We start from the raw sequence: 72089 nt of genomic DNA, 5'->3' as shown, positions 1-72089 counted from the left end.
TGCAAAATCATGTTGATGTCCCCAGTGACATGCTTCAACAGTTGGCCATGCTGTCTATATTTGGAATATATTGCAATCTATCTGTCCTGCTACCAGCTACCATAAGGACACTGACTAACAGAGCACTTTCTACATGTCAAGCACTGTTCAAGAGTGGTTTTACATGAATTATAGACTATAAAAATCATAAATTATGAAACATTTCATAGAGCATTTTACATGAATTATCTCACTTACCTCTCAAGTGACTCAATGGCATGAATACCATTGTTAGAACTATTTTGCAGATGAGGAAACTGAGACTAGGGAAGCTTAAGTAACTTGCTCAAAGCTACACGGCTATTATAGTAAGTATACAAACTTTGATATAGATGCAGACATACTAGTCCCAGGGCCAAGACCCTCAGCCAATACACTTGGCTCCTCTTAGTTCTAATGCTCTTTTCTGAACTATTCCTCCAGCCTCCTACCTTTCCTCTTCTCCCATCTGTCTCTGTCCCCATCCTCCATCCTCCATATTGTTCTGCAACCAGCATTCTAAAGTTTAGAAAAGAAATATAATCTGAGTATGCCTCTCCTACTTGACAATCCTTGACAAATAACCAAATATTGTGGAGGCATTAAAATAATACTTACAAATGTTTACTGACATGGGAAATGTTTTGGGATATATGTTTAAGGATATACTCTTTATAATGTGATCTGAACTACAGAATAACATGAATAGGAAGATAGTAATGCCCTAGAACATTACGAGTGGTTGTGAGGTGTTTTGGAGTTAGAGAGTTAGAACACCTAGAATACAAGCTATACCCAAAGTGGATGTCCAAAGATACAACATACACAAGGACTATGTATAATTTGAAAGTACTGAATGAGTCCACAATACACATTAGATGAAAAATGGATGGATGAATTGTTTAAAGCTAGACAGTGACAGGGTGTACTCAGCATTTTAGAAAGAACTGTCTATACTCGCCATTCATCTGGGAAACTCTCTCAACCCTACTCTTCAAAGGAATTTGCCCATGGAGGTGTTCAACAGGTGAGTTCACACAGATCTTGCTGAGCAGAAAATACCACCTATAAAAGGTAAAATAACAGTTTTGTTTTGGGTAAAAGGAAGGATATCAGGGGCCATTGATACAAGGCCCTGAAGAACATCTAGGATTCCCAGCCTTTCTCGATTGACAGCTGCCAGACAGCATGTCCCCATGACAACAAGGGATATGGGGGAGCTGAGCCAGAAGCCTGCTTCTTTGCAGCCTTGGGCTCTGTCCTGGGCTCAAGAGCCCATGATACAAGTGAGAAATGTGGTTGTTCATGGACAACACAACTTGCTAGTCAAACATGAGTCTGATGTAGTCATTGTCTGCAGAAACTTCTTTTCTAAATTCTTTTCCACAAAACATTTCTGTACCTGGCTCAAGACTAGGTATTTGAGAATAATGTCTAAGATATGGCCCTTCTTCTCCAGAACCTCTGCTGAAGATGGGCCACCATTTCTGAAAAGATCATTTAAATAGACTATGGTAAGTGCAATTCATTTTTCAGACATTACCTCCAAATCCACAGGAAAAGAGTAAAATCTATTTAGATAAAATTGGAATGCAAAACTGTTTGGCATATGGTAGGTGTGTGATAATATTGAGTCAACAAATGAGCTAACCATCTAGGGCAGAGACAGATTGTCTGCCCACCCAACTCACTTCTTATTCCTCTTGGGTAGACAATGAGATGGTATTTGCCAGCCTCTCTTGCAGTTTGGGGTAGCCACGTGACAGAATCTGGCCAATGGTATTTGGCAGAAGTGGAACGCGTCACATCCAGGTTTGGCCCATAAAAACTGCCCATGAGGTCCTCTTCTGGCAAAACAGAGAAACTGGGGCCTTAGAGGAGGGTAGAATCACAAGACGGAGGGAATACGGGTCTCTCAAGGACCACATAGAAGACATCCCACTAACTAGGACCACCCAATTGGCCTTTAGTGTGAGATGAATGAACTTCCACTGGGTGAAGCCACTCAAGTGTTGGGGTTATTTGTTACAGCAGCAGGCTTATCCTGCCTGACCCCATCCAAATCCCTCCCTACCCATGGCCCACTTTAGGCCCAGAGCTAGCACACGCAGAACCCTCATGTGACTCGAAAAAGACACCACTCCGTCCCCGCGAACCCTGTCCTCTGTCTCTTCATTTTCCACCTAGACTGATGTTGACCCCAAACATTAAGCATTCTTGTATTACCTTCACGATTTTTGTAACATCTGTGTACCACTTATACCATGATACTTGATGCTCCTCTTTATGCCAACTCACTTTGTTGTTAAATATATGCATTTCAAAAGGTAAACTCTATATTACTACAGTAATTGGAAATTTATTTAGAGGAAAATCCTTTAAATAGAAAGTCACCTTAAAAATAAAGATAGCCAGTCATGGTGGCTCATACCTTTAATCCCAGCCCTTTGGGAGGCTGAGGCGGGAGGATCGCTTGAGCCCAGGATTTCGAGACCAGCCTGGGCAAGGCAGTGAGACCCTGTCTCTGCATAAAAAGTAAAAGATAAAAACAAAACAAAACAAAACAAAACAAAAACAAAACAAACAAACAAACAAAGCCAGATGGTGGCACATGCCTGTGGCCCTGGCTACTCAGGAGACTGAGGTGGGAGGATTGCTTGAGCCTGGGAGGTTGAGGCTGCCATGAGCCATGACGAGCCTGCTGCACTCTAGTCTGGGTGACAGATCAAGACCCTGTCTAAAATAAATCTTAAAAATAAAGACAAAGAATACAAAACATTGTTGCTAAATTCTAGCTGGATGATTCCGACAAGGGCCCAAGGCTTGAAGGGTGCTCTCTTTCTAAGAGAGGTTAGCAGGTGCTGGGGAGGAAGTAAAGAAGTATTAGCATCCAACTGAAAAGTGCCACTGAAGAAATCTAAAGGTGTGAGTAGAAATAAAGAAAAAGGAATATATTTGTCATGGTGTGGTTTAATGTTAGATATGACATTGTGCCTCTCCCACATAAGGGTACTTTGTTCTGGGAGACCAGTGAGATGAATTATGGTCAGTTTCTGGGTCCTAAATACAGGCTTAGATTAAATACAGGCATCTGGAAGGTCTTTGGCGTTTTGTTTGTCACGCTGGGCTTACCCTGCCTCACCTCTACCGGCCCTGGCATGCAGGCTTTCAGAGCCTCTGGGGCTATCCTATTCTTGGCTGGAAAACTAGGAAACGATTCCCCTGAAGTGCTCCCAGGTAGGATCACCCCTGCTCATGTCTCTGGGCTGCCCCCATTCATCTGCTCCAAAGTCCTTTCTCCACACCCTCCCTGTCCTTTGTCCATGCCTTGTATCAGAAAACTAAACTTGGGGGTAGCCAAGATGCTTTGCTCTAGTGCATCGATCCCACGACCATCTATGGGGAAAACACACACACACAGGCACACACCAAATACCAAAGGGCCACCCAAAGAAGGAAGAGGAGTGTGCGTTGTGTGTGTCTTATATGCATGGTGTTGTATGTTCTGTATTGTGCATTGTGGGTGTGTTATATGTGTTATGTGTGAGTTGTGTTATATGTGTGAAGGGTGTTCGCAAATGCCGCTTCCAGTGTGCTTAACTAGTAGTTATTATTTTAATAATTTTACAGTTTGATCTGTACAGAATGAAGTGTGCATTTCTAAAAGGTCTCCAAAGTCCATTCCAATTTTTAAAAGAAGAAGAAGAATATCTTTAACTATTTACATACAATAATTATTGTTATTATTGTTCCACAACTCTGCCAGAAATTCCCCCGCTAACCAGCTATATATCCTTAGATGAGCTGCTTTGCTTGTCTGGGTTTGTTTCCTGACCTATAATATCTCAGCTGGGTGTTCCTTGCAGCCCCATCCAGCCCTAAATACTTCTGTCTTTATCATTCCACAAGGTATTTACGAAAGTCACTGCTGCTGGGGAAACAGCATAGAGCTCTGCCACCTACTAGCTGTGTGTCTTTGGGCAAGTTACTGAGCCACTCTGTCCCCCACTATTCTCTACTCTGTAAATAGGGATCATGCTAGCAACTACCTGGTTAGTCCATAAACAGGATTATTTGAGTTAATCCATGTAAAGCATTTGGTAGGGCACCTGGTATAATGCAGCCATGAAACACTAGTGCTGGAACCCACGCTGAGTGACTTCTCTGTGACTTAGTTTCCCTAGCTGTCATATGGGGATGTGAGGGTGCATCCCTCGTGGAGCTGTATGAGGACGGAGTTAATAGCAGTGGCTGGCATGTGGTCAACTGGCCATATGAAGTAGCCGTTACTAACTGGTGTTGCTGTTGCTATTATTTCCAGGCAGTGCCCTGAGACCGGATGAGGCAACCTCAGCAGGTGAGAGGGCTCCTCCTACAGGGGCTTCGATTCCCTCAAAACTGGAAAGTGCAGAACTCCTGAGATAGGTGGGGCTGATCCGCAAAACCACTGCAACAGGGCTCTGCCCCATTCCTGGTCACCGGGCAGCCCTGGAAGCTTAGAGGGCTGAGCGGGGAGAAGAAGGGGGAGGAAGGGAGGGTAAAACTGGGGAGCAGGAAGGGCTTCAAGTTCATCAATGCCACTCCGAAGATTACAGGAAGACTAATAGGGCCCCAAGGCCTCGGGGATGAACAAACACGATCTTTGTGGTGTGCCTTTGCTGAGTAACCAGGGCAAACTCTCTGTGTGTGTCTGTCTTCCTTCCTTTTATTCCACTAATGAAAGAGAAAGAGAAGAAAGATTTCCCTTCAGAAAATCAGACGACAAGGAGAAAACATCAAATGCTGAAACCCCAGAGGGCATCTTCAGCATCTACCCACACAAGGCAAGTTCCTTGTCTCTCTAAATCCTTCCAACAGTTCAGCGGGCCAGGTGTTGATGGCTAAGTGAATGATTGTCACACTGGAGATGAACAAGTTCAGGTTGGCTCTCAGGACCCATAGGTGTCGGAGCCAAAGACAGAGACAAGCCCTGTACTCAGTGATGTTCTCAGGCAGGGCTGCCCGATCTTTTGGCTTCCCTGGGCCTCTGGAAGAAGAAGAATTTTCTTGGGCCACACATAAAACACACTAACACTAATGATAGCTGATGAGCAAGGAAAAAAAAAAATCACCAAGAAATCTCATACTGTTTTAAGAACGTTTACGAATTTGGGTTGAGCAATATTCAAAGCTGTTCTGGGCTGCATGTGACCCGTGGGGCTTGGGTTGGACAAGCTTGTTCTAAAGGATTGGTATGAGACGCATCCAAGGACCAGGAGGTCTGACGGAACAAATGAAGCCAGGGAGCAATTTGGAGCAGAAACCCTGATCTGGGAGCCTGAGCTCTCGTCTCAGTTTGCCACCCACCTGCTACGTGACCTTGGGCAAGCCCCTTCACTTCCCTGGGCTTTGGTTTCCACATCTGAAAAATAAAAGGGAAGACACTAATGGTCTCTAGGCTATCTTCTTATCATTTTGTACTAAGGAAACAAATTTTCTCCGAGGCTTCATGAGGCTTCTTTCACTTAGCCTCGTGTTTGCAAAGTTCATCCACATTGTAGCATGTATCAGAACCTAACTCATTTTCATGGCTCACTAATATTTCATGGTAGGGATATACCACATTTTGTTTATATATTCATCTGTTGATGGACATTTGGATTGCTTGTGCATTTTAGCTAGGATGAATAATGTTGTTATACACCTTTATGTACAGGTGTTTATATGGACATACGTTTTCATTTCTTGTGGGTATATATCTAGGAGTATAATTGCTGGGTCATGTTTTATCTCTACGTTTAATTATTTGAGGAATTGTCAGACTCTTAGCCCAAGTGGCTTTACCAGTTTATATTCTCATCAGCATTTTATGCGGGTTCTAGTTTCTCCACATCCTTATAAGCGCTTGTTATTTTCTGACTTTTTGATTCCAGCCACGTTAGTAGGTGTGAAGTGGGATATTGTTGTTGTTTTTCTTTGCATTTCTCTGATAACTAGTGACGTTGAGCATTGGCCATTTGTGTATGATTTTATTTTATTTTTTGTTTTTGTTTTTGTTTTGAGATGTAGTCTCACTCTGTCACCCAGGTTGGAGTGCAATGGTGCAATATTGCTCACTGCACTCTGCCTCCTGGGTTCAAGCAATTCTCGTGCCTCAGCCTCCCGAGTAGCTGGGACCACAGGCACGTGCCACCATGCCCAGATAATTTTTGTATTTTTTAGTAGAGACGGGGTTTCACCATGTTGGCCAGACTGGTCTTGAACTCCTGGCCTCAAGTGATCCACCTGCCTCAGTCTCCCAAAGTGCTGGGATTACAGGTGTGAGCCACCATGCCCAGCCTGTGTATGATTTCCTTGAAGAAATGTCTATATAGATCTTTTGCCCATTTTTGATTATTTATGTTGAAGTTATAACAGTTCTTTATAACTAGCCCCTGACCAGATATATGATTTGCAAGTATTTTCTACTATTCCATGAGTTATAATTTTATATCCTTGATAGTGACCTTTGACATACAAAAGTTTTTAATTTTGATGAAGTCCAATTGTCTATATTGCTTGTGCTGTCAGTGTCATTTGAATAATTATTTAAATGAGAAAATAATACATATAAAATTTTTAGCACAAAGCCTAGCTCATAGTAAATGCCTGATCAATATTGAGCTGCGATTATTTTTTTTTTGAGACAGGGTCTCACCCTCTTGCTCAGGCTGGAGTGCAATGGCACGATCATGGCCAACTGTAGCCTCAACCTCCTGGGCTCAGGTGATCCTCCCACCTCAGTCTCCTGAGTAGCTGGGACTATAGGTGTTCTGCTATTATTAATAATATAAGGAAGTTCTAATCCAATTTCTGCTGTACTTACATGTTCATTCTCCCATTGGTTACTTCTAAACCACTTTTAAAAATTAGTTACTATTATCTGCCACGTAATGGACAGGTAACCTGACAAGAAGACCGGAGAGATGGAATGATGATAGTCAATCATGCTAGGATACACACCCAGAGTCCTGTTAGACCCCAAGGCCAGTGATCTGCCCTGTACCCAACAGCAGTCTTGACACTTTTCTTCACCCTCTGGCCAACAGAGTACAAAGTCCAGACATCAGCACCTGATTCAGGAGAAGACCATTACTCGGGAAACAGGGTACACTAATAGAAGGGCGGTATGGTACACCACATGCCTATTTGACCTACTTTGCCTCTTTGACCTACACCTATTAGTATGTGTGCCATACTACGCTACTATTAGTATGCCCGATTAGTAGGGTTGGAGAAGGGACAATGACATTCTGGAAACAGGGCATACTCATGGCAGCACAGGATCCTGTGATGAGGTCGCTGGCATAGGCTGGAGTGACTTGGAGATGGGAAACAAGACCATGAGACCTAGAGAAACCAGGGAAGGCTTCACGAAGATGGCAGCTCTTGAAAGGCGGTAGAATTTGGATGTTCGAAGCAGGAAGGTCCTGAATAAGTAAAGATGGGTAGGTAGAAATGACAAAGAGATAGTACTGACTCAAAAGAAAGGTTTATGCTGGACAAAAGGAAAAACAGCTTCTAGTAGGAAGTGATGACAATAATAGCAGCAGCTATAATAACAATAATTGTTCACATGCCACATGTAATTGTAAGCTTATATGAGCTCATTTAGTCATCATGATTGTTGGAAGCAGGTAACATGATCCTCTCCTTTTACAGATGAGAAAACTGAGGCACAAACAGATGACACAATTTGTCCCAGATTAGAAATTAGAACTGAGAGAAAATAAAATCAGTCAGCAAGGTTATTATGACTGGTAGAAGGCAATAGAACAACAAGATTGTTGGAGAATGTAAGAGAAAGGACTACATCCAAGACATTCATGAATTGACTCATGAAGGAACATAGACATGAATGAACATAGACATTTTTGTACCTAGACATTTTTAGGTTCAAATCATGACTCTACCCACTCCCTGGCTATAGAATCTTATCGAAGTTCCTTCACTTTCTCGAATTTCTGTGCCTAAACAACAGGGTTGGAAATACCTAGTTCACTCCACAGAGGGTTGATATGAGGATTTCCAGAAATAAGGGTTGTCTAAACAGGGAATCAATAGATATTTAAATTAGTGGGTGGTGAGGGGTGTTGACATTATTTTCTTTCAGAGCAAGGGCCTTTGCAACACTGGATAAAAGTCAAGTGAAGCCCAAGGGTGTGAGCACGTATATAGCAGAGGTTTCGATGCCACCTTTGGACGCAGCTCTCCTTATGCAAATTCTAGCCACTTCCTAGCTCGGTGCCTAGAAACAGGTCACTCTGCCTCTTTGACCTACACCTTCCCTACAAAGAAAGGTGGAGGAAATAGGCCCTGCCTCCAAGTGTCCTGAGGATTGAATGAGTCAGTATGCTGCCCAAAATGCTTGGAACAGGGCCTGCATGGGAGAAGCTCCCAGTGACAGCCCAGTCTTTACTGTGAGAGGTCAGGCCAAGGGCATCCCCTAAGACCTCAGAGCACACTTATGTGAGTGTTTTCCAAGGACGGCCAGACCTGGTGCATCAGACAGTCTCAGTGGGAAGGCCACGTGTGCCTGCTCTTATGTTGCCATCAAGAGCAGCAGGTGTCACGGCCTTGGAACTTCCTGCCTCATACATCAGAATCCCACATCTTACTTCTGTGTGCATCTGAGCATTCAAAAAACAAGGTGGGGGGCCTCATTCTGCAACTGAAAAGACCCTAGCAACCACCCCCGGCCTTGCCAACACACATACACACACATGCGCGCACACACACACTCACACACACTCCCTCCAGGAACCTGCCATTGTGCGATGCAGTCTGAACTTTCTACTGTTCATATTTGAGTCAGCACCAGCCAGTGATTGCCTCCCAAGTCCTATTTATGGCAGTTTTGTTTTGGAGGAGGGAGTTGGGGAGGGTGTGGATGGCAGGCGGATATTGTTGTTTTTCAGAAAATCTATTTAAAAAACAGAATGCCGTGACTGGTTAGCTTTGAAACAATGAGGATAAACATACGATGTCGGTGATGGTTTTCCCTTCATTCATTTGGGCTTTTGTTAAAATGGCAATGGACATTGATATCCTACTGTTGAGATAGGATTACCCCCACTCTTCATTTGTTAAAAAGATAAAGAGATCTGAAAAGTGATCCTAAATATTTGAGTCAATTCCTCGATGAATTCACCATAAGCTTCTACACTTGTCCACAGCAGCTCTACTAAAATCACAATTAGTTCATTCTATACATAATTATGTATTTAACTCCTGTCTTCCTCCAGCCAGGCAGAGGATGTCAGTTACCTCAACAGGGCCTGTTAGCTCAGGAGACAGGCAGAAGAAGAATCAAATTTGGATCTGCCTTTTATTTGCAGTGACAAATGATTCAACCCTTCAGAGCCTCAGTTTCTGTAAAACAGAAGTCATACATTCCTTTCATTCACTTGTTCATTCACTTATTAAAATAGTATTTGAGTGCTAATTTTGGCTGAGCAGTGGTTTAGGGACTGGAGATAGGGCAGTAAACAAGTGAACAAAGCAAACACAGATTCCACCCTCACTCTTGTGTAGGATGATAGACCATAAAGAAATAAAATAAATAAGAAAACTACATAGCAAATTAGACAAAGAAAAATTAGAGCAGGGAAGGAGGATAGGAAGAGAGACAGAGAGAGAGAGAGCGTGTGTGTGTGCATGTTTGTGTGTGTGCATGCTTGCGTGTGTGTGTGTGTGTGTGTGTGTGTGTGTGTGAGATAGTAGCAGGTTTAGATAAAGAGCCCAGAAAGGACTCACTGAGGAGGTAACATTTCAGGACAAGATGTAAAAGAGATGCAAACCATGCAGATACCCAAAGAAGGCTGTTTCAGGCAGAAGAAATAGCATGTGCAAAGGCCCTGAGGTAAGAGTTTGCCTAGTGTGTTGGAGAAACAGCAAGGAAGCCAGGAGTGGATGGGAGGTTGGGGAGTAGGAGATGAGGTCAGAGAGATAACTTTGCAGAGTGGTCTGAGAGTTAAATCATTATAGGAGCCATATATATGATAGGATTGCAATGACCAGGTTTTAGATGGTAAACCCATGAGAGTGAGTGAGTGAGTGAGTGAGTGAGTGAGTGAGTGAGTGAAGAATGAATAGATATCTCATTTATCCATCATGACACTAGGACTCAGAGAAGTCCATTGACTTGCCTAAGGCCACTAGCTGGCTTGTGAAAAATTTAAGGCTAGACTTCAGGACCATCTTTTCCAAGGTTTTCCAAGAGTTAATCTTTCTTTCCTACATTATTGACACAGATGAAATCTTCATCAATGTCCTCCCCCAACCCAAATCCAAATGCCAACAGTTGCCATTGTGAAATGAAGGGATGTTGCTAAACATCCTACAATGCGCGGGGCAGCGCCCACTACAAAGAATTGTCCAACCCTAAATGTCAATAGTGCCAAGGGTGAAAAACCTTAGCTGAGGGGAAGAACCCCAAATCTATTGTTTTGTCTTTCCTCTTCAAACCCCATTGTTTTAAACTCTACATGGTGATTCTCAAGGGTGTGTAGAGAGCTGATAGTACCAGAATGAATGAAGGGTGGGACCTACAAGTCCCTCCACCCACTGGGAGAGGGAGTGCGGATTCCTGGCTAGGATGAACTCAATTCTATTTCCCCTTCCAGGGATCTTTGTTGAAGGCATTAGCATGGACTTGCGAACAAGGGTGGAGCTAGGAGTACAGTTTTCCAAAATAAAGTCACAGATAAGAGATTAAGATCCACAAGACTATTGCTCTGCTATTCAGAGCACAAAGCCTTTCTTTATCCAGGGCTTCCCTTAGGCACAGAGGGCTAACAGATATTATCAGAGTAACACATGAAAATAATATTGTCTTAGTGCAAAAGGGTAGCTCTTCTCTCCTACATGGAGCTCAGTACACTTCCATCCAAGCTAGCTCATGCTATTTCACAAGGATCAGGCTATACGGATAATTTATTAAGCCAATTTGGAAGGAGGGATTGAAACTGAGAGCAAGGTTAATGACACACCCAGTGGGAATACAATGGGGACAAGGAAGAAGATACCTTTTCTTGAGTCTCAGGCTGTTGTTCCATTCATTCACTCATTCATTCATTCATTCATTCATTCAACGTCCTGGGTGCCCATAATGTATCAGGTTCTATGCTAGAACTTGGAGACCCAACTGTGAGTAAGATGTGATCCTCGTTCCCCTGAAGGAGAGGGGGATTCACAAGCTAGAGGGGAAGGAAGACAAAGATATAGGTGCCATGACATACAGGCTCTTCTGGAATCTAAGGACCATGCAGAGTGATGCAGGCTGCAATGGGAATGATTAGGGATGTGTGGGAACTGAGGGATGTATCTACTCAATCCAGAGAGCTCAGGGAGGGCTTCCTGGAGGAGGCGAGGTCTCTACCAGTTTCTCAACCTTGACATTATTGACATTTAGGGCTGGATAATTCTTTGTGGTTGGGAGCTGCCCTGCGCATTGTAGGATGTTTAGCAGCACCCATGGCCCCTACTGATAAGATGTCAATAGCATCACACTCCCTCAAGTTGTGACAACCAGACATTACCAAACTGTCCTCCAGGAACAAAATCACAATCCCCCCACTGAGAACACTAGTCTAGACAGAGGTGCAAAACAGATACCCTGGAAGGCCTGGATCACTATACTATGTGGCCTTGTGCTGCACGAGCCATGATGGGAGTTTGAATTTACTCCAGGATCGGTGGAAGCCACCAGAAGACTGAAACTGGGTGAGTGGTATGATCTGGTCTTGCTTTTCAAAGGCTTCTCATTGAATGGATAGGAGGAGCAAGGATGGCTCAGGGAGATTAGAAGGAAAGTCTTCCCCAATGAACCATTCTGCGGCCTGAAAGTGACCGCAGTGAACCTTGCTTGGCACCAGGACTGCAAAGGCGAGCCTCTCCACGGTCAAGCCTGGGCCCCCGAGCTGACACATCCTCCTGGGCAGTGGTCCAGGCCCTGAGCCAGGGAGGAGTTCCTCTCCCAGGTCCTCCGGCTCCAGGAGACAATGCTGACATCCCAACCATACTGTGACTCAGAGCAAAGGGCCTTTCGCTTTCTGGAAAGATCAACTATGGCCCAGTTCTCAAGGAGGATTAGATGTCAGAGAGAGAACATTGAACCTTCACTTCAGAACCCAGGCACTGAGTTCACATCAGCCAAAGAAAAGGAACTCAAACCAGATACCTACAATATGCCAGGCAGGGGCCACACCAGACTCTCAGCATACTGAACCTCATATTTAAGCATACAACATGCTGTCCTGTCACATTATCTGCTGTAGAAATGGCCATCTTTCAAGGAATTAGAATAACATGGACTGAACACTAAACTATTGAAATGTAATTTCCATGACATTCTTTATAAATATCAAGTATCACTGTTCCGAAGGAGGTGTTGCCATCTTAAAGATGGAGAAATAGGCTTAGAGGAGTGACATGAATTGCCCAAATTCACAACAGCTAGGAAGCTGTCCATCTAAAAATAAAATCTAAGCTTCTTCCTTGTCACTCCCGGGCCTTTCAAAGCCCATGAGACTTCGCAAATCAACATGTAAAACTAAGTATTAACACTTCTTAAAATTCTGGACATTGGAATTATTGGGAACTGTGGTGGTTAATACTGAGTGTCAACTTGATTAGATTGAAGGATGTAAAGTATTGATCCTGGGTGTGGTCTGTGAGGGTGTTGCCAAGGGAGATTAATATTTGAGACAGTGGGCAGGGAAAGTCAGACCCACCCTTAATCTGGGTGGGCACCATCTAATCAGCTGCCAGCACGGCTAGAATATAAAGCAGGCAGAAAAACGTGAAAAGACGAGACGGGCCTAGCCTCCCAGCCTACTTCTCCTGTGCTGGATGTTTCCTGCCCTTGAACATCGCACTCCAAGTTCTTCAGTTTTGGGACTCAGACTGGCTCTTCTTGTTCCTCAGATTGCAGATGACCTATTGTGGGATCTTGTGATCATGTGAGTAAATACTTGATAAATTCCCATATATATATATACACACATATAGATAGAGAGATAGAGAGATAGAGAGATAGAGAGATAGAGAGATAGATAGATAGATAGATAGATAGATAGATAGATAGATAGATAGATAGATAGATAGATATCTCCTATTCTGTCCCTCCAGAGAACTGACTAGGGTCAGTTCTGTCCTCTCTCTCTCTCTCTCTCTCTCTCTATATATATATATATAAATATATATACACACACATATATACACACCTATACACACACACACACACATATCCTATTAGTTCTGTCCCTCTAGAGTTCCTGATTAATACAGGGACTATCATTATATTTGTCCTTTATTTTTCAAATTTATCAAAAGGAGAAACTTGCGGCAGTAGCCTTGCAGCTAATAAAAACAATAGGAGTGCATACCGGGTATCTGAATGACTATGACTATATTACATGCAATACTCCTCTCCATGTTCAGACCCATGCTATAAAGTCAGGGCTACTATTGTTCACATTTTACAAATGAAAAACTCAAGACCCGGAAAGACCTGACACTAGAAAGTGGCAGGGCCACAATTTAAGGTGAGATCGATCTGACTCCAAAGCCCTCAGGGAACACAGCATGGTTTTTAGTGACGGTCCACACTGTGTGCTTCGTTCTCCTCGGGCTGAAGTCATGGAGACGATTGCAACCAGCAGGAAGAGCACGGGCAAGACACCACCACCTGTGCCCAATGCCTTTTTTCCTGCAGAATCACAGAGCTTTTATGCAACGCCAGCCAAGAATCCCAGGCTCTCAACTTGGCCTTGGAAAGAGAACAGGCTTTTCCTCAACCCTTTCAGATCTGTCATGCTTCTGAAACCTCGGGCACCGAGGAAGGTCACTTGGACAAAACCATCCACCAAGCCCTTACAAAAAGGATGTGCCAGGATTCACGTTGCAGCAGATAGCAATCATCTTAAACTGTTGCAAGATCAAATTGCTTTCCTGCTTAGAATATCTCCTTTTTTTTTTTTTTTTTTCATCAGATCCAAACTCTTTATTCAGCCCCTGCTGATTTGCCCACCCCAAAGTCCCTATCCTTGTCTCCCTTGCTGGTCACCCCAGCCTTCCAGGTGCTGCCCAAACACCCCACACTCTCCATGGGCCTTTGTGCTGACTGTCCACTCTGTCTGAAACATTGTTCTCCCCATTCTCCGCTGGCTCATTCCCTTCTTAGGTCTGATCAGGCCAGTAGAAGGGAACCACATAAGGTTTCAGAACAGAAGATGCCACAGGGGAAAAGAGTCACTTTTACTGAGTACCTACGATAGAGCTGGCAACATATGGCATTTAATTCAATCCTCTCAACCATCCTTTTCGGTCATTTTACAAAGAAGAAAACTGAAGTCTAAAGAGGCTTTGTCCTTGCCCAGGGCCAGATAATTTCCAAGGGTGGAGGTGAGATTTAAACCTCTGCTCGTGGTCTGTCCGGTTCCTTTTTCCTCTCCATGCCCTTGGTCAAGGCCCTTTGAGTCATGAGCTTGGGAAACTGATGAAAACTCAGCTCTGGGGCAATTCAATTGTCCCCGTGGAAGCTGGCAGCCTTCACAAAGCATCACTAACGTCCCAGGAGGCAGAATACACCAAAGGTTTGAACTTCTCGTGCAGCTAGCCAATTTGCTGGAGAATTAAAGAGCAAAAGCACCTAGGAGCATAAAACCAACCAGTAAATCTAGGGATTAAAAGCCTCTTAGCAACCCTGCTACCTGTAATTACAGCCCCCAACAAAGAGGAGCCCTGGCAGATGGAGGATAAGGAAGAATCCAACCAGTAACTGGGATGGGAGTCTTGCCAAGACGGTTTATGGCCCTACCTTGTGTCTTCCCAAACAACCTTCTGCCTGATCTCTATCCACCTCAGGCCCCAAGGGCAGCTGTGCTCCCAGGTTATCTGCGGATCTGCAGCACAGGGCTCAAGAACCAAACAAGGCTTACGTTCCCACCCAGGACTTGTTGGTGGATTAAGGTGAGACTCCCAGACATCACTCAGGGGCCTGAAGGGAAGTCCACAGAGCAGAGAAAGTGTGTGACCTTTGACGGAATTGTCATCTGACCTCAACAAGGCCAAGAATGCCATCCAGCAAGAGAGATGCATGCCAGATTGCAGAGGCAGAAGGAGGTGCCTCCTTTTCTTAAACTCCAGAGCACCAGACTGACCTGATGTTTCACTCTCTTACCCAATCCTATGGACTGTCTAGAAAATCTAAATGTCTGAGGCACATGGCATTCTCTCCAGTAGGATCTTGGCAAACTTTTTCTGGAAAGGACCAGATAGTAACTCTTTACGACTTTGCAGACCACAGGGTCTTTGTCTCGACTATGCAACTCTGCTGCTGTTGCACAAAAGCAATAGCAGCCTTGGACAGTATGCAAATAAATAAATGAGGCTGGTTGTGTTCCCATGAAATAGGCAATGATCCAGATTTAGCCACTAGATCACTATTTGTCGACCCCCACTTTACAAAGTATGTGAGATTCTCAAATCTCTGTAACAGCATTTCACGAAATTGTCTTTTGTCCAAGTTTCCGAGAAAGTTCTTCTTAAGGGGAAGCTTTTCCTGAAAAGGTGAATAAATGTGGCTTTGCTTTCTTCTTGTGACCCTGGGCCAGGTTGCAACCAATGTGAGCACATCACCCCACCAGAATCCAGAATTGGAGACAATCACAAGATCTGTTTGCTACTGCATCTCCAGTGTTTCAGAAATGTTCGGCACATAGTAGGCACATCATAAATAATTCTTCAATAGATGAATCTGCTGAGATTCTGGCTATAACCCAAAACATTTGGGACAGATTATTTTTTTCACCCATTCAATTATAGCTCTGCTGTTCCAGCCTGGCCTGTCCCAGGAACTTCTAAGGGGTTCAAACTAGAGTTCTCATGCTTGGCAGCTTTCCTGTGGTTGGCCACTTAGGCAAGTTAGAAATGTTCTTCCCTCTTACTCCCTTAGCTAACCAGCTGTAAATCACTATCCAAAGATGTGTGTTGGGAAGTAGAAGACAATCCAGTGAGCATTTCCAGATGAATCATTCTGTGAATGTTCCGTCTTTAATTACTTATTAAAAGCAGACCAGATTTTCCTAATTGGGTGCACTGAGCATGTGTTAATTTTATAATTAAAAAGAAAATTAAACACTCTTTTCATGTGCAAACTAGGATAGAAATCCAGGAAGAAATTTCCTCTTAAAATACTTGACCAGGTTTCTCAAATTTCAGAGCAAGCACTAAGGTGCTTGTTAAAAATGTCGTTCCCAGGTTAGGTGCTGTAGCTCCTGCCTGTAATCCCAGCATTTTGGGAGGCCGAGGTGAATTGCTTGAGCCAAGGAGTTTGAGACCAGCAACAAAGTCTGACTTGTCTCTACAAAAAATTTTTAAAAAGTGAGCAGAGCATGGTGGCATGTGCCTGTGGTCTCAGCTACATAGGAGGCTGAGGCAGGAGGATCACTTGAGTCGAGGAGGTTGAGGCTGCAATGAGCCATCGTTGCACCACTGCACTCCAGCTTGGGCAATGGGGCAAGACCCTGTCTCAGAAAAGAAAAAAAAAAAAAAAAAGCCATTCCCAGGCCAAACTCCCAGCCACTCTTACGGCCATAGGTCTGGGGTGGTGCCTTGGACTCTGCATCTGGAAGTCATGCCTCCAGATGATCCTAAGGCAAGCAGAGCTGGACCACACTTAGAAGAATCACTGTCCCAGTCAATGCTTTTAATCAGCTTTTGTCAATTGATGCAGCTTTTGTCAATTGATGCAGCTTTTGAGAGGAAACTCTAAGACACAAGAGGTCCCTCTAACCCTGTGCCTGCCTCCCCCAAAAATGACTCTACATTTTTTAAAAGGGTCATGCACATTCTGTGGCTGATCCGAAGGACTCCAGCCTGGAATTACCTGTGAGGGCTTTTTCCCCCAGTTTCCCCCAGTATATCTGCTAGGTTGCCTATGAATGGAGGTACCTTCAACTCCAAAGCATCTTAGGCTGTTTAATTGCAGTAATTGCCACCCCAGGCTGTAAGTTTCATGTAAATGCTCTACCAGGTGATTCATGTGGTAAATTACACACTTGAGATTTCACCAAGATTTACCTGCTAATCCTAAACTCACTTAAGATACTACTCATGCCCACACCCCCAGATCCGGCAGCTGGGAGAGAGGTACAGATAGGCCTAGAGACCTCACACAATGCCTTCTTGCATCCTTGTCTCCATCTCAATGATTTTTCTCCTTGTCATCTGTCCTTGGACAATTCTGACACTCCCTACCCTGCAGCAGGCAGGACCCTACTTGCAGATAAATGCCCTGGCCTGGCCACATCCTCAACTCTCAAGGATGGATTACAATTGAATGGGTGAAAAAATAATCTGTCCCAAATGTTTTAGGTTATAGCCAGAATCTCAGCAGATTCATCCATTTAAGAATTACAGTTAATATTCTTTCAACCCTCTAACCACTTCTTAACAGTTGTCTTCACATCTGTCTCTTCTTATTCTATACTTACTTGGTGTAAGCCTTCAGATTAATCTTCCTAAAGCACCACTTTGCTTATCTTGCTCACAGCTCAAACACCTTCCATGGCTCCCACTGGCCACTGTTCAAACCCTTCAGGCTGACTTTCATAGTCCAGCCCTGCTCTGGTTATCTCTTGCTGTATAACAAACCACCCCAAACTTAGTGACGTGAAACAACAACCATCATGTATTATTCTCATCTCTCATGGTTCTAGGAAGCAACTAGGTTCAGCAGGATGGATTGTGTTAGAGTCAGATAGTGGCAGGTCTGGAGGCATCTTGAAGGCTTTCTCCTTTACATATGTGGCGCCTGGGCTGGGGAGATTAAACCACTGGGGCTCAAATAGCTGGGGCTCCTTGGACATCTCCGTTCTCTGTCATCTCTCTCTGTTTTCCCTCTACCATGGGCTCAGAGCTCCAAAGGCGAATGTCTCAAGAGGGAGCGCCAGGCAGAAGTTGCACCACCTTATGACCTTACCTTCTAGCCTCAGAAGTCACATAGCATCATTTCTACCAAAAGTCACAAAGATCCTTCGTATCCAAGGGGATGGAATTAGCATCCACCTCTTGATAGGCAGAGTGGCAAGAATTGGTGGATGTGTTTTGAAACCACTATGAGCCCCAGGTTTCTTTTTACAAACATGAGCCAGGATTCCATTTTTCAACTGGGCCATCTGCTTCCAGTCAAACTATTCCTTATTTTCAAAGCACACCTAAAACTTGCCCAGTCCATGACTCTGTTCACCCCCTTATCTTTGTAGGGTCGCCCTCACCTTGCCACCATCTGCATAACTAAATCCTACTGACCCTGTGACTCCACCTCATCGGAAACATTTCCGCTCCCAAGCTCAGTCTCTTTCTTATGCCAATTATTATGTGTACAGTTCATTGGACAACTAATCGTTCACTGCTTTGTGCTATCACTTCTATTTCTATCTTGCTATTTGGCTATGTCTTCTAGAATTTAACATCTCATGTGTGGATAATTTCTCCTTAGTTCCCTTGTCAAGTCTTCATGATATTCACCATTTATTGGATGCTTACTATATGCCAGCCACAGTACTTTGTCTTTTGCTGACAGTAACTCACCTATTCTGGACAGCAAGCTGGAGTCACAGGGGTTATTAGTAACTCATTTTGCTGATAAGAAACCAAGGCACTGATAGGTTACCTTCTGTGGCCAAGTTCACGCCGGCTCAGAAGTAAGAAAAGTGGAAATCAAACCCATTTTTTCAAATTCCAAAGCCTAATCTCTTCTCTCCTTTGTTGAAACACCTCTTACTTTTATCTGCATCTCTTCCATTTTCTCACTCAGGACATCCACAGAAACACTCTCCACCTGATTTTCATTTTTCCACCTTGGCTTGATTTTAATATCTTTACCTGAGGCCCAGGTACAATGGCAGACATAAACCTAGCATGAAGAAATTTCTTAGGAATAAATAAAAGTGTATCCAGGTAATATTGTTGGTGTGATAGAGAAGAATGGATTTAGTTACAGGTTGCTGACACAAGTTTGGAAGACTTTGGAAAGAATCATTGGGTCTTCTCCTGATTCTTTGGTTGCCTTTATTGCCTGGGCAAACCCTTCCTAACCTCAATGTTTTTCCACTTCTCAGAAACAAACATCACATTCTTATACATTCTTTAGGCTTCAACTTTTCTGAGAAGCCTTACAACTCCCCTGACCTACCACCACAAAATGACATCAGTTCTCCCAGTATGCTAGTAGGGGGTAAATTGTGTCCCCCCAAAAGATAGGTTGAAGTCTTGGCCTTAGGTATAAGCATTTGATCTTATTTGGAAATAGGGTCTTTGCCAATGGAATCAAGTTAAGATGTGGTCCCCCTACGGGCCCTGATCTGATAGGATTGGCATCCTTAAAAGAAAAGGAGAACAGACACACAAGGAAAACACCATGTGACAACAGAGACAGAGCAGAAAGTGATGCAGCCAAGGGTTTCCCCAGAAGCCAGGGGAGCAAGGAAGGATTCTACCCGCAAAGCCATCACAGGGAGCGCTGCCCTACAAACACCTTGGTTTTGGACTTCCAGCCTCCAGTGCTGCAAGGGAATATATTTTTTGTTGTTTTAAGCCACCCAGTTGTAATTTGTCACAGCAGCCAATAGGAAATTAATACATAACTTATCCTACTTTACTGCGTGTGTCATACCTAGAATCAAGCCATTTGTATAAGTATCTATCTAATAGCCATTTGCCAAGAAAGAACCAACTCCTTGAGAGCGTCAACTCCGTTTTGGCTGCTGCCACGCCCTCAGGGAGCACGTAATAGCCCCTGCATGCATCCATGAATGCAAGTCTCCCTCCTCCACGTTAACTAAACACTCCCAAGGCCTGTCGCCCCTTCTGGAGGCCCCAGAACCACCGCCACGGCTGGGCTCTTGCTGGAGTCTGCCCTCCCTGGGACACACAGGAAGGACTATGTGGATTCACAAGGACCTGGAGGCATGCGTGTGCTCCATGTCACTGACTTAATCCCACTGCAAGTAGGCTACCCCCGAGGATCATCAGAGAACGGCCCTGTAAGCTCCTCACCTCTGAGCAATTAACTAATGGGTAGTCGGAAGTAATCAAAGACTCCCATCGGAGTCTATCAGCCAAGCCTCCCTTGAAAGTCTGAAAACAAAGATTATCTGCAATGCCTAGGCTTCAAAACCAGGGAAATACACCTGTATCAAATCAAACTCCCTGCCTCCAACTGAAGAATGTACAGGCTCCTGTTGTATAGCCTTCTGGCATTCTCAGGGCAAGAACTGTATTCAGCCACTAACCTTTCTCTTAAATTGCCTATACAAGATAGGCCATTATTATAATGAAATACCTCAGCTGGGAATGTTCTTGGTTTCAGCTAAAAGGTTTCCTTTCTGACTACTGTGCTCATAGGCGCTGCCTTGATTTGGAGGAACTTCCCTTTGGCTGTTTTGAAAGGATTTCGACAGGTCTGTTTACATTTTATTTCATTTGCTTCATTTCAGTGTGCGGGTCAGCATGGCCCAGTCCTAATGATGATGAAAACTGGAAAAGATGGGCCAGCCCCAAGAAAGGATTAAGGAAAGAGCCATCATTTTAGTGAGGGAGAAATGGGAGTTAAGCCTGTGGTTCTAGAAGGCTCCGCGTCCTTCTGCCCTGTGGCAAACCCACCAGCAGCTGGAAGAAAGTGCTCAGACAAGGGGTTTGCAGCCTTAGGACCCTCCGGGCCTCCTTGTTTGAACCATAATGGCCTTTGCACAAGGCTGTCTCAGGAGGAGCTGATTTTAAAAGAAGGTTTAAAGTTCATGCTAAATCCCAAAACGCTTAAAGCTCAAATTCAAGGGAGACTAGGTGGTCAGAGGCCTTGTCAATACTTGAAGAGTAAAATGCTTGCACGTCCATCAAAGGTCCTGTTTGATCTGATATCTGGGTCTGCCCTCTCTTCCAGCATCGCGGCTTCAACCCAGATGTCTCGAGTTGGTGCTTCCAGCGCCAGATCTGGTACATGGATACGTTTTGTTCAACCTGCCCAGTGTTTGTTGGTTTTGTTTACATTCCCTTTAATGCTTTATTGCTGAGTCATCAAGATAAAATAAAATGGGAAATTTCACATTAAAATATCCAGCTTTCCTTGCAACATCAGAAAATCTAGCCCCCTGGGCTTGCATTTCCATGTGGCAACCGTTGACTATACATGGAGAGCAGCCAACCCCTGGCAGATAAGGGGACCGCCTTATTCCCCATCACTCGTGTCTCTGACTTTCCTGGCTCTGGTGAGCAGATTAGTTTGAGGCCCTCCACTCTTCTAACCATTCAGCAACACAACTCTTGTATTTATATCACAGTGTCAAATTAAATGTCACCCTTTCCACAAAGACTCTCAAACCCTCCCAACAGAAAACTTCCCACCTGGCCCCACCATAGGTTTGTGTTTCATTTGCCTAACTTATTTGGGTATGGATCCTCCCATCTGTCTGGGTGATCTGAATAACTTCATTCATCTCTCATGTCTTAACACACATGTCATCTCCTTCAGGAAGCCTTCCCTGATTGCTCCTCCCTCCTCCAGCCTGCTGCCTTTTGCTGCTTCTGCCTATCCATGCTCTTATCATCCTTGCTTCTTCTCTGTCTCCCCTGCTGGGCAGGGAGAGCGCAGGGGCTGAGCTCTGTAAATCCAGCAGGAAGCATGCAGCTTGGCATCTGGGAGGGTCTCTCAGGAAGTGTTTGTGGAATAGAGAGAAAATGGGACAGAAAAGAAGAAAAGGCTCATTTGCTCAGGATATTCAGTTAGAATGCTGACAGCAGAAATGCATCATCATAATAGTAATAATAATAATAGTTCTTAGCACCTATTGGGGGTTTTGTATGTAAGTCTTTTACCTATTAATTTATTGTGTTAGTTTCAGTCCTCTGGGAAGCGGAAGTCTAGATGGAATGAGACATTTACTGAGGGAGATGTCTGTGAAGGAGAAAGGGGAATGAAGCAGGAGTAGTCCAGGAGAACCTGCACATCAGGATGCAGGTCCCACAGGGGAAGGAGAAGGGAAGGAAGGAGGATTGGGCAGGAAGAGCCTGCAGTGATAGGTCTGGTCTGGTCCGAGAAAGTCTCTGCCTGATGATGAGGAGGGGCCCGCAAAGACCGCCCATCAGAGCAGTCCCAAACCAGGCAGGAGAGGCTGGGGCTAGCACCTCTACCATGCCCAATCATTGGTTGGGGGCAGCTGGGACAGCAGGTCCTGGCTGGGTGCATGCTTGGGTGGATCTTAAGGTGGGTGATCTGGAGGCTCTCAGCTTGCAGGACTCCACACAGGGAGGTCCGAAAGTCCCAGCTCCAGGGCTGCAGCACCCAGATAATCCCCACAATGCCCCTAGGCACCACTGTTGCTATTGCCAAGCTGAGCCTTAGGGGAAGTGACATGACCTGGCCCAAAGCTACAGAGCTCTTAGAGATGGAACCAGATATCAATACCAAATCAGGCGTGTAGCCACCCTACCCTTGGATCCTCGGCAACCCTCCGGGAAAGACAGGTTATTGGAGTCGGGGTTGATGGCCCACGGCCCATTTTTCGGAGAAGGACTATGGGACCTTGAGCCAGGAGCTGACTTGGCCATTCTGCAGGGAGGCCAGCAGGCACACCCAGGACTCCTGGCCTCCTGCAGCTCAGAGGAAGGAGACTCCGAGGCACCGATCCTTGGGGTTAGCGGGAGGTGGAGGTCCACCAGCTCCTTTGCCAACCCCTCCCCAGCCCCACTAATGATAACACCAGCTCAGTCCTACAGAACAGCTTCTATGTGTTGGGGACTGTTGAACCACTTATTTCTTTGCCTGTCTTTAACCTCCCGGCATCCCTATGACCCAGACACTTTTATTCTTCCCGTTTCCCAGGGGAGAAGACAGAGACGCAGAGGGGCAAGACACTAGCCCAAGGCCACAGCTAGTAAAAGGCAAAGCTGAGATGCAAAGCCAGGTAGGCCCTGCTATTCAAGGCTCTGCTAACTTCAGCCAAGCAAGTAAAAAAAGAATGGATGTCCTGTGAACAGTGGCATCTTTGGAAAACGTCGCTGTTTTTATTAATCTCTCTTAAGATAGATGTTGCTCAAACACAGCAGCTTCGTGACGATGCCAGTAGCCAGCAGTCTCCTGTCCGCGTGGGTTGCGAGCCCAGGGCGTGGACGGGGTTGGGAGCGGAGGGCCGCAGGTGCCAGCGGGGCCCGCCTCTCCCTGCAGGAGGCCCGGGCAAGTTCACGGCCGGCCCGGGGCGAGCGGCGCGCGGCCGTGCGGCTCATTCTACCGCCCTGCGTGCGAAGGGGAGGCCGCGCCCCCGCGCCCCCGCTCGCGCTGTGCCTGCCGCCGCCACCCGCCCGGCCTCCGGGCCGGCCACTGAGCGGCCGCTGCAGACTCGGCGGCGCCGGCGCACCTGCAATCAGGCCCCGCGCCGCGCCGCCGCCTCGCGTCCAAGGCCGCCGCGCGCCGCGCTCGCCGCTGATAAGAGGCGGCGGGGGAGGGGCGCAGGATGCTGGCGTTGGGGCGGGGGGCGGGCAGCTGGAGCGGACTCCCATCCCCTCCCCTCCCCTGCCCTTCCTCTCCCTCTCCCTCTGCGATGTCTCTCCCGAAAGTGTATGACTTGCCCGTCTCTTTTTTGCGACCCTCCCCTACATTCCCTCCCTCCCCAGACCTTGCCGCTGGCGTGTGTGCGCGCGCGTGTTCGCGTGTGTGCGCGTGTGCATGTGTGTGTCTGTGTCCCCAGTTGCCCCCTGTCTCCTGTACTTGTCTCTGTGCACTTCCTGACCTTTCTGTCTCCCACTCCCCACCTCTCTGATTCTCTCACCTCCAGCTTATTCTGTGTCTCTCTTCTTTTAGTATCCCCTCTTAGTTTCTCCCTCTCTCCCTGTTCTATTTGTCTCTTCCTCACCTAACTGGGAGCCAGTCCCTCCCTTCTCCCTGTGTCTGTCTTCTCTCTCCCTCTCTCCATCTTTCAGACTCTGACCTGCCTCTCCCCTTCTCTCTCCCTTTCCTGTCTCTCCGAGTCGTTGCCTGTCCTCCTCTCTCTGCATCTTTCTCTCTGCGTCCCCAACTCCCTCACTTCTCCGTTCTTTCACTCATTTATCTGTATCTTCCGTTTCCTTTTCTCTCCTCCCCATAACTCTGGCTGTCCCCTGCCCTATCTCAGCGTCCTGTGGCACTTTCTCCGCGGCCGGCCTGCCTGCAGGGCAAGGCCTTCAGAGCCAGCGGTTGCAAGAACAGCTGGACCCCACAATGAGCCAGGCTCAGCAGGTGTCCTGACTTCAGGGGGCAGGACTGTGCTCACCTGGGTGCCTTTCATCTGAGGCTCTGGCGCACTTCACAAACAGTCATTAAGGCCCGCCTGGGGGCAGGTCAGGGAATATCACAGCCTAGGCTGTTTAGTTATCTTCATTATTCATACACACCCCCCTGCCTTAAATGAGTTTAGTGCAAGGGACAGAATCCCGACTGACGCCCAGAGAGATTAAGGTTTGCGAGGGTTGCACAGGCCAAAGATGACAAACTGATACAGCAGGGATGTTTCTGCTGCTTCCTTCCTGCAGCGCAAGCCTCTGTCAGGAGCTTAGAAACCACCCTTTCTGAGACAGCTCTGGGGGTCAAGAGATGGGGCTAGATTTCTCTTAATGGGTCCTGGCCTGGTGGTCTGCTTTGCACCAAACATGCAAGCAGGGGTCTCAGTGGGAACCAGCCCCTTTTGTGCTTGAATAAATTCAGGAGCGATGGGAGAAGAACGGTGACATAGGGTTTATTTGTGTATTCATTTTTCTGATCAGGGGATGCATCCAGAAAGTATCAGTAAACAACAAGGGGGCTCAGGAGTTGCCAGGCATCAGCATCTCAGAAACTGCATCTGGGGCAAAGCCACTGGGCCAAGAAGGTCAAAAAGGTGGTGCCAAAAGAGCATTCATTGGGCAGCTTTGCTTCATGAAGGCAGCTCAGATCCACATTTAAGCCAATTTGCCCAGCCAACACTTTCTCCCCCACCAACTCCCCAAAACGGATATTTCTTTCTTTCTTTTTTTTTTTTTCTTTGAGATAGAGACTTAATCTGTTGCCCAGGCTGGAGTGCAGTGGTGCGATCTCGGCTCACTGCAACCTCCGCCTCCAGTGTTCAAACAATCCTCCTGCCTCAGCCTCCCAAGTAGCTGGGATTACAGGCGCCTGCCATCACACCTGGCTAAGTTTTGTATTTTTAGTAGAGACAGGGTTTCACCATGTTGGCCTGGCTGGTCTTGAACTCCTGACCTCAGGTGATCCAACCACCTTGGCCTCCCAAAGTGCTGGGATTACAGGCGTGAGCCACCATGCCAGGCCCCAAAATGGCTATTTCTGGGACCTACTCTGGTGGCAGCAGTCATAACTAATGCTCACTGTTTAAGCTCACATGTCCCTGTAAAGAAAGAAAGAGCCTGTATGTCGAAGCCTCCAGGATGGTTGGAATTGGGGGAAGGGGGAGAGACAAAATGCTATGGACGTTTGAGTATTTTTCAGCAACTCTGCCTCCAGTATAAGAAGTTTTGGTCTAGTTGGGCACCATGGTGTATGCCAGTAGTCTGTTACTCGGGAGGCCGAGGCGGGAGGATCGCTTGAAGCCAAGAATTCGAGGCTATTGTGAACTATCATTGCACCTGTGAATAGCTACTGCATTCCAGCCCGGACAACATAGTGAGATCTTATTTCTAAAAACAAATAGATAAATAAGAAAGTTACTGGTCTAATACTGTCAGTGAAAGGCCTTTGCTCTGTGACTTGCCATCTCTGGGCCTTATCCATAAAAGAAGACACTTAATCTAACAATTTATTTGGCCCTTTCAAGTCTCTGGTCAGGCAGTTTCTATCTTTTGACTTAATACACACTTCCCCTAAATGTGTATGAAGTCACTAAGTATATATAGTATCCTTAAAGTAAGTAAGTGTATCTTTATTCCAGGGCTGCAGGTAGGCCACACTCCCTGTTCCAAATCTCTGGGTTTTGCTGTTTGTTTTGGAGAGGGGGTCTTCTCTTTTAAAAACTAGACCAATCTAGTGAAATGCCATGACATTTTATTTTTAAAGACTCATGCTAGGTTATATACTAAGCATGCAAACGTTCTTGAAATCTACTGTAACCTCACTTTGGTAGCAAATACTAGTCTACTGGTGAGTTGAAAGACTTAAATTTTTTAAAACCATTTTTTAATCATTTGCAGATATTTAAATAATTTTTAATAGCATCACTTACTTCGACTATCATTGTCAAAGGTGACAACTTCACCTATCTGCTAAAAAAGTAGTTCAGTTAACAAAGTACAATAAAGTGTCTATTGTAGAATCTAGCTCCTAAGCATACAGGTATTGACTAAAATTCTTCCAGCTTTCCTGTTTATTTGAACATTTTTATAATAAACGCTAGGAACAAAAGTATAGAATGTCCGCCAGCACCTAGGAGAATATTTAGTCTGTAAATCAAACTTCTTGTCATCAAAGATCAGGATCAGGCTAATAATTAAATCCCATGCAGAATCTGGATGCTTAGTAGCTCTCTTTGAGAAAAAAGAAATGCAGCCTGCTTGGCGGCCCAGCCCAAAGCTAGCCTGCAGGAGCCGCAGGAGGGGCCAGCGATGGAGAAATCTAGAATCTGATTGCACGCAGGCCACTGACTCACACTGTGATCTTCGGTAAGTAGGTTTACCACTCAGTGTCCTGTTTTTCCATCTGTGAGATGGGAATGATAACGTAGGGCTGCTGGGTCAAGCCAGCAGATAACTTCCAGAAAGCCCTTTGAGCTTCTTGGAAACAGCACTCGAGATATGATTAGGCGCCAGCGTGCTGCAGAGATGTGTGCCCGGTGGCAATTGGAATGATACAGGTTCAGTCTGGGCAGAAGTGGTCATCGGACTGTAAACAGAGCTTTTCAACTGCTCCACCTGGTGTCATGCATCTCATCTCCCCTTCTCCCTGCCGCCCCCCTGCTTTTCCGCCCCTCCCTCCATCACTGCCAACACAGCTCCAGCCTGAAATACTTTCCCCCTCCTAAAACCTCCTGCTCTCACAGCCTAGTCATGTCTTACATCAGTAATGTCGATAAGAAGCAGTAATTACTATTATAGAAGCTTCCATATTATTTTATAGGCCCTGTACTAAGTGAGTGTTTTAAAAGCATCGTGTCTTTTAATTCTTACAAAAAATCACCAAGGTAAATATTCTTATTATTTCTGTTTTACAGATAATTATAAAATTGATAGCTACCAAATCCAAAACACTTTTCCTAACTTACTCCATTAAGAGACAACTCATGCTAGGTGCTTTACATACATAGTATCATGCAGCCCTCACCATAGCCAAGCAAGATGAGACTTCCTTGTCTTTGCTTCACGGATAAGCCCCCTCTGAGTCTTCATCAATGTACTCTCCCTCACACTTCAGTATATTTTCTTTGACTTTATCAAGAAGCTGCTTTGTCACTTTTCCTCGTATTTCAAGGGTGCACAAACACCTGAAAGGTATGTTTTATTCGCTGTAAAAGCAAAACTCTGAAGTCTCAGTGGTTTATCACAGTAAAGCTAAATACAATGCAAGTCGGCAGAGGGCTCTGTTCCATGCAGCCATTCAGGGGCCCAGTATCCTTCCACTTAGTAGCTCTGCCTTTCTATGTCTTTAAAGTCTTCTTCTTTTGGCAAGTAAATGAGAAGAGAGAGCATGAAGGATGATGTGGGAGGGTTTTAGGGGCCAGGCCTGGAAGTTGGGAATACCACTAATGCCCACCATCCATTAGCCATAACTTAGTCACAGGGTCTTACTCAACTCCCAGAGACACTGGGGAACATAATGTAGCTTGTGCCCAGGAGGCAAAAGAAGAGAATTTTGGTGAACATATAGCAGGCTCTGCCACAAAGTCTCAAGAATACATAGACGGGGAAAAGAGATGTCCTTCTTCTGTAAAAGGTCCAAAATTAAGTATTTTCAGAACTGTGCACCTCACCCCTAGCCATGAGAAATCTCTCTACAACACACCAGGTGGGATTTCCAGCCCCTTAAATAAAAATAGAAATAAAAGGGACGGGTACAGTGGCTCATGCCCATAATCCCAGCACTTAGGAAAGCCAAGGCATGCAGGCAGATTGCACGAGGTTAGGAGTTCGAGACCAGCCTGGCCAACATGGTGAAACCCCATCTCTACTAAAAATACAAAAATTAGCTGGATGGGGTGGCACACGCCACCCAAGTAATCCCAGCTACTTGGGAGGCTGAGTCAGGAGAATCGCTTGAACCTAAGAGGCAGAGATTGCAGTAAGCTGAGATCATGCCACTGCACTCCAGCCTGGACAACAGAGTGAGTGAGACTCCATCTCAAAAAAAAAAAAAGAAAAAAGAAATAAAAATACCTGCCCTAGAAGTCTTGACTCCTTGCTAATAGAACCTCCTTAGAGGAACAACAGGAAGTCTGACCACTTTCAGGTTTAAACCTGTCAATGACTCCCCAGGAATAAATCTCCTCTTGTCAAGTTACACTTACCCTTTGGGATGTGGCTCTGCTCACCTCCCTAAGCTCCTCTTCTATCACTACTGCAGTGCCGCTTGCTCTGTGAACACGCTAGGCTCTTTCTCATCTCCAGGTATTTGTACACGCAGCTCCCTCTAGCTGAAATACCCAGCACTGGCCCCTACTAACAGCTATAGAGGGAGCTCCTCTTGACCCTTCGTAAAAACGCCACTGTTTCTTGAATGCCTTCAGTGCCTTCATAGGCTCCTACAGGCCTTGCTACATTGTTATAGCTATTGGTTTGCATTTTCTCTCAAGCAGTGACCTACCCCACCACGCCCAACCTTCAGACATAATCCCTTGGAGGGCACAGTGTTGGAGGAAGGGCGGCTGGGGAGATGGAAATAGTAGTCTCCGTGGTCCTTTAGAACTGGCTGGCCTCTCCTCACTTACTAGTCTGTAGCAGTTGCTGTGCTTGGCCTACCCAACCACCCCTTTCCACATCTTCCATTCTAGAAGAGCCCAGTTTTTCTTTCATTGCCCCTAAGTTGCTGAAGAAATCCTGATTGGTTAAAGCCAATCATGTAACCGCCTCCTCCCATTTTCTTGCTAATAATTGGATGAAGAGAGAACATGTGACCCCCATGAGAGGCCATCTGCTAGGAGCTACTTGGAAAGGTTTCTTTGCTCTATAAATAAACACAGAAGGAATGAACCTTGTTCTGGCTTCAGCCATGGGTGTATGAGAGAAAGTGACACCTGAAATGGCACAATCAACAGAGGCAGAGGCAACCTAGAAAGGCTGGTGAAGGAAAAGACAGAAGGAGCTTCTGACTTCAATGATACTGTTGAACTGTGGAATTATTCAATCCTGGAACCATCTTAACTGCATTTCTTGGTCGATGAGATTGTAAAATCCCTGATGTCTAATTCTTCTGAATCTTTGTTTCTTGTAATTTGAAGCTAGTAATGTTCTAATAGGTGACAATATAAAGGTAATTTCTCATCCTTCACCTGTTCCCTTCCTCCCACCCTTCCAAGTCTCCAATACTATTATTCCACACTCTATGTCCATGTGTACACGTTATTTAGCTCCCATTTATAAGTGAGAACATATGATATTTGACATTCTGTTTCTGAGTTGTTTCACTTAAGATGATGGCCTCCAGTTCCATTCATGTTGTTGCAAAAGACATGATTCCATTCTTTTTCATGGCTGAATAATATTCCATTGCATATAAATACCACAGTTTCTTTATCCAATCATCCAAAGACGCTATTACCAATTACATCAAGACAACATAAGTAAATTGTGGGACTGAACAAAGTAAAGTGAGAGGTGTGCTCATCTTAATCCTAAATTAGATACATACAAGGCAGTATATATGTTGGATATGAACTTCCATTTCGTCATCTACAAAATGAAGATGAAATTATCCAATTTGTATTGTTAGCATGAGAATTAAATAAGAAGGAGCTGGGCACAGTGGCTCAAACCTGTAATCCCAGCACTTTGGGAGGCCAAGGCAGGCAGATCACTAGTGGCCAGGAGTTTGAGACAAGCCAGACCAACATGGTGAAACCCCATCTCTACTAAAAATGCAAAAATTAGCTGGGCGTGGTGGTGCACACCTGTAGTCCCAGCCACTTGGGAGGCTGAGGCAGAAGAATTGCATGAACCCGGAGGTGGAGGTTACTGTGAGCCAAGTTCACACCACTGCACTCCAGCCTGGGTGACAGAGCAAGACTCCATCTCAAAAAAAAAAAAAAAAATTAAGAAGGGATGTGAAGTACCTCAAATATCTCCAACAGTGCTTAACACACAGCAGGCATCTGTCCTTCTGGCTACACACAAAGAGAATTCTGGTCTACCCCTTCAGCTTATTTCCCTTTCTCTCTTGGAGGCTTCAACTGTTGCTCTACTGAATATTCAGATTTTATTATACAGAATCACAAGAAGAGAGAATAGAAATAAGAGAAATGGTCGATGGCCCATAGGTTTTATGTCTGTTTCACAGTGTACAGGAAGTACAAATAAAGAACTTGAGTTATGGGAAATTAATTTTTGATTGTTTGTTTCATTAACAGTGATAGAGACTAGAGATTGAACCACAGGGCTCATGAACTTCTTAGGACTATAAATGAGTGAATGAATACATGAATGAATGAATATTTTATGAGGATCAATAACCAATCAAATGCCTCTCTGCCAAGAATATGGTGGCTATAAGGATGAATTTGAGAAAAACTATATGCTTAGAGAAATGTGCTTTATGCATCCCACATTCCATTCTTTACCTATTTTTCAGTGGCTATACCTTTATACTGAGCATTCCTATGTACTCTTGTTCTTCACATCCCAAGTACAGAGTAACCCCAGAAATCAAATCCATTACATCTATTAGATAAAACTAATGTCATAAACAAAGTTATTTTGTACTGCTGGTGCCTTCGATTCAATTCAAGGCAACCAATATTTATTGAGCACCTTGGAGGTCTCATACTGTTACCTCTTCTAGAGGTATCTGAATTATGAGAGGAAAGGAAAGGACAATTTTTAATCTAAAACAATTTATTTCAAATGCACTGAGAAGCCCCCATAGGAAAATATTTATGGATTGGAATCTCTTTTGAGCCTTTATCATCCCACTAAACATTCTGCTTATCCCTGACCTACAGATTTGACAAATCTTAAATAACATAGGTGAATACTTATGTGTTAAAAATGAAAACTGCTCAAAGAACAGTCAGGTTGTTGATCAGCCAGATTGAAATTATTTTTACAACATTTTTAATGTTTTTCTTATGACTAAAGCAGCAACACTTAAGAATTCAGGACATTAAAAAATTGTGCAAAGAAGAAAATAAAAGTCACCAATCAGAAAACCATGGACACTATATGCTTTCTTCCATCTTTACACCCTTGCTTGGTTGTGGATACCTATATATTTGGGGTTGGGTTGTGGCAAAAAATGTTATCATGTTGTTTAGATTACTCTACAACTATTTTCATTTTCATTTTATCTATCACTAATACTTCTTTCTATTCTTTAAGATCATGGTTTTAATCACTATATGTGATCGTCCTTTTTTTTTTTTTTTTTTTTTTTTTTTTGATGGAGTCTCACTCTATTGCCCAGGCTGCAGTGCAGTGGCAATCTCGGCTCACTGCAAGCTCCGCCTCCCAGGTTCATGCCGTTCTCCTGCCTCAGCCTCCCAAGTAGCTGGTACTACAGGCACCTGCCACCACTCCCGGCTAGTTTTTTTGTATTTTTACTAGAGACAGGGTTTCACCATGTTAGCCAGGATGGTCGTTATTTCCTGACCTCATGCTCTGCCTGCCTCCACCTCCCAAAGTGCTGGGATTACAGGGGTGAGCCACCACGCCTGGCTGTGATTGCCCTTTTTTGCATTATGACTTTTTTTTTTGTAAGAATCTACTGCTGAACAGCTAATTTCCTTTTTCCCTATTGTAATTTTATGACCATCTTTGTATATATATATCTTGATGAGTATCTTCGATAATCTGATTCTTATTCCCATCACCTCAATAATTATTATTCTATATTGTTTTTCTATTTGATAGGCAAAAGACCAGTATCTTCTTGTTTTAATTTGCATTGACTTTATTATAATGCTGCTTTTGATTACCTTTTTATAACTTTAATTGGCCATTCATATCCCTAGCCTGATTTTTCTATTTATACATTTATCTTCTTATTAATTTATAGTAACTCTTCATATAATAAAATAATCATTTTACTTCCATAATGTCTATATTTTCAACTTACAGTCCTCTTTATTTTGATTTGTATGATATTTTCTGGTTTTAATTTTTTCTTTTGTTTAGTATATAACTTGTGATTTCATCTTTTATGATTAAAAAAGGCTCCTCCAATCTGAGTTTGATAAAAGTTCATCTATATTTTTTCTAATTCATTTATAATTTTAATTTTTATATGTGACTCAATCTACTTATATTAAGCTTACTGCAGGACATAAAGTAAGCATTTTATTTTGTCAAATTATTTATCTTTTGTCACAGCATTATTCTTCACCTGCTGATCATGTCTCCATTGATTTTAACTGACACCTTTATCATGAGACTTCACAAATGATTTTATTTGAACAAAGCTCCTTAAGCAAACAAATAAAATATTCTTATCTATACTTGAGACTATTCATGGGATTTTTATATGGAATTTCATCGGTCTATTTGTCATTAGACCCATATTGTTTTAATTACTGTAGCTTTATAATATGTTTTAAATTTGGTAATGTAAGTTTTCTTATTTTTCACAGAAAACGTTATGGCTACTCTCATTTAATTTTAACTTTAAGATCATTTTTGCTTAATCTTGATGAGTTCTTTGAAAAATATTTTTCAAAATTTTTAGGCTTTTAGATTTTGTTTCCTTTTTTAACTCTCTTATTCTTAAAGTTTTCCATTGATTCAATCAGATCATCTGCAAATAATTATATTTTTATGTCTCTATTTCTTATTTATCTTCATCTTATGTAGTTTTCTTCCTGCCTTATTGCATTGACTAAAACTTCTTAAAAATTACTAAAAGGTAATCATGAGCATCCTTATTTCTGCTTTCAATGGGAAGGCCTCCACTATAAATGATGTTTTCTATTGATTTGAAAAAGAAAAACAGTATTATGTTAGAGAAGCATACTTCTACTTCTAGTTTAATGAAAGCTTGTTTATTATTCTTGTTGTAAATCACATGGACTTTGAATTTACCAAGTACTCCTTTTTGACCTGCATCAAAATAACCTTGTTGGACCATCTTATATTCCTGGTATAGACCCTACTTCACCTTGGTGGTTATCCTTCTAATGTAGGATTTCCAGCTGTGCTCCAGAAGGCACTGGGAGCTCCATGGAGCCCCTCAGGAAATACGTGAGAGTGGGTTTAGGAAAAGATTGGGGAAGAAAGAAGGGGAGGTTGGGATTTTGGAAAAGAGAGACTCAGAAGACCCAGAAGGATGATTTACTCACAGCACCACTGTTGTAACAAACTGAGACTTCACAAGTGATTTTATTTGAACAGAGCTTCTTAAGCAAACAAACAAAAACATTAGCTTTATATACAGCATGATTTGAGGTCGATGGTTTTTTGTTTACTACGTCCTTATTTATAAGTGGGTGTGGCCTGCAGTTTTTCATTTTAGTGCTGCACTGGTGTATTCTCTGCCATTATCTATGGGGAAGTTTTGGGACTGTCCAGATTTCCCTAAGATTTTCCAAGTTTTATCACCAAAAGCCCCACATCCCAGAAAACCACTCTGGGAAACCAGGACAGTTGGTCACCTTGGCAGTTTATAGAGAATGATGACTTCTTATCTCTTGAAGATGGAAAGTCCTTCCCTGATAAATTCCTGTGATTCAGGATTTTGTTTTTTAAGGATGACATATTGATAGTTGTGCAAATGTTTTCCCTAGTTTCTCTACATGTATAGAGACACATACATACCTGTATACTTATACACATATATTAATTTTTAATGAATTTTATAAAGATTTCCCTAGAAAATTTGTCACGTCATTACATTTTTTAAAAAGTGATTAATATAGAAGAGCGTTTCTCAACAGCAAGTGATTTTTGCCTCCCGGGGGACATTTGGCAATGTCTGGAGACATTTTCAGTTGTCACAACTTAGGGATGGGAGGTACTACTGGCATCTAGTGGGTAGAGACCAGAGATGCCGCTAAACATCCTACAATGCCCAAGACAGGTCCTACAATAAAGAATTATCCATCCCAAAATGTCAATAGTGCTGAGGTTGAGAAATCTTGATGCAGAAATATATATAACACTCCTATAACTTTAAATATCCCCTTCATATCTTCATATCCTGTTTCTCACTGCTAACTTGGAGTATTTAGATTTCCTCATTTTTTCTCTTTGTGAAGCGTTTCTGTAACTTGCTGTTTGAAGATTTGTTTCTCAAACAATAATCTCTTAAGTTGACTTACCAAATTTTGATCATTTTTTTTGTCCTTATTGTTTGATTTTATATTAGCCACTTCTTTTCTTCTGCTTTTGCATGGTTTACTTTGATGTGCTTTTTCCAAATTCTTTTGTTGAAAGCTATTAGGTGCGAGGCAACAAGACCCCTTTAGGGCTACGTTCAGTGACACAACTGTGGCCCAACATTATTTCAGCCGTCAAAGTCATGCCAAATTGTGGGGGAAAGTAGTGAAAACATACGTCCTGACCTGTCTTCTGGCAAAAGTCCTAGTTCTAACAGCTGGATCGATTCAACTGATTATATTTTAATTAAGCCCACTAATACCCACAGGTACAAAATAAGACTTTCTTTCAAAAATACACAGAAATTGAGATTTTTAAATAAAACGATTCATAAGGAGAACCAGGTTAAGTAGGATATCGAGCACATGAATGAAAAAAGAAAGATAAGGTTACGAAGTTGGAACAGCTGGAAGGAGGGATGCAGAAAAAAAAAAAAAAAAAAACACCAAAAGTGAGTTGAATTGATGGTGGTGGTGAAGAGATGATGAGAGAGGAGAGAGACCTTAACAAGAGTAGGACTCAGGATCCGAAGGGAAGACGATGCATAACAATAACAGCTGTGCTCTCGGCATCCTACAAGACACACGTGGCCACTTGCACTTTGTAGATAAGGATATGGAGGGGAATCCGAAAGGTTAGGGGACATGCCCAGAGTCACAGGACTACGGGAGGCAAACTCTGTGCTCTTCTGATTCCTGAAGCCAACGTCTTTTCCACTACACCACGTCACCTTGCAAATTATTCCTCGCAGGTAAGAACTAGTCTAAGAATCTCACTACAAAGCAGTTTCTCCAACGTCCTCTGCTTCACACACTTCCGCCTGAAGGAACACACCCACAACTAAGAATTCAGCTAAGCTGGGAAAAGTCCACATGAGGAACATAAATCTCTAGTTTACAGGAACAAGGAAAATCCCCCTTGGGAAGATTCTGGAGACAGCTCAAAAAGACAAAGTCTGGGAATTTAGAAAGAAAGGCTAAAATGTGTTCAACCACAATTTTCATGAGTTGTCACATCCTGAGGGCACCCACATCCATGGAGATTGATGGCGAGGAAGCTTATTATTTGATCACGCGAAGGTTGCCAAATGCCCAGTGGGGCAGTGAGGGTGGAAAGAGGGACAAACTTTCCTTCTACGTGGCATCTGCATACAGGATTTGGCAGCTTTGCCTCTGCTTGGCTTTGCCTGTGAAACCGCTTTAATTCAACACAATAAATATTAACCCAGTGTTGGAGATTTAGAGATCATAAAATAACAATCTCTGAAGAAAACTCACAATTAGGTAGAGGAGGCAGGTCCACAAACAAATAACTACAGCAATCTGCTCCATGAACAGGATGTTACTGCCAAAGAAATGTTGGTTGGCAGGGGAAGTGTTCCATTGTCAAATACGAAATACTGTTCTCTTCACTGTGGGACTTCTCAGGGCCTTTACTCTGTGAGTGTCTCTTTGGAAACTTCCCTGAGTTAGCAACATAGAGTTAGCAGCACTCCCCAACTGTATTTGACCCTGAAAGATCTTTCTACCTAAGGAACGTCTTAGAGAACTAGTGTGGTTCCCCTCTCCACTAGAGAAATGTAGACAAAAGGAGACTAGAACTAGATAGAACTGGGGTTCGTGAAGTGCACTACCGGAGGTGACAGGGTAGAGTTTGGGGAAGCTTGGGGATAATCTGCAGAGGCAGTGAGAATTTGAACTGTCATGAAGATGAAGAAGAATTGGTCAAACAGGTAGTAGTGGAGGTGGAAGAGAGTGGAAAGGGCTTTTGAGAAAGAAGAAATAGCGTAAGTCAAGAGAGTCATGGATCACGTAGTGTATTCAGAAAACAGTGGAAAACTGGGGGCAGGTTTATGCTTCCAGAGCATAGTATGATCCATCCTTCACACATCACCTTCTCTTGCTACCTACCCATGCTTGCTTTGGTGTAGTAGAAGAAATGCAGCCCTTGCTCAAGTTTCCTGGAGTCCTCACCTGAGACCATTTTTCCTGTTATTTCTAAGATAATAAAGTATTATGGTATGCGTTCATGCATGGGTTCAGAATCAGAAAGTCCTGGATTAAATCCCAATTACTCTCTTTCTATTGTCTGAGTTTACATAAGCCATTATCTCTTGTTCTGCCTCAGTTTCCTTGTCTGTATGGTGGAGATGAGAAAAAGCACCTACCTCTTGTTGTACTAACAAGCAAATGGCCAGAAGCTGTCGCACATATAGAGACTGCTCAATGGTGGTAGCTATTAGTATTGATGATTATTGATACTTTTGTGCCATTTGAGAAATGAGTATTCTTTGGGAATATCAGCCCCTTGCATAATAAATACCACATAGTAGCATTTATGGGAATGGTCACCCAAGTGCCCCGTCATCTTTTGCTTTACAGGTTATAGAGAATGCCTTAAAGGAGTAAAGACCATGGACTCAAGCCAGACTCACAAGATCTGTGACCTTGAGCAAGTTACATGACCTCATAAGTCTTCATTTTCTTATCTGTAAGTTGGGGATTAAATGATACCAACCTCATCGAGTTGTTGTGAAGTATAATTGAGTTAATTACGCATAACATTTCAACAGAGAGACAGGCACAAAGTAAAATGCTATGTGCATGTTTGCTATTAGGATTTGATAGTTTCTTCATCTGCAGATATTCTCTGGGACCCAAACCTGAAGCCCCTGGGCTGCCCTTTCTCAGTGGGACTGACTGGAGCAGTTACTGATGGCACCAGCTTAAAGAGGAGACGGAGAGTGTGTTTGCGTGTCTTCTGTCATGAATAGGCATCCTCAGACAATCTCTTCATAACTGATGTAGCCCAGCCCTCCGTACTGAAATTGCTGGACTCACACGAGGCCCAGATGTGGTTGAAAGAGCATGTGAGGAAATTTCCGTAGGAGCAACACGGATCTCTCTATTCAGAGTTTTTCTTGTGGGCAGCTTGCGTTTATTCATTCTTTCATTCCAGAAGTATTTATTTAGCCCCTGCTATGTGCCAGGCATTGTGATAATAGTTGCAATGCAGAGATGAATAACAGAGTATGGGCTTATCTATATAAATAAATAATGTATATGTGTGTGTGTATAACACCTATTATATATATTATTAGTGTATTATGTGTGTTGTATATATATGTTTATATATGTGTGCTTATGTATATGTACATACATGATAAGAGTTTATAATCCTATTTGAAGACAGATATATTAAAATGGCTTCTTTTTTTTTTTTTTTTTTTTTTTTTGAGACAGAGTCTTGCTCTGTCCTCCAAGCTGGAGTGCAATGGTGCGATCTAGGCTCATAGCAACCTACACCTCCCATGTTCAAATGATTCTCCTGCCTCAGCCTTCCAAGTAGCTGGAATTACAGGCACGTGCCACCACACCCAGGTAAAATTAGTAGAGATGGAGTTTCACCATACTGGCCAGGCTGGTCTCGAACTCCTGACCTCCACCCACCTCAGTCTCCCAAAGTGCTGGGATTATAGACGTGAACCACTGCCCCCTGCTAAAATGGCTTTTATTCTGGTGGATAAATAAAGAAAACAGACCAGGACTTCTGCAAAATAATTTTTTTGCTATGGGCAAAGAAAATATAAATTTTTTTTACTATAATACGATTTAGCGAACATTCACTGAGCATCTGCTATGTGCATAGCACCATGCTCGGTTCTCTGAGGATACATTCGCAAATAATAAGCTACCCTAAGAAAGCTCATACTCTCATATGATTATGAGCCAAAGATATTCATTTCTTAAAGTGTCCATCACTAGCTAGTGGAGGGAGCAGTATGGACTAGTGGGTGATGAGTGCCTACAGCCTGCTCTCAGGTCACCTGAGTCTAAGTCACCTGCATCAGGCACCTCCTAGCTGTGACCTTAGGCAAGTGATCTGACTGAGCCTCAGTTTCTTCATCTGTCAAGTTGTGCATAAAAATAGCACCTACCAGGCAGATTACAAGGTCAGGAGTTTGAGACCAGCCTGGCCAAAATGGTGAAACCCCATCTCTACTAAAAATACAAAAAGTAGCCAGGTGTGGTGGTGGGTGTCTGTAATTCCAGCTACTCGGGAGGCTGAGGCAGAAGAATTGCTTGAACCCGGGAGGCAGAGGTTGCAGTGAGCTGAGATTGTGCCACTGCACTTCAGCCTGGGTGACAGAGCAAGACACTGTCTCAAAAATAATAATAATAATAATAATAATAATGCCTACCTTTTGGGGTAATTGTCCAAATTCAATGAAGTTTTGTAGGTCAGGGGCTGAGCAAGGAGTCTGGCATGCATTAAACACTCACAACTTAGTGAGTCACGGAGGAGTAGAAGAGTATTATTTTAAAAGCACTTTTATTGAATTAGTAAGTGCTGGATTCGATGAAGAAGACTTGGTGAGGTTGTTAAAAAAATTTTCTTTTAATTTTTCCAATGAGGGTTTTTTTTTTTTCCGATAGTCAGAATTAACCTTCCTGCATTCTACTGCATTTTTCTGTTGCAGAAACTGCTTATTTTTAAAGGCCCTGAACTTAGCTTCCCTTTGCCTTTAGACAAGTCTCACCTGAGGAGCTCTATATAGACCAAGGGACCAATTTAGAGTGACCAACTTGCCCCGGTTGCCAGAGCCTGAAGGGTTTTCTAGGACATAGGGCTCTCAGTGCTAAAACCAGGACAGTCCTGGGCAAACCAGAGTGGCTAGTACCCTCCTGGGTACATAACAAGAAGGTGCATATGTAAAGTCTCTCTGGGTGTGCGCAAGTGTGGGCCTCAGAAAATGAAAGTGACACCTGGACAACACACAGCTGTGTCTGGCACCCAAAGGACAAGGTCCATAGGACAGAGCCCCGGCAGCCTGAGACCTGCACACATCTACCCCCGCTAAGGCTATCTTTGCCACAGCACAGCCTGCTGGTGACTCAGCAGCCTTCTAGGTCCCGAGCCTCAGCTTCCAATCACTCAGAGCAGCTCTTGCTCCTGACGTTAGATAGGACCCTTGAGTCACTCAGAGAGGATTCGGAATGGAGGTAGGAAGGAAGAATTAGCAACTGCATGCGAGGTACAACATGGAAGCCATGGCTTTGTTCTTAGGGTTTGTTCTGGATTCAAGTTTGGCTCTGCTACTCTCTAGTGACATGACTTTGGGCAAGCTACCTACCTCTTCTGAGCCTCAGTTTCCTATTTGGAGAACTACATGACATAACACATGTCACCTGCTTAGTGTAGGGAAGGGTACACAGACATGACTTCCTAAATGGCACTCATCAATGACAGTTGTTGCTACTATTGTACTGGCATGATCGCGAATGGCATTGACATGATCATAAAAACACATTATTGTGGCTAGTATCGACGGGATCATAAATAGTGTTGACATTATCCCAAATTGGGAACATGGCTATTCCTCCCTCCTCATCCTTTAAGTAAACCATTTTAAATGCTGCAAAATCCAGACCAACACTTCAAACACAAACACAGTAACAATAATTTAGAAGTGGTGGTGAGTCTCTTTACAAGTTCAAACACACAAACAGAAAAAAGATGTTCAAGTAGGATACATTAAAAACACATAAATTCGATTTTTAAAATCTCTATTTTTTTTCCAGCTTTGGAAGAGACAATTCTTCCAAATTCTCATGGTCTAAATCAATCTCTCCCAAAGTATGTTTAGATAAAAATATGTATTCTTTTAATGAAATAATAAAATAATAAAATAAAGGAGGTAGTCCAGGAATTAAATGGGTTTGGGGAATACTGAACTGAATTAAATGTAATGAGTTTCTTTACTGCAAGACTCCTCAAAGCTTTTACTATATGGATCAACTTCCTGACTCTCCGGGAGGGGAAGCACGTGCTGCCATCCCCCTATTGACTTAGTAACGCCACCCTTTGTTCATGGAAGATGGACTAGAGTTGGGTGGAATGGAGTTGAAAAGTTCTAATTCAGATGCTTCTGCCAAAGTTCTAGATTCTTCTTCATCTCAGTCCACACCGCATCGCATGGCTTCCTAGGGAATTCGTACTTTATTCCTGGTCTCTGAATCCTTCCACTTGGCCACTCAAGAGCTCTGACTCATCCCTGAGCTTTACTCCTAGGTGAGTCTGGATTCTCCCCACTGACCTCCCAAGGAATAGGACACTAGAATCTGAGCAAACATGGAAACCTTTCTCTGTATCTCACCCCTCCTTTCTGGGAAACTGGGTGTTGTTGTTGTCTGATCTACCAAGATGTTTCATTTCTCCTCAGACAACATTGCTATTTGATGAAGATGATGGACATGTTGATGGTCCTCATGATGATAAAATAAGAAATAGCTTATCTTTACAGAGCAGATACTATGTGCCTGGCACTGTGCCTCATCCCTGTGCAGTGGGTACTATTATAAATGAGGAAACTGAGGTTACAAGAAGGTCTGTGACTTTCCCATGATTACCCACCTAGTAAGGTATAGAACTTGTCTCTACATGAATGCTCTCATTCAAGACCACCAGAAAATTGACTTAATTCAGAACTCATTTCCTTCAACTACATAATGCTGATTTTTCTCAAAAACATAAGTAAAGATCCTAAATGAGCTCCAACAGGCAGACCCTCATCAAAATGATAACATCAAGTAGGTTTGGGAAATACTGAACTAAATTAAATTTAATGAGTTTCTTTACTACAGGACTTCCCATAGCTCAAACGAGGGCCCTGTAAACCCTCAGTTTCCTTCAAACACTAACTTAGGATGCCTCAAAATATAAGATGAGCTCCCCAAGCCCCATACAATATGGCAGCCAATGACATGAGCCTTGGATAACCATCTTCCACCATCTGCTTCAGCTTGGCAGGGGAAACAAAGGCGTACAGCCCCAGGTTACATGCTGATGTGACCCACAGACGTGTCGGCTTTACCCTGTCTCTGCCATTGGCATTCTTTTATTCCAGCAGCATCTCAGGGTTTTGTTTTGGGTTTTTTTTCCTGACTAAATAATGAGATAATTAAGCAACCCTATCCTATGCCAAAAGATGCTTTCCTGACCTGGGGTACTCACAAGTCCAACCCTTCAAGTTACTAATTACAAGCCCAGAATCACCTCCGCCTGGTCCCCCACCCCAGCCAGCAGAGATAAGGTGCTGCCCTACTTCCTCCAGCAAACTGTCTCCTTGTCACGTCGTTGGCGCCACTGAGGTGACTGGCGCCCGCCGCACCTCCCTGCCCACCCCGTGAGGTGGCAGCTTATCATCTGAGAGTGAAGTGATGCGTGTGTCCACACAGGGACTGGTTGCAGACAGTATTTGCAGGCTTGTAAAAGGTGCTATATAAATCAATTATTAATACTAATCAGAACATGATGGCCTCACGAGCAGGAGAGGGGAGGCCCAGACGTGGGGGCCACACCCTCCTTGACACAGTCAGTCAGGAGCCAGGTATCTCACAAGTTATAAAGAGATGTGAGGAGAGATGCCCCAAGAGTGATAAGAATTAACCTCTTCTCCACAGGTCCCATCTGGCCCTTCAAAAGCCTCTGCCTGACAGCACTGCCTAAGTTAAAGAAAGTTCTAGAACTTTAGAATGACCCGACTTTGAGAGCAAGGCCTTGGTGCCAGTACTTAGTCCTACGCTCTTAGTTGAATTCAGTCAGGGCTGTAGTTTATCCTCACTGGGCTCTAGAGAAAATGGTGCCACCAAGACATATTTCTCACAACCAGGTTGTCACTTCTTGACATTGGGTAGCGCCATTCATGGACCACGGAGCTGGGTTTATTTTCTTAAGCCACTTTCTGTTTCTCCCTTGGGATCCACCTTGTGAGCTTGGAGCCAAAGAAACCATTTCTTCATGTAGTAGATGTGATTAATTGATTTCAGGTTTATTCTCAGATGTTCCAAGATCCTGGTCTAGTTTGATTACCCTTCTAAGAGTATTCAAATTATCTTCATGGGTGGTACAAAAGTCACACAAACAAACAAAAACCAAAATAAGTATCATCCATCACCAGAAAATAATATCATGTATCCTATGACCCCTGGAATCGGCTCTTCTCAAGGTGGCATATCCAAAGTGGACAATCTTAGTTGATTCATTAGTGATTGACAGTTAGTTGACAATTAGTGATTAACACTAAATCCTAAAGGTTGGCTATCCCTGTCCTAAAAAACAATTGATAATAAAAATGAGTATTTGTTCAGCATGAATATCCTAAGAATCTAAAGTACCAAGAAAGGTGGCATAAAAGGGAGGGAGGATCCTGGAGGAAATGAAATGGAAGAGAGCCAGAGTCATCGCACAGAAAAGGCCTGGGATAGATGAGCAATGATGGATCTAGACAGCAGATACCACTCCGAGGAGATACCAGCCTCAACTCACTTTTATTCTGGGGTAGGCAGTAAAGTCAGTGTAGCCAGAATAATGCCTCACCCCTCAAAGACTTCCACATCCTAATCCCTGGAATCCCCAGAACTTGTGAGTATGTGACCTTACATAGCAAAAGAGACTCTGTAGCTGTGATTAAGCTAGGGATGCTGAGATGAGGGGATCATGCTGGATTACCCAGGAGGGTCCAATGTCATCACAAGGATCTTCATAAGAAAGAAGCAGGAGAACCAGAGACAGAGGAGATGTGAAGGCAAACAGAGATCAGAGCAACACAACTACTGGCTTTGAAGAATGGAAGGGGGCCATGAGCCAAGGCATGTGAGCAGCCTCTAGGAGAAAAAAAAAAAGCAAGGAAACTGATTCTCCTCTAAAGTGTCCAGAAGAGATGCAACCCTGCCAAGACCTTGATTTTAGAACTTCTTATCTCCAGAATTGTAAAATAGTAAATATGCGTTGTTTCAAGCCACTGCATTTGTGGTAATTCCGTTGTGGCAGCAGTACTAAATTAATACAACGGGTAAGTTTGTGCTGTTCTCCAATCTCAGCCCTCTTAGGCACCCTGAAGAGCTGTGGTCAGTTGCAGGGTGTGACACAAAATTTATTTCTAATCAATGTTCAATCACTAAAGTTTGGGAATTATTTACTTAAAAGTTTAGGCCAGGCGTAGTGCCTCACACCCGTAATCCCAGCACTTTGGGAGACTGAAACAGGAGGATCGCTTTAGTCCATGCGTTCGAGACCAGCCTGGGCAACATGACAAAACCCCATTTCTACAAAAAATAGAAAAAATTAGCCAGACATCGTGGCACATGCTTGTAATCCCAGCTACTTGGGAGGCTGAGAGAGGATTGCTCGAGTCCCAGAAGGGGAGGTTGCAGTGAGCTGAGAGTGTGCCACTACATTCCAGTCTGGGTGACAGGGTGAGACCTTGTCTCAAAAAAAAGGTTTAGAATAGGTTTCTGCATTTATTCATTCATTCAACAAATATTTATGGAACACCTCCTATGTGCCAGGTCTCTTCCTGGTGCTGGGATGTAGAGGTAATTGATCCAGGTAAATAGCTGCCCCCATGAAAGTGACAGTCTAATGGAATGACTCTATGGTGAAGATGTGAACGGTTGAATGACTCACGTCATTGTAGATAATGATGAGGGCCATGAGGACGCTGGAGAGTGGACCAGAAACTGACTCTAACCCCACCCATGCCTATAACAGGGCACGTTCTACAGGTCAACATCTCTGCTTAGGAAGCACTGCAGGAGATTCTATGCCAAGGAACGTTTGAACCCCGCTGATGACTTTAGGGAAGATACTGTAGGTGACAGCAGAGTCTTAAGGGGGTTGAAGAAATGTGGGGTCAAGCCACTTAAGGGGTGCTCAGGCTACTTCCTATGGGCATCTCACAGGTCTCCTCAACCAGTGACTTCAGGATTACACAATGGCACTGCCTGGGTGGCTTTTTAGTTGTAATTTTAATTATGCCAGTGGAAAGATAGTTTGGACACATAAACAAACACTTCTCAAATTCCAGCGGGCACATAGATCTCCTGGAACCTTGTCAAAATAAGACTGGTTCAGCAGGTCTGAGGTGGGGCCTGAGATTCAGTATTTCTTGCTAGCTCCCAGGGTATGTCCATGCTGCCAGGCCATGGACCACACACTCTGGATTAGCAGCAAGGGGGTAGACAACCAAATTAGCCAAATTCCACCAATAGCCCCCAAATGGGTAAATCACCAAGTGCAAAGGGTTAATACTTATCTTCTTGTAACACTGCAGTGGTTTTCTGCACACGGGCTAGAGGGTACACTTATACTCTGACACTTACTAATTATGGCATCCGGGGTAAATTACTTCATGACCCTGTGCCTCAGTTTTTCCATCCATAAAATGGGATCATGATGGTCTCTACCTCAGAGAGTTGTTATGAGGATTCAATGAGTAAATACAGGAAAAGCACTGCACATCATAAGTGTTCAATGTGTGGTAGCTATCCGAATTAACATTTCTTCCCCTCTTTAGACCATAGCTTCATAAGGACAAATTTTGCATCTGATATTTTAAATATGCTCTATGCTGAGCCTGGATTCTGGCACTTAGTAAGTGCTTTATATGTCTGTTGCATGAATCAATGGCTTAATGAATGAAAGGATACAAGCAAACAAAATTAATTTAGTTTTTTTGTTTTGTTTTGTTTTGTTTTGTTTTGAGGCAAAGTCTTTCTCTGTCACCTAGGCTGCAGTACAGTCGTGTGATCTCGGCTCACTGCAACCTACATCTCCTGGGTTCAAACGATTCTCCTGCCTCAACCTCCCGAGTAGCTACGATTATAGGCGTGTACCATCACACCTGGCTAATTTATGTATTTTTAGTAGAGACGGGGTTTTGCCATCTTGGCCAGGCTGGTCTCAAACTCCTGACCTCTACTGATCCGCTCGCCTCGGCCTTCCAAAGTACTGGGATTACAGGCATGAGCCACCGCGCCCAGTCTCCAGATGAGTTTATTTTCAAAGGCACGGTCAAAGGAAGAAAAGGGGAAAGGGGGCAAAGGGGGAAATTCACATTTATTGATTAGCTACCCTGTGCCCAGCATGGCACCAGTTGCTTTTCATACATCATTATAGTTTACGCTCCCAAGAGGCCTAAGGAAAGAGAGATCCCGCAGGTTGAGGCTTAAAGAGGTAAAACACTTGCTCAGGATCTCGTGGCTGTTAAGTGATGAAGGCAGGGTTCAAAGCCATGCCTGCCCAAGCTGGTTTTCCTCACCAACCCTGTGACACAAAACCTTCTGTGACCCCCGGTATTTCCCATTAAGAGAATTAGTCACCGTTGGCTTTGATCGGCTGGGCTGGGCTGGCAATGCAGTCCTGAATGGCATTTCTCTCAGGCCCTTATCTTTATTAACTGTGAATTTATCTTTCTCCAGAGATACGGCTCTGGGTGAAGGGCCCCCTGCCCACACCTAGGCAAGTCTTACCTGCTCTGAACAGGCCAGCAGGTGACTGGGAGTCCTTTAATTGCCTTCTTCCTCACCTAACCCCTTCCACTAAGTTCAAGCTTGCACTGTAAACATGATCTCCAGGACCAAAGGTAAGGGAGGTGAAGCTTGTGGATATTAACCCATAAAAACCCTTGATAAGCCCAGTGCATTTCATAGCACCATAAATTAATCCTTGTCCTTCATAGCCTGTGAGGAGAGCAGAAGATGAAGAGCAAACTGAGGAGTCACGTGAGACCAGTGATTGCACAAGTGGCGCCCAGCGATGCTATCTGAGTCAGAACAGAGGAGGCTGACCCTATAGTGTCCCCTTCTGGCCCGTGAAGGGTTTGGGCCAGACCATCCTGTATGGATTGTGACATTCTATGAATTTGAAAACAAAAGAAAGCAAACGCTCTGTGAAGGGTCGTGAAAGGGCTCGTCCAGCCTGCATTTCATGGCCTGAGACAGTTCCTCTTAGAGTCTATGAAACATAAACAGATGACTTTTATTTTTTTGTCAAGGCAGAGGTTCCCCCCAGTTAAGATTGAAACCCCCCTCCTCAGACGGAGCCCAGAATTAGTGTTTTGATAAAGTGACCTCAAAGAGTGATTGAACTCATTTCAGTCATGTCCTCAAAGTTCTGACCCCAGAGGCCACCTAAGTTCGCCATTTTCTGCAAGTCTTATGGTTCTAAAAAGTTAGCCCTTATAATGCCTGAAAAGAAGGTTTAAGAAATTTTCCATTGTATGATGGTTCCTAACAAGCAGACTCATCTCTCAAGAGTTGTTTTTGCAAGGCTGTCTATGACTGGGTTTCTCACTTGTTTGCTTCCTTCTAACACCATTTTCTGAATACCTGCCATGTGCCAGATACTATATTATCAGCCACCGTATACCAGATGTACATTTATGGCTTCCTGAAATTCCTGATGTACTGGAGGATAAAGATGAATCTACAAGAAACTATAATACACTGTGACAAGTTACATGATTAGAGAGAAAATTCAGGTGGGATTTTAAACAAACCACCACATGGGCTTGCTTTTGCTATACAGCAAATATCTCTCAAATTCTTCATTCATTTGGAGTCAGCAAATATTTGGAGAATACGAAACCACTTCATTATTAGCCGAATGCAACCTACAAGGTAATTCATATAACATACTCCAAGGCCAATCACCAAATACATTTGAATATTCCACTTCTTGGGGTTTCCTGCTCATCAGTTCCCTACATGTATCGATGGTATGAGATAGCCCATACTTCAAATATTTCAAAAATATTATTTGAGTTGTCAAACATTATGAAATAAAAAACTCACTTAGGCAATGTAGAAAAGAAGACGAGTCAAGTATCTTTAAGAGTCTGACTTTGAGAAATTGGCATAGGGCAGAGATAAGGTAAAATTCAAAGACTCATTTTTGACCTGAAAAATATGTTCCCCTCCCTAAGACTTTCCAAAAACAAAAAGAAAAAACAAACATATCGAACTCAGATCCACAACCTGATTTTCGAAATCAGTCTACACAAATATTCATGTTTAAAGATGCCCTTTATGGTGTTATTTATAATACAAGAAACTTGAAAGGCCCTACAAGTTCATTAGTAGGAGAATGGTTAGCTAGCAATTAAATAGTAAATAAAAATATTTAGAAAGCTTTTACTGACATGTAAAAGAAAGACTTCTGATGCTAGAACGAAAGGCAGAATAAAAAAATATTTAATAGTTTTAAATAAGTTTTAAGGATCAAGAATAAAGAAAGACACCAAAATGTTAACAAAAGTTGTCTCTGGGTAACGGAAATGATATTAAACAAATGAGATCTGGTGCCTGAGACCTTTGGATTAAATCCTGGCTTCACTATCTTTTACTTGGATTTCTTTTTCTTTTTCTTTTATCCTAAAACATTTGTATTTTATTTTTATTTTTTTTATTTCCATAGATTTTTGGGAAACAAGTGGTGTTTGTTTACATGAGTTACTTCTTTAGTGGTGATTTGTGAAATTTTGGTGCACCCATCACCTAAGCAGTATACATTGAATACAATTTGTAGTCTTTTATCCCTCACCCCTTCGCACTCTTTCCCCCTAACACCCCAGGTCCATTGTGTCATTCTTATGCCTTTGCATTCTCTTAGCTTAGCTCCTACTTATAAGGGAGAACATACAACGTTTGGATTTCCATTCCTGAGTTACTTCACTTAGAATAATAGTCTCCAGTCCCATCCAGGTTGCTGCAAATGCCATTAATTCATTCCTTTTTATGACTGAGTAGTATTCCATTGTGTGTGTGTGTGTATCACAGTTTCTTAATCCACACGTTGATTGATGGGCATTTGTGTTGGTGCCACATTTTTGCAATTGCAAATTGTGCTGCTATAAACATGCGTATGCAAGTATCTTTGGATTAATATTCTCTCTCAACTTCTTTTTCATCTTCTAAAAAATGGGCTCATAACAATACCTGCCTCAGAGTGCTGCTGTAAGAATTAAAAGAAATAATGCAAGTATGGGAGGGTAAATTAGTTCCACCATTGTGGAACACAGTGTGGCGATTTCTCAAAGAACTTAAAATAGCATTACCATTCAACCCAGCAATCCCATTACTGGGTATATACGCAAAGGAATATAAATCATTCTACTATAAAGACACATGCATGTGTATGTTCATTGCAACAGTGTTCACAAAAGCAAAGACACAGAGTCAGCTTAAATGCTCATCAACAGTAGACTGGATAAAGAAAATGTGGTATGTATACACCACGAAACACTACACAGTATAAAAAAAAAGAATGAGATCATGTCCTTTACAAGAACATGGATGGAGCTAGAGGTCATTATCCTAAGCAAACTAACACAAGAACAGGAAACGAAATACTTCATGTTCTCACTTATAAGTGGAAGCTAAACAATTAAAACACCTGTAATCCCAGCACTTTGGGAGGCCAAGGCAGGCAGATCACGAGGTCAGGAGATCGAGACCATCCTGGCTAACAAGGTGAAATCCCATCTCTACTAAAAATACAAAAAAATTAGCTGGGCGTGGTGGCGGGCGCCTGTGGTCCCAGCCACTTGGGAGGCTGAGGCAGGAGAATGGTGTGAACCCAGAAGGCAAAGCTTGCAGTGAGCAGAGATCACGCCACTGCACTCCAGCCCGGGCCACAGGGCAAGACTCCGTCTCAAAAAAAAAAAAAAAAAAAAACCACCATGGACACAAAGAGGGGAAAAACAGACACTGAGGCCTACTTCAGGGTGGAGGATGGAAGGAGGGAGGGGATAAGAATAAATACCTATCGGGTACCATGTTTATTACCTGGGCAATGAAATAATCTGTACACCAAACCCTTGTGACACACAGTTTACCTATAAAACAAACCTGCACGTGTACCTCTGAACCTAAAATAAACATTTTAAGAATAATATACACTAAATGATTAATAATGGAAACTATTATATGTGAACATATGTAATACAATATTATGGGTATATGCTTTAATAAGCTTTCCACAATTTAAATTTACTACACATTGCATCAGAAAGAGATTGATATTAAACGTTTTAAAATTTTACAACTAGAAGCAGAATTTCAGATGTCAAACTGCCATCAGGTAGGCTCAGTTCCATTGTTCCAGTGCTTTAGCAATGAACAAGGCTTGGCAGGGGTTGTGGTGATTCAAAACTCTGAGCAAGGTTTACGCTGATAGGGATCATTTCTTACCTTTATAGAGAAATGTTCATAAATCATGAGAGAGGGTTTGAAGCTCTGTGTATTTGTCCTAAGAGTATAAAGTAAGGCTGTTTTCTTGTAAGTAGAGAAGATTTTTACTGTTCATATAAAGTGAATTTATGGAAGCTGGGCACAATAGCTTGTCCTACCTGTAATCCTAACTACTTGGGAAGCCAGAGCAGGAGGATCCCTTGAGGTCAGGAGTTCAAGACCAGCCTGAGCAACATAGTGAGACCCTGTCTCTAAAAAGAAGAAAAAAAGAATTTAGAAGAAAAAAAGAATTTTAAAGAAAAAATAGGAAAAGGGTGGGGGGGGGGGAACCAAAAAAAAAAGTGAGTTTATGAATAGCTGAAAAATACAAAGAACCAGCATCCAGGGTACAAATTCCTAAAGGGCTAGTACTTTCAATTAACAGATAGTCTTTTTTTTTTTTTTTTGAGACAGAGTCTCGCTCTGTTGCCCAGGCTGGAGTGCAGTGGCACGATCTCGACTGCAGGCACCCGCCACCATGCCCGGCTAATTTTTTGTATTTTTAGTAGAGACAGGGTTTCGCCGTGTTGGCCAGGATGGTCTCGATCTCCTGACCTCGTGATCTGCCCGCCTCGGCCTGGGATTACAGGTGTGAGCCACCGCACCCGGCCAATTAACAGATATTCTTTGTCCTGCTCAAATTTTAGAAAACAAATGGGGAGAAAAATGATTGCCTATTAGAAGTTTAGTAAACAGAGAGATAAAACTTCCAGAAGTAACATCCACATGTTCTTTCCCTGACTCCCAGAATCCAGAGACCCATGGATAACCAACCATAGTGAAAATGGAGGCAAAATGATGAGCTCATATGAGAAATCTCATTGCCTTCCATCACATTACATTCTCAAAGCAACTTCTGACTCCCAAATGTTTGGGAAACTCTGTCTTATATCTTCAAACTTGGATGAAAGGAGATATTTTAAATGATGAGTCAAAGACACAACAAGGAAATATGCAGTTTCATAGACTTCTCTAGGCTAGCCTAGCTCACTACTCTCTGCCTGGCACACAGCAGGCACGAAATGAATGAATGAATGAATGAGATACAATGATTACCCACACAAAAGATTGGACATGCCAGGTATCCAGATTTCATGTTAAATCTCAGTTACCCACAAAAGCCACTTTCTTTAAACACCCAGTCTCCTGAATGTACCAATTAATATTATAATATTTGAAGTGTTCTTTTCACGGAAGCTGCAGAGATGGAAGTTCTGACAATCTATCCAATGTCAGAGGCGAGGAAGGACCAACAGGTTGGAATCGTGCAGAGTAAATATTTAAACACGGGTAGTTCAATAGCCGTGAAATAGGTTCAGTAACAGGCTCATTTTTAAACATCAATACTCTTACTAATGGTAATGCACTAGCCTTTGACAGAAGGGAGGCAAGTGAGTTGAAGTCATTTTTAATCAGAAGTCAACAGGAACTAGTGTCTCAGACAAGCCCCCACCACCCACCCACCAAATTGGTATCAACAAAACAAAACAGGAAATGCAGTTTTCTCTTCTGTTTCCCAGAAGCCGAGCCTTCATGGATTGCTGAAGCTGATGAGGTCCCCCGATTTTACCTGGGCAGGGTGAGGATAAGGAATTACTGGGGAAAGACAAGTAAGGCAAAGGAATACGGAACCCATGGGTTTTCTCTCGGATTATTTTTGTTAAGGGGAACTTCTAAAAACTTTCGCTTTAAGTTCAGGGGTACACGTGCAGGTTTGTTATATAGCTAAACTCATGTCATGAGGGTTTATTGTACAGATAATTTTGCCACCCAAGTATTAAGCCTAGTACCCATTAGTTATAATGTATTTCCTGATCCTCTCCCTCCTCCCACACTCCAGTCTCTGCTGGCCACAATTTGTGTGGCTCTCCTCCTTGTGACCATGTGTTCTCAGCATTTAGCTCCCGCTTATAAGTGAGAATATGCCATATTTGTTTTTCTGTTTCTGCGTTAGTTTGCTAGGGATAATGGCCTCCAGCTCCATCCATGTTCCTGCAAAGGACATGATCTTGTTCTTTTTTATGCCTACGTAGTATTCCATGGTGTATTTGTACCACATTTTCTTTATTCACTCTACCACTGATGGGCATTTAGGTTGATTCCATGTCTTTGCTATTGTGAATAGTGCTTCAATGAACCTATGCATGCATGTGTCTTTACAGTAGAATAACTTACATTCCTTTGTTTATATACCCAGTAATGGGATTGCTGGGTCAAATGGTAGTTGTTTTTTAGGTCTTTTACGAATTACCACACTACTTTTCATAGTGGTTGAACTAATTTACACACCCATCAACTCTCTCAGATTATTTAAACAAGCAAAGACTTGGCTTTTTAACCTGGCTGCAAGTAGTAGATGTGTAGCCTTGAGGAAGGAAGTTAACCACCTGAGTGCGGTGAATGCCATGTGCCCTCCCAGCCCCCAGCTCCCTGAGTCTCATATTTCTATTTCACTTTCCCATTTCAATGCAAGTAGTCAGACTCACAGCTGTCAGCACCTGGACTCTTCAGCCTGAGGTTCTTTTCTGCCTGTGCACAGGCCGTGGAGGAAGTGGCCTGAATCAGTGCTTCCACCCAGTGGCCCTCAATCACTGATGGATAGGAGCTGCCTCTTCTCTGCAGTGCCTGCTCTGCATTGACTCTCAGTGTTCCTGGGGAGGATTGAGCCCCTGTTTCCTGCAGGGGTGACCTGCTCACTTCCCACCCAGTGCTCCAGGATTATCTCCCAAATAAAGCACTTTCACCTGATATCTTGTCTCAGGTCAGGACATCGCTTCTGGGACCCCCCCCAAAAGGCCAGAAGTGTCTGCCTCTCTTCTGCAAAATGAGGACAGTAATAGCACCTACCTTGGAGGCCCGATGTGTAAATTAAATGTGATAATCTTATGAAGCATTTGCACTATGCCTGGCACTAACCAGGAACTCAGTAAGTATCAGCTCTGGTCATTATTAATCCCATACGTCAAAATAAGCATCCTTCAACTTACTCAAAAGATGGTAGGCTTTTATTTTCTTCTTTCTGCTTTTCTATGTTTATGACATTTTGAAAATAAGCAGCTCTTGGAGGCAGCAGGGCATTGTAGAACCCAGACCCACCCAGGCCCAGATGACAGCCCTGTCCACCATTAGTCATAGTGTCAGTGGACTACTCTGTGCCTCAGTTTCCTCATATGCAAAATAGGGGGAAAGAGCACTTTCCTCCTAGGTTTTCAGGACATTCGAATGAGAAGTGTTCAGCACAGTGGCTGGCACATAAGAAGAGATGAATAAACGTTAGCTGTTGTAAAGAAAAGGGAATTAATAAATATAAGAGAGATATGTAGATGGGTAAGCTGGGTGCAGTGGCTCACACCTGTAATCCCAAAACTTTGGGAGGCCAAGGTAGGAGAATTGCTTAAGCTCAGGAGTGTGAGACCAGCCTGGACAACATAGCGAGACCTCATTTCTACTAAAAAAAAAAAAAAATTAGCTGGGCATGGTGGTAAGTATCTGTGATTTCAGCTATGTGGGAGGCTGAGGTGGGAGGATCACTTGAGCCAGGAAGTCAAGGCTGCAGTGAGCTGTGATCAAACCACTGCACTCCAGCCTGAGCCACAGAGTGAGATCCTTTCTCAGAAATATATACATACATACATACAAATATACATCCAAAAATAGTTTAAAAAGATAGGTGACAGATGGATGGATAGAGAGATAGATACTATTTGTGTTAGATGCGTATATAGAATATTTCCTGGATCAGGATTAAAATACGTTAAATAAGCTTCCTATAAAGAATTAGACAAATAGAATTAGACAAATTAAGATTCCAAGGAGTTGGGATTTTTTAGATTTTATTGCCTTCGCTTTAGAAAAAAGACCGAAATAGTTTCTCAAAACAACATATATTAGTAATAAGCAAAAGGAAATGGCTAGGAATAAATATTTTCAATATGACCTATTTAAAGAAAAAGATACAGCAGATGTGAAATAGAAACATTGGCTTAAATACAGGAGTGGGGTGGGGTAAACAGAGATGGGGGGAGAGAAGGAAAGATAGAGAAAAAAAACATTTGATCTTGTAGTTTTCGCTCCTATAGAAACCCTAATAAAGGAAAATTGGACCCAAATTGCACACAGGTGTATAGTAGAAAGATGACTTCAGAGAATCAAATCAAGGAAATGATGGCAATGGCCACAGACTTTAATCTGCAGATTACTCTGGAATTGATTGCTTTCCTTCAAAATGACAACTCATCCATTCTTCTGTCTATTCAGGCATTCATTCACTGCCCGGGTTGCAACCATCTACACCCCAAATATAACAACAATGATACAACACCAACAGTAGTGGGTAACATTTTATTGAGCCCTTACCGTGGGCCACATAGATTATCTTAAGTCCTTTACTTGTTATTAACCAATTTCATTCCTGCAACAACTTACAAAGGGTGTGCTGGCATCCTCATTGTATGGTTGAGGAAACCGAGGTACAGAGAGCTAAGTGACTTGTCCAAGATCACACAGCTAAGAAGTGGGAGAAGCAGGATGTGAACTCAGGCATGTTAGCTCTAGATCCCCTTCCTCCACCCTCCTTGACCACTGTGCTCTATGCCTCTAGGCCCCTGGCATGTATTTGACATTAGTAATATTCTACCCCACCCCCTACATTGGTCCTCCCCCAACACTTCCTCTATGCAAGTACTTCTAATTGAGTGCTACACACTTCGCAGTTTTTGGATGAATCCTCTGAATCCTTCTTAACACAACACTCCATGTAGCCATTATCAGTTAATTAGAATTGGCACGGTGATAAAGCCAGTTTGACAACTGAACCAGTTGTGACTGTTTGATTGCAAGCAACAGTAGCTGACTCTGGTACCATAAGCCAAAAGGGACTCCACTAAAAGGATATGGGAGAATTCTAAGGACTAAGGTTTAACAACTGGGAATTTCTCCTGGAGCCCTTGAAAGCAGGTACCTAGTAGGCTGGCAGAGTTGTCTGGACTCTCCCGCTGAAGTGAATGTGTTCTAAGTCTATTTTTTTCTCTTACCCTTGCATCTTTTTGCTGAAAATTTTAATTTCTAAGAGAGTGTCTCTTGGTTTCACACATAGACTCTCCATCCACTGGAAGAACACGGAATGAAGTTGGGTGAGTTGCCCATAAAGGAAACTGAGGGACTACATTAAGGAGAAAAAAAATTCTGGGTAGCCCAAAACACCACCACCAGCACCACCACCAAATATACACTGCACTAGACCTGATCTGCCCAATTAACCAGGCCCATGAATTCTAGCAGAGCCACAAACTGCTGAACAGGTTAATTGGTTGGACTTATAAGCCATCACTAAAACAGTTTTGCTGATGATTATAAATCGAGGTTAGGTGTCCTCACTTGGGGAACTAACTCATCAACCAGAGAAAGAGCCGGCAACCTCCAGGATGACTCTTGGAAAGTCTCTGATGAAATCAGCTTGTTGATTAATGCAATTAGCACCATTAGGAAAGGAAGTTGTTAACCTAAATCAATTATCCACAGACATCTATCACGCTAAGTGTTCCTTCTTTGTCTTAAGCATATTGCACTGTTTGGTGTTTCAGTGGTGATGACCATTAAAAATAAATGATTATTGTTGATTTTCTATTGATATAGCTATTAATGTATTGGTGCCTGTGTGTATAGGCCGCTTACATGTAGTGTACAGAAAATAGATGTACTAACAATAGGAAGTAAGTATTGACTCCCATTTCTCAGCTCAGGAGGTAAATATTGACCAACGAAAAACAGCTACTAGCTTATGATGAGCTAAAAGGGAAAAGGCTCATCTCAGCTTGATTTTTCTTTAATTACTTCTATCATTCATCATCTGTAGTGCAGAGGTTCAGCCGGAAGGATGTAATTCTTTATCTTTGCTTTGGTATCTAATTCAGTCTCTCCAATCATGGTCCCAAAGTACTTTCTACCAGTTTCCACCTATGTGAAAACTCTTGTTCCTCTTGCCTTTTCTAAATGTTTCCACCACTTTGGACCAGCAAACTGAAATCCTCTCTATCCATCTTCCACACTAACCGTGATCGATCACATTTTCTTAAACCCAGCCCCAAATGCATAGAACAATTGTCCATGATAATAATAGATAACATCTACTGTATTCCTTTTACCACCCAGTCCTTTGCATAAATCTCTAATGATCACCTCCATCTTACAGAATAATAAAAATGATAGCTATTGCTTATGCATTTAAACACTTTGCACATATGAACTAATTTAAAGTCCCAGCTAGCTCTAAGGTGACATTATTATGACTATTTTACTGATTAGGAAACACAAAGACAGAGAAAAGAAAAATTCTACACAGCTGGTAAAAAATAGCATAACCCATTAATTCTGACTATACCTTTTCCCCCAGTCATCCATGCTTCTCTGGATGTATTTATTTAAGTTTTGTAGCACGAGCCAAGTTTCAGGAATATATTTTTGCTGTCATAGATCTTTGCCCTGGTGTGTGTGTGTGTGTGTCTGTGTGTGCATGTTGTGTGTCTCCACCTCACACCCCAAAAGGGAACTGAAATTCAACAAGTTCAAGTAATTTACTAAAGTGTACACAGTCAATAAAGTGAATCAAGAGACTTAAGCCAGGCTCTGTCCCCAGACTTTCCTTTTTTGAGCGAGATAGAATCTGAAAAGTTCGATCTTGTAAGAGAAACATAGTCAGGGTTTTTAAGCTTTTTGTTTTCAGATTTCTCCATTGCAGCAGTGCCTGGAATGAGCACTACAGGAATAGAGACAACGTATAATGCTTCATATTCCCATCGGGGCCTGGAATTTGATTGCCACATCCAGAAATATCTGCTTGATCGATGGGAGTGACTGGATTTAACAGAGCAAGTAAGGCTCTGCAGGGAAGGAAAGGACTGTTGCTGGGGGCAACCAGGGAGAATGAATATGAAGAAAATCACAATGCAAAAGAGAAAGAACGATTGTTCCAAGCACCTCGCCTGCCGGTGCCCGAGAAGGTCAGACTTTTACGGAGTCATCAAAAGGTTTAAACACGGCAAACCAGAAAGGCAATCTGGATTTTCCCTTGGGAGCTGAATTGTCAAGAACTTATTTCAACATGCTTTAGACTTTCTGCTAAGACAACACTTCTTCAGCTGGTTAATGAAAACTGGGTGTCAGCAACGCTTCCAAGTCACCAGGAGAGGTGTCAGCTTCGGGGCACACTGGGTTGAGGAAACCTCACAGGTTTTGATCTTCAGGGAATTGCTTAAGGGCCAGGGCACCTCCTTGTAAAAGCAGCTGGAGAGGAGCAGAGAGGAGTGGGGGCGAGGAGGATGAACCGGAAGATTCCGGTAGTGGAAGAGGGGAGGCCGTTGAGATGTGGACTCAGGATGGATTTCTGTCTTTAATTTATTTAGAATGACACCCTGGTTCCCCTGGAAAGATTGAACTTCAAAAATAAAAGTTCCATCTCACTTTTGTTCATTGTTCCTGTTAAGAGTTCGTGAAAGATAATTACTACACTACCTGATGAAAATCGCAGGTCACCAGGTACCACTTCCTATCAGGAGTAACTTAGATGACTGATAAGCTGATGTAGTAGGCTGCATAATACCCTCCCTCCTCCCCCAACCCCCGAGATGTCCACTTCCTAATCCCCAGAATCTCTGGCACCGGTGACTACGGGACCTTATGTGGCAAAACGGACTTTGCAGATGTGATAAATTTGAGGATCTTGAGACGGGAGATGATCCCGAATTATCTGGGCAGGACCAATTCCATTATAAAGGCCTTTATAAGGGAGAGGCAGGAGGGTCAGGAAGAGGAGATGCAACAACAGAAGCAAAGAATAGAGTGATGTGGGGCCACAAGCTAAGGAATACAGGTGGCTCCTACAAGCTGGGAAAGACAGGGTACCTGTTTCTCCCAGAAACTCCAGAAAACCTCACCTTGATTTTAGCCCCATAAGACTTACTTTGGACTTCTGATCTCTCCAACTGTACAAGCCACTAAACTTGCAATAATTTATTATTACAGCAAAAGGAAACTAATACAGTTAGCTCATGTATTGCCTTACTCCAGAAAGGTTTTCAAGTCACTTTCGATGCTATGTAAAATGCAACAAAAATAACCCAAAGTAAAATGGAGTTAGGCAACTTTTTTCCCCTGAAATTACTATCAATGGCGAGGGCATAAAACAACAGAAAAGGAGGCTGAGATTTCTCACATGTTCTGTTGATTTGCCAGGATGGACCCTCAGCTTCCTGCCAGCCAATGTGAAAAGAGGAATTACAAAGTTGTGTGATTCCAAATAACTGCACAAAACCAAGCCAACTGCTCAGAAGAATAGCTATTCTTCATACTAAAGCTAGAAATCTTCATTTCTTGGGGTTCTCCTCAATGTTCTCCTTGTATGATGAGATGAAACAGAAATCACCTGATCATTCATTTCCTTCACAACATTTCTTAGAATATCTCTAGATCTCTATGGTCTAGGTGCTGAGACACAGAGACGAAGGGCAGTTGCAGGAATAAAGTTATTGTGGCATTAAGGGAAAAGCAAAATAATAAGTACAGTGCTGTAAAATCAGGGTGATAAAATTAGAGAGGAAGGAGGAAGCCCAGAAGAAGTTTAGATGGGGCAGTGAGAACCAACTTGGATAGAGCAGGTGGTTCACAGATGGACATTGGGCAGAAAAAGTGGATCCAAACCACATAATGGAAAGCCTTGAATCCCAGGATAAGACGCAGAGAATTTACTCCAAAGTTAACAAGGAGCCATGGAAGGTTATTGAGCAGGATAGTGACATGATGGAGGAAGATTTGGGGGACTCTTTGGGCAGGTGTTGTAAAATAAATTCTCTATGTTATTATTGACCCCGAAGAAGCATAAATCCAGCCTAGGCATACAGTGAGAAAATCATTCCCAAGTGCTGCCCAGGTTGAGCCTTGAGGGCTGGAAAGGAGTAACCAAGTAGAGAAGGGATGAATATATGTGTGGAGGTTGTATGGGAAGCAATTAAAGTTATGGTGGAAAAATAATGTGAAATAAATACAGATATCCTGGAGCTGGGGGAAGCCCAGCACCGGTCATGAGTTACGTAGACCAGCCTCAAGGATGCCCGTCTTTGCCCTCCCGCTTTGAAGCAACAATCATGGATAAGAAAAGATTTCCACAACCAACATTAATTCATTCATTGATTCATTCATTTGTTTATTCAGTAAATATTTATTCAGGACTTACTGTGTACCAGGCACTGTGAGGACAACAAGGAGTAGACAACACCTTTTGCCTTTGTGGAGATTAGATTTCAGGAAAGGAAGACAGTAAGTTCACAAATAAATAATGATACGATACATCAGGTCAACATCTGATGCTACATAATATACATAATGCTACATAATATACAAAGCCCAGAAAAGGGCAAAAATCCACAATGGCAGTGATGCTTGGGTAGAGTTGGGGTCAGGAAAGCAGATGGGATTAGAGCATGGAGCAGCAACAGCTCTAACAGCTGTGACATGTTTCAGCTCTTCAGTTGAGTGGTAGACTCAAAGGTGTGATTTTATTATTGGGTCTTTGTAACTTAAGAGACGCTACATGTATTCTATTGAATGTGTCAAATATTAACTGGCTTAAACAATTTAGAGGGCTAGGGGCTGCTATTTATTTTATTTTATTTATTTTTTTATTGTGGTGGTCTGGGAAAGCCTCTGTAAGGAGCTGGTATCTACAGAGATGTAAAAGAAATGAGAGAGTGAACTCTGCCTATGGGAACAGCATCCAGGTAGCAGGAACAGCAGCTGGCAAGGTCCTAAATTCTTGGAGTGTTTGCAGGATCAATCATAGGAGAAAACCTCGGAAACACAGAGCTACCTAGAACCTCTTTCTGATGGCTAAGGCTGTTATGCCTATTTTATATCATTCTCCTCCTGTCCAAGGACTTCGAAAGAGATCATTCATTTATTCATTATCATTTGTTAAGCACTTACTGTTTGCTTATCAGTGGAGATAAAAATAACAGTGAAAATAAGGTCCACACCTTTAAGGAGCTTATCATTTGATGAAGGAATCGAGGGGAAGAAATTGAGGAAGGCGGAAAAAGCCCTGAGCATTCTCCATGTTCAACTCGCCCCTTCCTAGGATCCCCACCCATGAAGAACTTGACTTGGGTTCCTCGTGGAACCTCAGTTAGCATGACAGGGTGCCGATTCCCAGCTGAGAACACCCTCCCAGGTCAGGAAGTTCGCTCCGGGCCCAACAATTAGAGGTGGCGACGCTGATGTTCCACAGCGGGTGGCTTCCCCGCCCTGAATGGAGCCACAGTTGTGCACAAACAGAGGTCAGGTGTGGGGCAGCTTCTGCATGCACTTGATGGCTTTTCCAGCCAGCGTAGGTCCAGAAAGTGCCAGACTCCACATCAACTATTTGCACCAAAAATTTGTGTAAACGCCTGTTTCATGTAGCAACAGGCAGGATCATGTTTAGGACATTCCCCTCCATCTGTAAATTCCCAAGAAAATTAGCCCATCCTTCCCAATTCTCTGTTCACAAACGACTACTGGGAAAATCAATAGAGAATGAGGTAAGGGAAGCACTTTGTACAAAATGGAAAATTCTGTATTTCCAGTGTAAACCTTTCCCTGGCACTTACAGCATTAGAGAAGTTTGCAATAACGATAATAACGCCAACTTTCTTTGGCTACTCTTCCTCCTTGCTCAAGCAAGAGCTTAGTTGACTGAGCTCTCTCCACCCCAGGTTTTTCTGAGAGTCCACCAGCAGTGGACCACATGTGTGTACAAACAGATTAGTTAGTTCCTTAAAAAGTTAAACATAGAATTACCATATGATCCTGCAACTCTGTTGTCTATCCCCAAAAGAACTGAAAACAGATACTCAAACAAATGCTTGTACATAAATGTTCATAACAACATTATTCATAACAGCAGATAGGTGACAACAACTCACATGCCCATCACTGGATGAACAGATAAAACGTGGTCTATAAATACAATGAAATATTATTCATTCATAAAAAGGAAGGAAGTACTGATAATGCTACAAGGTGGATGAATCTGAGAACTTGACGCTTAGTCAAAGAAGCCAGTTACAAAAAAGTCACATATCGTATGATCCCATCTTTATGAAATTTCCAGGATGGACCAATCTATAAGGACATAAAGTAGATTGGTGGTTGCCAAGGGCTGGGAGCAGGAGGGAATGGGAGTGGCTGCTTCATGGGTGCAGAATTTTCCTTTGGGGTGATGAAAGTGCTTTGGAAGAAGACAGAGATGATGCTTGCACAACAGTGTAAATATACCAAGTGCCAGTGATTATCCACTTTAAAATGGCTTAATGTATGGTATGTGAGTTTCACCTCAGTTTTTTAAACGTCAGCTTATTTGTCTGCTATAACTAGCCCACACTTTCTCACTGGGTACTGTAGTCTTCCATTAACCACTTTCAGACAACCACTGGGTACTGATGGTTGATTGGGTGCAAGCATCCAACATGTTATTAGATGCAACTTTATTTTGCCAGCATCCATGGGGTCCCATCATTTTTTGCTGGATGACCTGCACAGCTAAAAAACTGGAATCCCAAAGACCAAAGTTTTATGCTCCCTTTATTCAGCACCCTTTTAGAGTATGCCCTATTTCTTACAGAGTTTTAGCGAAACCTTTGGATTTGATTCCAATCAGAATGCAAGCAGGCACTGCTTGGAAACGGTAAGATCAGTAAAGCAAACGATAGATTTTTAGGCTCCACACCAGAGTCCTTTCAACTTAGAACCTGGTAAAAAGGATTAGCTGTTTGTCATCCACAAGGCCACATGAAAGCTACTCAGTCTGTTAAAAGACTCCTGTACACACACCCTGGTCCAAGGGCCCTATACTCTCTGCCCTTTGATAAAACCAGACCCGCTTATATGGATGTTTGGCAAGGGAATAATAAACACCTGCTAAGAGAATAAGAGAGGTTTACTGAGGGGAGGGGAGCGAGGCTAGACATGAGCACTTCGCATTGTGTATCATCTACACAGCTGATAGAGAATGAATTCTTTCTTTCCAATTCGGCGCCATCATCCATCACAGTCAATTTTCAGCTCATCTGGAAGGTTTCAAGAAGCCCAGAATGGGATCAGTGCTACAAAACAGTCACAACAGCCAGCCTTTCTAAATGGATTACAGCGAATGAAAGTATAAAAATAGCTCCCAGTTTAGAGGCATTTACTCTGCTACACCCTACACTCAAATTTCCTCATTCCATCCTCACAACAAACCTATGAGGTGGGAACTTTAATTGTTTCCATTTTGCAGATGAGAAAACTGAGGCTCTGAGAGGTCAAAGGAAGGGTCTGTGGTCACAAAGGTAGAAAGTGGCAGGTCTAGGAAATGAACACAGATTGTGTCAACGCCAGGTCCTGCAGCTCGATTGCAATGCTAACGGTACAAGCTCAGTAAGTTCTACACTTCTGCCTACGCTGTCTCTGCCTGAAACTCACTTTGTTTTTAGTGGAGAACTGAAAGTGCATCAGAAAAGGGAATTGCTCCTTTGGGGTCTTTCGTCTTTTCCACGTTTCTTAGACTTATTCTCATAGCTGAGCATAAAGGTGACTTAGAAGACACATGATAGAGACTTGGAGACAAAGGAAAATACACATTTTCAGTGTATTGAACTTGGTTCCTCCCAGTAGCACTAGTTCATCCCAAAAGTCCTGGCATTTGCAGGCAAAGGGAATCCACTGGGGAGAAGAAGTGAGCGTGTGAGGCTGAGAGGAAGATGCAAGCTTCTTCTTCCCTGGGTTAACCGCCCGGGACCTATCGGAGAGGCTGGGAGCAAGGAATATTTGTTCATTCTCTAAATATTCCTCAGTGCCTCCTCTGGCCTGGCCCTCTGCCATATGCCAAGGTGGAACAGCAAATAAGAAAAGACACAGTCTCTACCTTCAATGGACTGCACACTATTGGAAATGTAGATTAAATAACAATTGTAAAATAAATAATACATTCTGGCTATGATGAGTGTCATGAAGAAAACATACAAGATGCCGTAAGAACATTTAAAAAGAGCCAGAATCAGAGCAAGTACAGGAGGAAGAAGGCTGCAAGTGACAGAAAAATCCAACTTGACAGTGGCTTAAACAAGGTAACTTAGGCTGGGCACAGTGGCTCACGCCTGTAATCCCAGCATTTTGGGAGGCCAAGGTGAGTGGATCGCCTGAGGTAATGAGTTCGAGACCAGCCTGGCCAACATGGTAAAACCCTGTCTCTACTAAAAATACAAAAATTAGCTAGGCATGGTGGCAGGTGTCTATAATCCCAGTTATTTGGGAGGCTGAGGCAGGAGAATCGCTTGAACCCAGGAGGCAGAGGCTGCAGTGAGCATCATTACACTCCAGCCTGGGCAACAAGAATGAAATCTGTCTCAAAAAAAAAAAGAAAGAAAGGAAAGGATAAAAAAAGAGGTAGAAGTTTATTTCTTCAGCATTTAACAGAAGTTGAGAGGTGGCAGATCAAGGCTGATATGGCAGGTGAGTAGTGACATGGGGAACCCAAGACTCAATTTTTGCCCTACTTTCTGGCACATAATCTAGTCTCATGGCTGCCTCCTGGTTCAAAATGGCTGCTCGAGCACCAACCATCACATTCAAATTGCAGCTTAGAGCAGAAGGAAAGGCAGAGGGGCAAAATAGGCTTCTCCTAGCCACATCAACACCCCTTAAACTGTCTTCCCAGGGCTGAGCAGGTAGCTCACTTCTGTAACCCCAGCACTCCAGGAGGCTGAGGCAGGCAGGTCACCTGAGGTCAGGAGATTGAGACCAGCCTGGCCAACATAGTGAAACCCCATCTCTACTAAAAATACAAAAGTTAGCCAGGCATGGTGGTGTGCACCTGTAGTCCCAGCTATTCGGGAGGCTGAGGCAGGAGAATCACTTGAACCTGGGAGGCAAAGACTGCAGTGAGCTGAGATCGCACCACTGCACTTCAGCCTGGGCAACAGAACAAGACTCCATCTAAAAAAAACAAAAAAACAAAAACCCGTCTTCCCAGGAGTTCCATATATCAGCTCTTCTTTTATTTCATCAATCAGAGCTTAATTGCATGGCCGCAGTACAAGTAAAGTTGGACAATGTAGTTGTTTGTCTGGTGACCCTGTGCTCAGCTAAAAAGGGCGATTTCTGACACAGTAAGTTCAGAGTATTTGAAAGTGCTTGGAATTTGGGGAAAGAAAAATTCAGTTCAAGCCCCTTCTATGTTACTTACCTTCTGTGTGAACTAAGGCAACTCACTTAACCTCTCCAAACCAGTTTGCCCACCTGTGAAATGGGATCAACAGTATTCCCATCACAGTGGTGCTGGAGTCTTAACTGAGAAATGTAATTTGAGTGTAAGAGCTTTGCAGAGTCTAAAGCCAAATATGCATCGGAAGAACCATTTTACTGCACGGAATATTTTCCCTTACTCGTTTGAGGCTCCGGTATCTGGCCAAACTAGAATATTTCCTGGGGGGTGCCTGTTCCCAGCTTTCTCTTCTAAAGATCCTGACAAGGACCTTCCTGCTTAAAAGGCTGCTCTTGGAGATAGAATTCAGGAACTTTTGACTCAGGCTTTGAATCATGATACTGGCATAGGGGTCAAGCAAGAAACATCTTACAAGAACAGGAGATAAGGCACACTAGGGAGGATAGCAGAGGCCATAATCAATAGGGCAAATCACACTCAGAAGGAAACCCCCGGGGGCAAGAGGGGTCTAGTCTGCTTGGAAAGCCAGGAAAATATCCATGGTGACTGGCTGCTGGACGGAGCTTCAGGGAGGCAATTGCTCTTAGAGCTGTAAGGAGAGAAGAATCAAAAGGAACCTGAGTTATAAGTAAAGGCGCTTAGAAAGGGAGAAGGATTTTAGCTATAGCAAAACCAGTAACTGCTAACTGTGAGTTTCCTGTACATGAGGCACCCTGCTTTGCTCTTAACATGTAATATTTTGCTGACTCCTGGATAGAGCACCCTGAGTATGTCATTTTATGATTCCCCCATTTACGGATGAAAAGTTTCATGTAGGTGGCAAAGTAGCTTGCCCAAGGTCATGTAGCTAGTAAGTGGTACAGATAGGACAAGTTATGATAGATGAGCGGTAACAGAAAACGCATTTCGTGTAACGGGGCTCTATGAGCAAAAGCCAACAGTCTGGAAGTGCGTGGTATAGCGGAGCCATGAAGAAACCAATTCAAATAGATCAGGTGGTTCATAGAAGGGGATGCAATAAGAAAAAGTAGGTCCAAACCACATCATACAAAGCATTGAATTCTGGGGGTAAGATCCTTAGACTTTTACTCCAAAGGTAGCAAGAAGCCATGGGAAGTTATTGAGCAGGATTGTGACACCATAAAGGAAGACTTGGGGGACATTTTGCCTGGGAAGGCTGCTTAAAATGGAATTCTCCAAGTTATTATTGGCCCCAATGAACAGATGAGGAAACTGAGGTTAGGAGAATTTCATTAGCTTTCCCAGGTCATAGAGCTAGGAAGTGGCAAGAACAGATTGGAACCTCAGTTATACGTTTATTCCACTGCATGGTAGGCAATGGTATTTCCAAAATTTAAGAAGTCACATACGTTAAGTCAAAATGTCATTAAACTCTTGGCATAGGACGTCATGCAGGTTACCATGATGTCAGGTGAAGGACAGTCAAGAAGCAGCCAAGGTTTAGCCGTGGTTGCAGGAGCAGGCCTTTTTCCAGGGGCCTACATGTGGGGCACAGGTGTAGGTTAAATTCTGAGGGCAACTTTCTGAGGGCTACCTGCATGCATCTTTGCCAAGACTGATCCCTCAGTGACCTATAGCCTTACGTGCCTCTCATCCCTGGGGAGGAGGAAGAATCAGAGAGCTGTCTCCATTTTTCACCCTGGTAAAGCGAGCAGGGATGTGAAAGCTCCAAGACCGGCGAGGGCCCTAGAGGCCAGCATTCTAAAACATAATTGCTCTATTATTTAAGCAAAGCCACTTAATAGCTCATTAAAGGGGCAAAGGCGATAATTACCCAGGTTTTTATCTGGGGAATCTCATAGAAGTGCCGGAGTAATATTTCCAGGTAACCTAAGAACCTGAAGAGCACAGCAAAGCTGAATCACAAAAAGCCAGGTCACTTTGGCAGAAGTCTGCTTTCCCCTCTTGAGGGGTTCACTGTACTTGGGAATGACCATAAATGTAACCAAAGTTATCGAGCATTTCATGTTCAACAGGAATTGTACTAAGTGCATGCCCATCATGTCTTGAGGCTTCACAACAGCCCTACACAGAAGGTGCATTTAGTAGACCCATTGTACAGGTGAGGAAACTGAGACTTGAAAAGGTGATGTCATTACTTGCCAAAAGTAATTAGGTTAGTAGGTAGCAGAACTGGGACTCAAAAGTAGATGGTTTGTCCATTCTGTTCTCAACAGATCTTAGCTTCAAAGCCCAGTCAAGGGGATCTTCAATAAATTCTGGGGGATAGGTGATCATAACTTTCTGTCATCCAGGGCTGAACTTACCAAGGAACATGACAACAAAGAACAGCCAAACCGAAATGGATGTGGAAAAGGGTAATAGACCTTGTGCTTTGCCAACCTTCATTTGGTAGCTCTCTGCATTGAGAGTCACATTCCACCCAGCCAGGATCCTCCCTCTTCGAGTAGCCTTCTCTGATCCACTGGAAAGAACTCACATCTTCACCCTTGGAAGTACCCATGTTACTTACAACCTTGGCTCATTCATTGCAGACTGGGCTTACAGCTGGAGAGACGGGAGAATACAGAAATATACACAGATAGGTAGACACTATTTGCTGAGCACTAACAATATGCTAGGCACAGTGTCAAAGACTTTATGCCAGGGTAAGCCTTGTCAGCCCATATTTTGGAGGAGAAAGCTGAAACTCAGAGAAGGAGGTCAGTTGCCCTCATCCCCCAGCCAGTCAATTGCAAAGCAGAGATTCTGGTCTCCAGGTCTCCTGGGCAGGCTGCAGGTCTGTGTGCCAAGCCCACAAAGGGTTAAGCAGTTGCCCTTGACACTCAACTCTCACCAGTCAGGAAGAGGATAAAGGAGGGATGCCCATTCCATATGTATAGACCTGGTGTCTGCAAACTAAGGCCTGAGGACCAAATCCACTTACTGCCTGTTTTTGTATGTCCCGTGAGCTAAAAATAGTTTCTACCTTCCTACATAGTTTATAACAATGATAATAATAATATTTTGGCCGGGCACGGTGGCTCACACCTGCAATCCTAGCACTTTGGGAGGCCAAGGCGGGCAGATCACCTGAGGTCAGGAGTTTGAGACCAGCCTGGCCAACATCGCAAACCCTGTCTCTACTAAAAATCAAAAAATTAGCCAGGCGTGGTGGCATGTGCCTGTAATGCCAGAGACTCAGGAGGATGAGGCAGGAGAATCACTTGAACCCGGGAGGCGGAGGTTGCAGTGAGCCGAAATTGTGCCACTGCACTTTGGCCTGGGTGACAGTGCAAGACTCCCTCTCAAAAATAAAAATAAGTAGTATTTTATGGCACATGAAGGTGATATGAAATTCAAATTTTAGTGTCCACAGATTAAGTTTAAGTGGAGTACCACTACACTCATTCATTTATGTATTATCTAAGACTGCCTAGACTTTACAAAGGCAGAGATGAAAGTAATTATCACAAAGACCATGTGGCGCACAAAGCTTGAAATATTTCCTCTCTTACCTTTTAAGGAAAAGTTTGCCAACCTGTGGTGTAGATCATGAAAGTTCAACCTATTGGTATCATCTGGGCAAATGCAAGGATGTGCAATGGCAGAAAAATCCTAGCCTCTCGGGAGAGGAAGAGATAGAGAAATACACAGACCTCCAGGAGTATCACACAAGGGGTCACACCCTTAGAGGCAGTCAGGAGCACACAGATATGTAGGCATAAACCCACAGAGAAGAGCAAACATCGAGAAGACATGCAGAGACACACAGATACGGATAAACATCCTAGTGTACACATTCAAAAGCTTGGAGCCATCCAGGTGTAGCAGACACACAAGCATCTAAGTAAACACACACACACACATAGAGGAAACCCACACCTTCATGCACACAGACACAAACTCCCAGGGCCCCAAAAAGAACATGCCAGCTACCAGGTGTACAAATATATATGACACTACATACGCATGGAGATACATACAGAGCCATCCAGGCATATATATACACACACAGAGGAAACCCACAACTGTCCAGCTATCATGCTGTCACAGGTAAAGAAAGCAATGTCAGCTGCACGTAGAAAAACACAGTAATTCAGAGACAGCAAGAGAGAGAGGAAAGGGAAGGAGGAGAGAAGAGGAATGGGGGGAGGGAGGGAGGGAGACAGAGAGAAAGAGAAAGAGGAGGAGGAGGAAAACAGAGAAAGAGATGAGGGGGTGGGAAGAGGAAGGAGAGAGAGACCCCCAGGGTCCTTCCTTCTCACCGTTTATTTAATGTCTCTTCTGGAAGTTCACATGCCAGGGACTCCTTTGGGAGCCTATAGACCCCTTCTCATAATAACATTTCTAAATGATTAAAAACAACGCCTGTTCCATTGACATAAAGTTATCTTCTAGAGTTGTGCAGAAGAGCCACCTCCTGCAATGACCCAAAACCCCTTCCTTCCTTCCAGGGCCTCCTTGTTCCTCATGACCTCTTTCCTCTGGCCACTCTTGAGAATTCCATTCGAGAGATATTCATAAAGCACCTACTGGGTTCCAGGTACAGGAGAAACAGATGAATTGATGGGGTACCTGCTCACAAGGAGCTCTGGTTTGAGAAGGGATTAAGAAAGAGTATATCATGGTGATGCAAATCAGACATCAAAAAGTGCTTAGATTCAAAATACTCTGCAAACCCAGATAAGGCCAGCAATATGTGATATTAACAACAGCTAATGCTTCTAGAAAGCTTAGGATTTGCCTGCTATAACTCCAGGTGCTTTATATGGATTGTCTCCCTGGATCCCGGCATGCCCCTGTAAGGTAGGTGCTATTATCTTTATTTTAGAGATGAAGACACTGTGGAGAGGGGGATGGGCTCAAGGTCACACAGCTGGGCTTTGTGGCTGGCTGGCTGGCTCTAGGGCATGTGCTCTTAGTCACCACACTTTATGAACCCCACATTACTACGCAGAGATCTTTCATGGAGATGTTCTCTAGACTATGAATGTGGAAAGAGGTCATTCTCTGCACCTAGGGCCTGGAACTTACCAAGGGACACGATTTGCTAAGAACAGCCAAACAGATGTGGAAAAGACTAATAGACCTTGTGCTTTGCCAACCTTCATTCTGTAGCTCTCCACATTGACAATAATATTCCACCCAGCCAGGATCTCCCTCTTCAAGTAGCCTTCCCTGATCCACTGGAAAGAACTCATGTCTTCACCCTTGAAAGTATCAATCTGAGTTAGAGCCTTGGCTAATTCATTCCATACTGGGCTTACAGCTGGGGAGACAGGAGAACAGAGAAATATACACAGATGGCTAGACACTATTTGCTGAGCACTAGCAATATGCAAGGCACAGTGTCAAAGACTTTATGCCAACGTAAGCATTGCCAGCCCATATTATAGAGGAGAAAGCTGAATCTCAGAGACAGGAGGCCACTTGCCCTCATCCCCCAGGGAGTCCATTTCAAAGCAGAGATTCATATTCAGGTCTAACTGATCACAGGACCACCCTCGCCCCCGCCAATCATGCTCCTCTCCACTGGGGTCATGGGGACCACCTTAGAGTCTGTCTTATTATCGTAATCATGACTATTATCTCTGTTGCAAGCACTGGAACATTATGAAATCTCACTCTCTTACTTTAAGACATGAGCTGAGAAAGATGAGGAGAGGTCGCCTAGATCTTGCAACCCAAGGTAAATATTTTCGTTACGCTTAAAACAAAGGGCACTATTAACACATTTTAAGCAGCCAATTGACATGATAGTGATGTCTTGTGACATCAGCTGGGTGGCCAAGGAGTCAGTACAGCAGAGGGCCTTTCCTCTCTGCTTCCATAACCTCAACTGCATCTCCCCCAGCCCTTCCCACCTTGGTCCCCTCCAGTGATTGACAGGCTTCTGAACTATGAAAAAGGAATGAGAGATATTGTTATCTCTGCTTGGGCCTTACCCCCATCCTTCAAAGGAGTGGGAAGGTCTTTCTGTGCAGGAAAATCTATAAAGTCATCAAAAGAACCATGTTTCTGTCCTTCTCAGCTGCCTCTTTCAGCTCCATTCTCCTGCATCAGACAGCTGTCTCCTGCTGTCTATCCAGGTGGCAGGCTGGAGGGTGGGGGCAGGGAAGAGGGGAGGGTAATGGAGTTGGGGAGAGAGGAAGTGCCACCTGTCAATCTCCGTCACCTCTGTACCCTCTTGCTGCTGCCTCCACTGGGAAGTGCTTTCCTCGTTTGTATGTTGAAGGATAGCCAAGCTTCTGGGTATCAACCACCCGCCTGGATAATCATCTCCTCTTTTAACCTCTGTGACCATTCTTCCCTCTGGGTCAATGCAATGCAAAAACACAGCACTCAGACCCGGTTCTGGGTGCTCAAGTTCACGGTTGCATTCAGTGTTGTGGTTTCAGGTCAGAGCGTCCATGGTTCAAACAGTGACTCCACCGCTTACTAGCTGGGTTCACTTTGGGCAAACGATTATAATGGACCTCAGTTTCCTTCTTGTTATTGGATTGAATTGTGTCCTCCCAAATTTTATATGTGGAAGTTCTAACCCCTAGTACTTCAGAATATGACTTTATTTGGAAATCGGATCATTGAGATTTAATTAGTTAAAATGAGGTCCTGCTGGAGTAAGGTGAGCCCCTAATTCAATATTAACGGGGGAAATTTGGACACAGGCCTGCATACAGGAAGAACACCACATGAGGACTGAAGTTATGCTCACACAAGTCAAAGGACTACCAGAAGCTAGGAGAGAGGCCTGGAGCAAATTATTCCTGCTGTGTTCAGAGAGAGCATGGCCTTGCCAACATCTTCAACTTGGACTTCAAGCCTCCAAAAGTATGAGATAATACATTTCTGTTGCTTAAGCCAACTAGTTTCTAGCATTCTGTTGTAGCATCCCTGGGTAAATAATACACATCTCTTGTAAAATGAGTAGTCTAGAACAGTCCTCGGCATGTAGTCAATGATATTTAAGTATTTGCTGTTACTGACTGTGTGGTATTTGGAGGAGTCTTCTACATCTCTGAGCCCTTTTTCTTCCTCTCATCTAAAGGAAGACCAGTAGCTTTAACTTTCTAGGACCTATATATGGCAAAGACAGTGGAAGAAACAAACCTCTCCTTTCTTTTCTTAATTTTTTAAAATTTTAAGATCTGGGATACACGTGCTGAGCATGCAGGTTTGTTACATAGGTATACATGTGCCATGGTGGTTTGCTGCACCTGTCAACCTGTCATCTAGGTTTTAAGCCCGCATGCATTAGGTAATTGTCCTAATGCTCTCCCTCCCAAACTTCCCCTTTCTTATATAGATTATTCAATCCTTCACTCTTTTGTTAATTCATTCAACAACCACTGGGGATACAGCATGTATATAACAGTCAAAATCTGTGCCCTCAGAAGCTCACATTCGAGTGGTGGAAAACAAAATAAATAAGGTGAATAAAGGAATATGGTAGACGAGCTGCATTCAAGTGGAAATGAATGGCACACAGAAAACCAAGACTGGAGAATGGAATCTATTTTTGTAGGGAGAGCAGTGCAATTTTAAGTGGAGAGTCCAGAACGCCAGTTATCACCGTAGTGTTCATTTGAGTAGAGACTTAAAGGAAGTAAGAAAGTCATTCATGTGGATATCTGGGGGAACAGCGTTTCTGGCAAAGGGAATTGCATGGGCAGGAGTGTGTTTGGTGTGTTGGAGGAATGACAGACAACGAAGCCCTGCAGAAACGATAGCAAGGATGGTGGGAAGCAGGGTGAGTTACAGAAGCACTAAGGATTCTGGATTCTCCTGGAGGGGGAAATTAATAAAACTTGGAGCTACTACATTTGAGCACTTACTATGTGGGCACTATCGTTTTTAACCTTCAAACAACCTTATGGGTTATAAGTAGAAACATTATCCCCATTTTAGCAGATGAGGAAATTGAGTCACAAAGAGGTCATAGATCCTGCCTGAGGTCACAGATCTAGTAGGTGGTGGGTCCAGGGATTCTTCCTTACATATTCATAGGGAACTCAGAAGCAGAGGCCATTTCAACACAGTGGGGTTGAAGGCTTGGCTTACTTGCATAGATGGAGAAACAGGGAAGAGTATTATAGGACAAGAGAACAGCATAAACAATGATAAGCAGGGATAGATGTGCTAGATCTCACCATAGAGCCATAACCATAGGAGCTAGATTTCTAGATAATCATGCAGTGAAAATTCCTTTCCTCATCTAACTATATTTAATGAGCAACTACTGTGTGCCAATATTTGCT

The 72089-nt window shown here is 43.4% G+C and overlaps 1 long non-coding RNA gene across 1 annotated transcript; it reads left to right on the top strand.

Moving 5' to 3' along the window:
* The first annotated feature begins 40516 nt into the window (after nucleotides 1-40516).
* On the top strand, nucleotides 40517-70747 carry LOC105495302 (uncharacterized). The gene is made up of 4 exons (XR_011608801.1): nucleotides 40517-40638; nucleotides 68286-68637; nucleotides 69433-69520; nucleotides 70500-70747. It is a non-coding gene; the product is annotated as an uncharacterized lncRNA (long non-coding RNA).
* Nucleotides 70748-72089: the final 1342 nt, after the last annotated feature.

This window comes from Macaca nemestrina, chromosome 10 (assembly GCF_043159975.1).
Source record: "Macaca nemestrina isolate mMacNem1 chromosome 10, mMacNem.hap1, whole genome shotgun sequence".
NCBI lineage: Eukaryota > Metazoa > Chordata > Mammalia > Primates > Cercopithecidae > Macaca > Macaca nemestrina.
Note: the sequence above shows the minus strand (reverse complement) of the source record. Positions and strands in the feature narration are given on the sequence as shown.